The following is a 72,089-nucleotide window of genomic DNA, read 5'->3' on the forward strand; positions in this document are numbered from 1 at the left end:
AGTGCTTTGTATATTTTAAATATCCAAGTACTCTACTTATTGCTTTCCAATGATCATTACCTGAATTACTGGTAAACCTTGAAAGTTTACAAACAGCAAATGCAATGTCGGGTCTAGTGCAATGCATTGCATACATCATACTACCTATCGCACTTGCATACTCCAACTGTGCTACTGCTCTTCCAGTATTTGCAGTTAGCTTAACACTAGAATCATAAGGAGTATTATACCCCTTTATTCCTAAATGACTGAATTTAGTAAGGATTTTATCTATATAATGTGCTTGTGACAAAGTCACTTGCTTGTTATCTCTTTTGACCTTGATTCCCAAAATAGTATCAGCTTCATTTAAATCCTTCATTTTAAAAACTGAGGTTAGATACTTCTTGGTCTCGGTAATTCCTTGTAGATTCGTACCAAAAATCAGCATGTCATCGACATATAAACAAATTATTACTCCATATTCTTTTGTAAATTTAGAGTAAATGCACTTGTCTGCATTATTATGTACGAATCCGGTTGATAGTATTACACTATCAAATCTTTCATGCCACTGTTTAGGCGCTTGTTTAAGACCATAAAGAGACTTTATCAATTTACAAACTTTCTTCTCGTTTCCCGGAAGAACAAAACCTTCAGGTTGTTGCATATATATTTCTTCACTAAAGTTCCCATTTAAAAAGGTTGTTTTAACATCCATTTGATGTACGTGAAGATCATAGATAGAGGCCAAGGATAAAAGGAATCTAATGGATGTTATTCTTGCAACATGAGCATATGTATCAAAATAGTTTATGCCTTCCTTTTGAGTGAAACCTTTTGCAACTAATCTTGCTTTGAAGGTTTGGACAGAACCATCTGTATTGTACTTTCTCCTAAAGACCCACTTACAACCTATAGGTTTTGATCCAAGAGGAAGATCAACCAAAACCCAAGTGTTGTTGGATATAATTGAGTCCATTTCATTATTAATGGCCTCTTTCCAAAAAGCAGCGTCTCTAGAAGACATTGCTTCTTGAAACTTCTTTGGGTCTTCTTCAACATTTAATACAATTGGAATTTGATTACAAACGTTTGTCCTATCTCCTTCAACAAGAAATACTATAGATTGTGAAGAAATAAAATCAGAACCAAGATGTTTTTCTTTTCTTATTCTTTGGCTTTTCCTTGGTTCTATCTGCATATCATCACTTCTTTCCTTAGTTTTAATAATTTCAGAAAGCGACAATTTATTAGCATCAATACGTTTTCCATTTATTTCAGTCATTTCATCCACATTGTCATTTATAAATCTATTTTCAATAAATTCAACATGTATAGATTCTATAATGACATTAGATTCTAGATCTAGCAGTCTATAAGCTTTGGAGTGTTGTGCATATCCTACAAAGACACTTTTAATTCCTCTAGGACCCAATTTTGTTCTTTGATGGTCAGGTACTCTATAATAGGATATACGCCCCCCACACTTTAAAATAATTTAAATTTGGTTTTCTACCATTCCAAAGCTCATAAGGCGAAATATGCATACTTTTTGAAGGTACTCTATTTAAAATATAACATGCAGTTAGTAGTGATTCACCCCATAAATTATGTGGCAGATGTGCATTAAGTAACATAGCATTAACCATATCCACCAAAGTTCTATTTTTTCTTTCCGCTAACCCATTTTGTTGAGGAGTATAAGGGGCACTCATTTGATGTATTAGGTCATGCTCTTCACAGAACTTATTAAATTCATTAGGAAAATATTCTCCGCCTCTATCACTTCGAATAATTTTAATTTTCCTACTCCTTTGATTTTCCACAACAAACTTGTATTCTTTAAACTTTTGGAAAGCTTCGTCCTTAGTTCTAAGTAGGTAAACATATGTAAATCTAGAGAAGTCGTCTATAAAAGTAATAAAATATCTTTTGCCTCATCTAGTTAATTCTCCATTTAATTCACACAAGTCTGAATGTATTAAATCTAATAGTTCTGTGGATCTTTTAACTTTACGAAATGGTTTCTTAGTCATCTTTGCTTGTATGCAAATTTCACATTTTATATGTTGAGTTTTACATGAGATATAAATTGGACATATAATTCAAGGAGCCAAAATTTAAATGTCCTAGTCTAGCATGCCATAAATAAGAATTAGACTCAACGATGTAAGCAGAAACATAATTTATTTCATTAATACTCAATTTGAACATGCCGTTACAGCTATAGCCTTTTCAGAATTTCCAGATTTTTTAATCTTTCCAGACTTTTCGGTATTGCCTGCATTGAAATTTATTCCTGCCTTTCTATATCTGCAGTCCCGAATCATATGGCCTTTCTTTCCACAATGATGACAACTAAAGTTCTTTCTCTTTTTAAAAGAAGACTTTTTGGAAACTTTCAGATGTTTGTTCCCACTTCCTGAATCATTCTGACTGACAAAATTGACTGCGGAACTCGAAGGCTGACTAATAGCATCACGAGCACGAGTCTCACTTTCAATTTGAATGTGAGTACGAAATTGTTCCACAGTCATTTTATCCATAGAATGTAGGATTTTCTTTCTATAGTCATTCCAAGAGGAAGGCAATTTCGAAAGAATAGCACCTATTTGAAGTGCATCAGGAATTTTAACTTCAAGATCACTTAGTTTTGATACTAAGATTTGCAGTTCATGAATCTGATCCATTATAGGCCTAGTATCAAATATTTTAAATTCATAGTACTGCAGAGCCAGGAATTTGTCAATACCTCATTTTTCATTCTGGTATGCAGTTTGTAGAGCAATCCAAATATCTCTTGGCGACTTCAGATTGCAGTAAAGATCATAGAGTCGATCTGTCAAAGTATTCAGAATATGGCCGCGACACAACAGTTCATCATGTTCTCGTTTCTTCCTTTCTTCCTTGACTACGTCAGAATCTTCTGCTGTGGGCTCAGGCATCGGAGGCAAGGCAGAATCAAGAACATAGTAGATATTGAGAGCGGACAACAAGAATATCATCTTTTCTCTCCAACGGGTAAAGTTCGTTCCATCAAAGCGATCAAGTTTGATGAACTCCTTCGGATTCTCAACAACAGACATCAATTTCTCCATAGCAGAATAACTCTTTAAGATTGTTAGAAAATAATAAACAAAATTGTCTTTGAGGCGTGAAAATTGACTGTCCTTAAAGAATTATCGTTTGTATACTAATTTAGGGAAAATACAAAACGATTCTCTTCAGGATACAACAAAGCCTGCAATAACACTTGTGATTTTCTTTATCATTTCGTTGGAATTCTTATGTATTTATAGGCAACCAACAGACCCTTTCAGAAAAGATGTTTTGTTTCACAAACAGACACGACTATTTATTCGAATTTTGAATTTAAAATTCAAATAAATTTGATTTTTCTGTTAAAAAATAATTAACTTTAGGATCTCGTGCCTGTTGAGTCAGTCTCGTGCCTATTGAGTCAATCTCGTGCCTGTTGAGTCAATCTCGTGCCTGTTTAGTCAATCTTGTGCCTGTTATGCGCTATTTCATAATGATCAGTTTCGAGGCTAACAGACACGGTACGAGAAAGAAACGTCTCACTTCCAACTTGCCAATAACAAACTATCTTACAGGATTTGCATGCAGAGGCCAATTCAGGACTTAGTAAGTGTGTTCAAAGTGCGTGCAATCTTGTAATATGTATACATTTAAAATTTTGTTTAGCATATGTACACATAGTTCAAGCTGAAAGCGTTGAGTTCAGTTGAACCCAAAGAGAACCAATAGAATCAGTGTGTTCAAGTGAACACATAGCTCAAGTTGCCAATATAATTTTTGAAGAAAATAGGACACGATATGTTGCAACGTGCAACATCTTGCATGTTTTATTACATATCTGTGGGCTGTGGCACTGAAACTGTAAATAGAAAGAAATGCTACAATGTCTCAGTAACTAAACATGTCATCTGGTGAAATTCTGTTTCTTCTTTCAAGTTTATTGATATTTTCCTTTCGCTTCCTCTTTCTTTTTAGCCAAATTGTTCAGCCACATGTGACAATGGTTAGTCCTTTCATTTCTTTTCTAGATGGAATACTTGAAACCATCTCAAAATAGTGATTGTACAGACTGTGTCACTACACATGAAATACCAGTTTCCTGTGCTACTAAGGTGTACATGGTAGCTAGTTTCCTTCTTGGTGCATACCATATTAGCACAAATATTTACCCTAGTAACATTCTATGAATTCCTTATCATCTATAAATCTTATTGTTCGAGCAACGAAATATACCAAGAGAAGATGTCTGGTCTTTTCCCCATCAAATTCCTGATAACTGATGTTCTCAAATTATCACAATGGAAAAGCAAAATGGCATGTACGAAAGGATAAAAGAATATAAAAGTGATGATGTTGTATATTATGTTATGGAAGAAAAAGGTAAAAGAGAAACATCATCTAAAAGAATATAATACGATGAGATACACAACAAGAGAAAATTATAAGGCGAAAAAGATGATGTCTAGTCTTTTCCCCATCAAATTCCTGATAACTGATGTTCTCAAATTATCACAATGGAAAAGCAAAATGGCATGTACGAACGGATAAAAGAATATAAAAGTGATGTTGTTGTATATTATGTTATGGAAGAAAAAGGTAAAAGAGAAATATCATCTAAAAGAATATAAAACGATGAGATACACAACAAGAGAAAATTATAAGGCGAAAAAGATGATGTCTGGTCTTTTCCCCATCAAATTCCTGATAACTGATGTTCTCAAATTATCACAATGGAAAAGCAAAATGGCATGACGAACGGATAAAAGAATATAAAAGTGATGTTGTTGTATATTATGTTATGGAAGAAAAAGGTAAAAGAGAAATATCATCTAAAAGAATATAAAACGATGAGATACACAACAAGAGAAAATTATAAGGCGAAAAAGATGATGTCTGGTCTTTTCCCCATCAAATTCCTGATAACTGATGTTCTCAAATTATTACAATGGAAAAGCAAAATGGCATGTACGAACGGATAAAAGAATATAAAAGTGATGTTGTTGTATATTATGTTATGGAAGAAAAAGGTAAAAGAGAAACATCGTCTAAAAGAATATAAAACATGAGATACACAACCAGAGATCGAACCCGGGTCACCCAGGTGACAGGCGGGATCACTTACCACTATACTACAACGACTGCTTGTTGTTTTACTTAAGTAGATTTAATATAATACGGCTAGATTAGTGTTAAATTCAAAACTTCGATATCTGAGACATTGCTCCTATGTTAGGAAGAGATGCTTTCCTTACCTACTTCAAAAGACCAATAGTGACATATGCATAATATAAATTGACTTGCAGGTGAGTTTGGATATGAGACTATTGATTTTAACGCTTTAAGTCATGTACCAAATTGATATGTATTTATTATTTATATATTGTTCACACTTATATGTAAAGAAAAAATTGGTTGAAGGTACTCCGCTACTGAATAGGGCTGGGCATATATCGGATATAACCAATTGTTCGAACCGAAAAAAGCTTATTGGGATATCGATATCGGGTTATTGGGTTAACAGTTTAAAAAAAATTCACTATTGGGTTATCGGTTCGGGCCTCGGTTTGCCCAATTTCTTAACGGATTAACCGATAATCCAATAAGAATTAGTACTATTTCAGTTGTGTTTGGACAATTGTTGTATTACTAGTACTCTTGTTGCTCTTGCTACAATTAGACTCTGAAAAAAGACATTGATCTTTTGATTATGGTTTGGCAGGAAACCAAAAAATTGTTATTTATATTCCTGTTAACTGCTATTTCCGGCAAATTGGAGATGGAATGCTAGTGGAGTTGTAGTATCAATATTTGAGATTGCACAGGTCTTGAATTTGTCAAAATGAAGCATGCTTCAAATATTAGTTGTGGCCATAACGCAGAAATGTGTAGTATGTTATATGTGAATTCTTCTCTTTTTTGCTTAACTCTAGTGAATTGTTTTTTTTTTTTTTTTTTGCTTTACTCTAGATTGAGTTATCTTATCGGGTAAACCAATAATGGTCAATAATTGATTAATCGATAACCGATATCTTATCGGTTCGGTTATCGATTTATCATATTTGTAAACCAATAATCGATATGCTAAACCAATAATATTCACAATCGAACCGAACCGACCGATGCTCACCTCTGCTACCGAACGACAGTAAACACAGGAATTGACCTTATTTCCTTAACTCACAAGATCCATTTCAAACCCCTAAAGCCAACAATGTAATCTCTGATTTCTGATCAGAAGCATATCCGTGATCCAATACCCAACTTAATTGTCTGCTATATCAGAAAAAAAGTTACAACTATGTTCAATTTATCATCACTACTACTGCAAAAAGAAACCAAATGAGACAAAAAATTAAAGGAAGAAAGAAAGAATAAAGAGCCATATGACCCCATATATATATATATATATATATATATATATCCTTGAATTGCTGCCTATTCATGATTGCACCTATAATTTTCCCCTATCACGTTCCTCAGCGCCATCATAGATAAGTTTGTTGGTACTCCTATTATTTATATATTTGGTAATGCAAAGTTAAAGATTTTTTTGTGGTCCCTTTTTTTTCTTTACTTCTTTGTCTTTTGTGAAAGACAAAGTGTCCCTCATAGTTGTGGAAAGTCTTTTTCTTCTTTTTACATTGAATTGCTCTTTGTTAGGCTTGTAAAGAGCTAGTAAAAAAGAATGGCTCGCGCACATGAGAAAAAGGTCCTGAAGGCAAAACGGGTCGATTTGCCCCCTCCCACCTCCCCTCCCCCTTCGCACGCGAGATATACGTGACTTATTCTAAATCTGGTTTTGCTACAATTGTTTCTTCATTTTCTGAGCTTACCAGAATATGTCCAAATCTATTCTCTTTAAATTGAATTTTGGCCATATTTTAATTTCTGTAACATATGTGGTTAATTTTTGTAACAGCTCCATTTTAATTTCTGTAACAGCTACAGATTAATATTCATTCATCTGTAATTGTCCAACAGCTTTGCCTATAAAAGGCAGTCTTCTTTGTGAATTATCTAAGACAAAAAATACCTTCATTTGCTCTTCTTTCTAGGCAATTATTTTGTGCAAATTTCAAACTTAAAGAACTGATCAGTCACATGAGGATTGAGGAAGCAAACCGTCTCAAAGATGAGGAGGCTGAACAGCTTAAGGATAAGATAAAATCTCTCTCTCTCTCTCTTAATTCTTCTAAAACTAACCTTGTGGAATCTTCTAGTATTTTTGTGAAAGACTAGTTTAAAGGAAAACAAAATAAAGGCCAGAAGAAAGGACATGTGAAAAAGCTGAATTACTTCAATAAGCCGAAGGGCCATATTCAAAAGTCGAAAGGATCTGGCTATATCTGCAGCAAAATTGGTCACAAGGTTTTCTAGTGCAACCAGAGACAAGGACAAAGCTCAAAGCGTGGAGGAAAAGCTCCAATCCAAGCTAACCTTACTGAGGGTGGTGATGCCATTATTGTTGTGGTCGTTGAGGTAAACATGGTGGCTAACAAGACTGACTAGATACTGGACACAGGCACTTCAAGACAACTTTGCGCCAACAAGGAGTTGTTTCACAACTTTGAGGAATCTGCTGATGGCGAGTGCGTCTACATAGTAACTCCACTATATTTGGTGTTATGGGTAAAGGAAAAATTCTCCTTAAGTTAAATTCTGGAAAAACCTTAGCCTTGAACAATGTCATATACGTACCTTCCCTTCGTTGGAATTTAGTTTCTGGTACGCTTCTCAACAAAGCAGGTCTTAAACTTATTTTTGAATCTGTTAAAGTTGTTATTTCTCGTGAGGAAGACTTTGTTGGAATGGGTTACTTCAATGAAGGTTTATTTGACCTGAACATCGCTCAAGGGATTATTAATAATGCAAGTACTTTCAATTATGCTTATATTACTGAGTCTGTTGATCTATGCATGGTTGACTAGGTCATGTTAATATTACTTCTATTAAAAGACTTAGAAAAATAGAATTAATTCTTGCGGTTAATGTTGATAGCTTTTTTAAGTGTCCTGTTTGTGTAGAAGCAAAATATTCCAAAATGCCTTTTAAAAAATGTAACTAGTAGAAAGACAGAATTGCTTGAACTTGTGCATTCAGACTTAGCAGATTTTAAGAACATTGTTAGTAAGGATGGAAAGAAATACTATATTACTTTTGTAGATGGATTTTCTAGATACACTAAGGTATATCTTCTTAAGTCAAAAGATGGGGCTGAAAGCATATTTTTGAAATATAAAGCAGAAGTAGAAAATCAATTGGACAGAAAAATCAAGAGACTTAGATCTGACAGGGGGTGGTGAATATAGTACTAATACTATAGAAGCCTTTTGTTTGCATTATACATGAGGTTAGTGCTCCATATACTCCCCAACAAAATGGCGTAGGCGAACGGAAAAATAAAACCCTTAAGGAAATGATGAATTCTATACTTTTGAGTTCGGGTTTATCTGATAATATGTGGGGGGAAGTTGTTTTATTTGCATGTTATGTTTTTAATAAAGTCCCTCATAAGAAGTTAGATAAAACCCCGTATGAGTTATGGAAAGAGGTTTGTCCCTAACTTGAAAATTCTGAAAGTGTGGGGGTGTTTGGCTAAGGCTGGTCTACCTAATTTTTAACAAGTAACTGTTGGACACAAGATTTTTGATGATATTTTTATTGGTTATGCTCAAAATAGTATTGCGTATAGATTTATATCTTGGAATGATGGTTCTATTTGTGAATCTAGAGATGTAGAATTTTTTGAGCATGTTTTTCCATTAAAGAATAATTGTCTGGCAAGAGACGTAGAATTGAAGCTAGCTTTGGTCCTGACTTTATCACTACTTTCTTAACTGAAAATATTGACCTTGATGTTTTAAGTGATGAATTAGTGTGAATCTATTTAATAGAAGAAGACCCTAAGACTTATAATGAAGCAATGAGATCAATAGATGCTAGTTTTTGGAAAGAGGCCATTAAAAGTGAATTAGACTCTATAGTTTCTAATCACACTTGGTACTTGTCTGATTTTCCTAAAGGTTGTAAACCCATAAATAGCAAATGGATATTTAAGAAGAAATTGAGACTTGATAGTACAATTGAGAAATATAAAGCTAGACTTGTTATTAGGGGTTTAATCAAAAGAATGACATTGATTACTTTGACATTTATTCTCATGTGACTATGATAGCGACTATTAAAACTATTGTTGCTTTAGCCGTTATTCTTAATTTAGTGATACATCAAATGGATATTAAAACATCTTTCCTAAATTGTGATTTAGAGGAAGAGATATATACATCTCAACCTGAGGGATTTGTGATCTAAGGACAGGAGAATAAAGTATGCAAATTGAAAAAGTCTCTGTATGGTCTAAAGTAGGCACCTAAACATTGGTATGAAAAGTTTGATAGTACATTAGCGGGTAATTTTTTTGTTGTTAATGCATCTCATACTTGTATTTATTCCAAGACGATAGGATCAGATTGTGTGATTATATGTCTGTATGTAGATGACATGTTAATCTTTAGACCTAATGTGAATGATGTTAATGAGACTAATAACTTTTCGTCTTCTAAATTTAAAAAAAAAGATCTTGGAGAAGCAGATGTGATTTTAGGGATTAAAATCAAAAGAACTTCTAATGATTTTTTGTTGTCTCAGTCTCATTATATTGAGAAAATGTTCAAAAAGGTGTAATTATTTTGATGTAGCTCCTCTGAGAACTCCTTATGCTCGTAGCATACACTTGAAAAAGAATAAGGAATCCAGTATTTCTCAAACTGAATATGCTAAGATAATTGGTAGTGTAATGTTTCTCATAAATTATACACGACCTGATATTGCTTATGTTGTTAGTAGATTAAGTAAATATACTCACAACCTCAATAGTGAACACTGGAATGCTCTTCATCGTTTGCTAAGGTAGTTGAGAGGTACTGTGGATTGGTGTTTGCATTTTAATAAATTTTCTGCTTTTTTTGAAGGATTTTTCTATGCAAATTGGGATACTGACAATAATGAAGTTAGCTCCACTAGTGGCTATGTGTTTACTTTGGGTGCAGGTGTTATTTCATAGAGGTCTTCAAAACAGACTTGTATAGCACGATCTACCATGGAGTCTGAATTCATTGCTCTTAAGTTAGCAGGGCAAGAAGCCGAGTGGTTGAGAAACTTATTGGCAGACGTGCCTTTATGGGGAAGACAAGCTTCACCAGTTTCTCTGCATTGTGACTCACAGACAGTAATTGGAATTACCAAAAATAGTGTGTATAATGGAAAAAAAGACATATCCGCATTAGACATGGTGCGGTAGAACAATTGTTGAAATATGGTATTATTTACTTAGAATATGTAAAATCCGAACGAAACTTGGCGGATTCTTTAACCAAGGGTTTGGCAAGGAGAGTTATCCTTGAAACGTCGTGAAGGATGGGGCTAAAACCCATGGATTGAGAAAGTATGGTGGATACCCATTTGTGGTCAAAAGAATCCATATGAGACCTCAATATGCACTACATTTCCTATCCCTATGGCGTGTGGTAGTGCTTTATACGGTTGAGCTTATTTTGCTCTTACTGATTCCTAGCTTTAAGGTGGTCTATGTGTAGATAGACTTGATGGAATCACCTACGTGAGTGTAAAGGTGCGGTCGCCTTTTATGAAAGACTTGGGATGTCTTTCTAGAGCCCTCATGAGACCCAAGGTATATGCATGACCATAAAAGCACTTTGTTAATATCGCAAAATTTGCATAAAATTAAGGATATAATATGTGTTGTAGGGTCTCACCTAATGTTCATTCAGTTCAAGAGTACTTCACTTTGTGGATGTTAGTTGTTGCTTCATTTCACTACGTGTCAATTCAAATCGAAAAATATTGACACTTAAATACATGTTCCTTCTTTTGCCCAGAATTGGTCTTATTTTAATTTTTCTTTGCATTAGTGGGGGATTGTTAGTATTATTTATACTTGGTAATGCAAAGTCAAAGATTTCTTTGTGATCCCTTATTCCTCGCGCACATGAGAAATTCATTCTCTTTGTATTGAATTTTGTAACGTTCCATTTATTTCTTGGTAACTGCCATACTTTAATTTCTATAACACATGTAATTAATTTTTGTAACAACTTCATTTTAATTTCTTTAACAGCTACAGATTAATTTCTTCATCTATAACTGTCCAAAAGCTTTTCCTATAAAAGACAGTTTTCTTTGTGAATTATCTGACACATAAAACACCTTCATCTGCTCTTCTTTCTCGGCAATTATTTTGTGCAAATTCCAAATTTCAAGAACGGATCAATCACACGAGGACTGAGGAAGCAAACCCTCTCAAAGATAAGGAGGCTGAACGGCTTAAGGATAAGATGAAATCTCTCTCTTAATTCTTCTAAAGCTAACCTTGTGGAATCTTCTAGTATTTTTTTTGAAAGACTAGCTTAAAGGAAAACAAAAGAGAGGCCAGAAGAAAGGACATGTGAAGAAGAAAAATTACTTCAATAAGCCGGAGGGCCATATTCAAAGGTCGAAAGGACCTAGCTATGTCTGCGGAAAATTGGTCACAAGGCTTTCCAATTTAACCATAGACAAGGACAAAACTCAAAGCTCGGAGGAAAGGCTCCATTCCAAGCTAACCTTACTGAGGGTGGTGATGTCATTGCTGATGTGATCGTTGAGGTAAATATGGTGGCTAACAAGACTGACTGGATACTGGACACAGGCGCTTCAATGCACCTTTGCGCCAACAAGGAGTTGTTTCACAACTTTAAGGAGTCTGCTGATGGCGAGTGCGTCTACATAGGTAACATCACTTCAGTTGGAGTTATGGGAAAAGGAAAAATTCTCCTTAAGTTAACTTCGGGGAAAACCTTAGCCTTGAACAATGTCATGTACGTACCCTCCCTTCGTAGAAACTTAGTTTCTAGTACGCTTCTCAACAAAGCAGGTCTTAAACTTATTTTTGAATTTGATAAAGTTATTATTTCTCGTAGGGAAGACTTTTTTGGAAAGGGTTATCTCAGTGGAGGTTTATTTGTACTAAACATCGCTCAAGAGATTACTAATAATGTTGTACTTTCAATTCTGCGTATATTGTTGTGTCTATTGATTTGTGGCATGGTAGACTAGGTCATGTTAATATTGCTTCTATTAAAAGACTTAGAAAAATAGAATTAATTTCTGCAGTTAATGTTGATAACTTTTTTAAGTGTCATATTTGTGTAGAAGCAAAACATACCAAAAAGTCTTTTAAGATATAACTAGTAGAAAGACAGAATTATTTGAACTAGTACATTGGGACTTAGCAGATTTCAAGAAAACTATTAGTAAGGATGGAAAGAAATATTTTATCACTTTTGTAGATGACTTTTCTAGATATACTAAGGTATATCTTCTTAAGTTAAAAGATGAAGCTGAAAGCATGTTTTTGAAATATAAGGAAGAAGTAGAAAATTCATTAGACAGAAAAATCAAGAGACTTAGGTCTGACAGGGAGTGGCAAATATAGTACTAATGCTTTAGAATTATACACGTCCTGATATTGCTTATGTTATTAGTAGATTGAGTAGATATATTCACAATCCCAGTAGTGAACATTGGAATGCTCTTCATCTTTTGCTACATATTTAAAAGATACTATGAATTGGTGTTTGCATTTTAATATATTTCTTGTTGTTTTAGAAGGATTTTTCGATGCAAACTGGGATATTGACAATAATGAAGTTAGCTCCATTGGTGGTTATGTGTTTACTTTGGGTGCATGTGCTATTTCATGGAAGTCTTCAAAACAGACTTGTATAGCACGATCTACTATGGAGTCTGAATTCATTGCTCTTGAGTTGGCAGGGCAAGAAGCTGAGTAGTTGAGAAACTTATTGGCAGATGTGCCTTTATGGGAAAGACAAGTTTCACCAGCTTCACTGCATTGTGACTCACATGCGGCAATTGCAATTGCCAAAAATAGTGTGTATAATGAAAAAAGAAGACATATCTGCATTAGACATGGTGTGATAAAATAATTATTGAAACATGGTGTTCTTTCCTTGGAATATGTAAGATCCAAACAAAATTTGGCAGATTCTTTAACCAAGGGTTTGGCAAGGAGAGTTATCCTTGAAATGTCGAGGGGGATGGCACTAAAACCCATGGATTGAGAAAGTATGGTGGATACTCATTTGTGGTCAAAAGAAGCCATATGAAACCTCAATATGCACTACATTTTCTATCCCTATGGCGTGTGGTAGTGCTTTATACGGTTGAGCTTATTTTGCTCTTACTGATTCCTAGCTTTAAGGTGGTTTATGTGTAGATAGACTTGATGAAATCACCTACGTGAGTGTAAAGGTGCGGTCGCCTTTTATGAAAGACTTGGGATGTCTTTCTAGAGCCCTCATGAGACCCAAGGTATATGCATGACCATAAAAGCACTTTGTTAATATCGCAAAATTTGCATAAAATTAAGGATATAATATGTGTTGTAGGGGTCTCACCTAATGTTCATTCAGTTCAAGAGTACTTCACTTTGTGGATGTTAGTTGTTGCCTCATTTCACTACGTGTCAATTCAAATCGAAAGATATTGACACGTAAGTACATGTTCCTTCTTTTGCCCAGAATTGTTCTTATTCTAATTTTGTTTTTGCGTTAGTTGGGGATTGTTGGTATTATTTATATTTGGTAATGCAAAGTCAAAGATTTCTTTGTGATCCCTTCTTCCTCGCGCACATGAGAAATTCATTCTCTTTGAATCAAATTTCGTAACGTTCCATTTATTTCTTTGTAACTGCCGTGCTTTAATTTCTGTAACAGCTGTGTTTAAATTTTGTAACAATTGTGGTTAATTTTTATAACAATTCCATTTTTATTTTTGTAACAGCTACAGATTAATTCCTTCATCTGTAACTGTCCAACAACTTTGCCTATAAAAAGCAGTCTTCTTTGTAAATTATCTAACACAGAAAACACTTTCATCTTCTCTTTTTTCTGGGCAATTGTTTTTTGTAAATTCCAAACTTTCAGTTACAAGTGCACGTGTTTGGAGGTGCTGTGAAATTTTGAGGAGCGAGCAGTCTTAAGGATTTGCACTCAGTCAGGCCGAAATCGCTTTCAAGATAGTGACTTGCCAGGACTCAGTATTTACTATAAGTTATTTTCTCTTGTTCTTGATCAATATTATCTACTCATTTTTCGTACAGAATTTAACTTCTCTATATTAACAGCATAGCTAGTAATATATTTCTAATTAGATAATCGTTTATAATAAGTGAGATGAGTAATCTCTTTAAAATATATATTTAATACATAGAATTTGTATACTATCAATCAATATATATGAATAAAATCCTTGGTAGGTACACTAGTAGAATCTAAGAAACGAGAGAGAAATGATGGAAAGAGAATCTTTCTATCCCCAAGAAAAGGACAGTTTATTCTTTATAGCATGCATTAATATGGCAAAGAAAAATATTGTTGCTTCTTGATTTATGCTTCTCTCTCAGCCTTCTTTTTCTTCTCATCCACAAACTCATCCATGACAAGCACCCACCAAATTGCCTGCTGTCCATCTGCTTCACTTTCTTTCTCTGTCCCTGCAACAACTGCTCCTCGTTGCTTTTCGTGTCTTGTTCCCTTGATCCAGCTGTTTCTTTCCCTTCCACCTGGACATACATCTACGGTCAGTGGCATAGTTAAGAATTCAAACTTAAAACAAATTAATAGCTTCATTTATTTAAACAATAAAATACTTGTAATTGAACCATAATTTTATAAATCAAAATTAACATTAAAAAAATAACAATAGAAGCACAATTAAAGGAACGAGAGAGTCGAGAGAATTTGTAATCTGTACTCTGTAAAGAACTTTTGTCGAAGAAATTTGTATAGAGCTTAACTTTTAAATTATGGAGTACTATAATTTATTTAAGAAATAACTTTTAATTAAAAAATATTTTTAAGTTTAGTTATTTGTCTTTATATAAAGTTTAAGTTCTAAGAGTTATTTTATTTAAAAATAATTAAATTAAAAAAGAGTCAAATAAACCATATACGCGGTGGTCTCTGTTTAATTCTGAGAAATAAAATGGGCAAATAACTTTGAACTCATAAACAATATATCACTGTAAGCATTTTAGACTGCTGGACTGCCTTACTCAATTAGATTAAATGTGTTCAAAATATAATATATAGTCATATAAAATAGTGTTTGACTTATATACTCTATATGTAATATTTTGACTAAAGGTGGTTAATTGACCACCTTGGTATAGTGTGGCTACACTACTATTTACTGTACACAGAAAACAATATATTGTCATAGGTGTTTGAATCCTGAAAACAGTGCACAGTTAATCAATGTTTTGTCAACAAGGCTTAATATTCTTTCAATTTTATCAACAAACATAACTCAACTAATACGTTAGCTATAGTTTAGCAATACCCAAGTTTTCTCGCCCTTGGGCTCGTTTAGTTCATTACCAGCTATATAGTTCATAATTTTTGCATTTTTATTTTCAATATAAGTATTACTTGATATAATTTTATATCGGAGTTTCAGCGTAATTTTATACGACCTCCGATATGAGATAATCCAATAATTAGCTACACCAAAACAAAACAAGTAAATTAACAAATTATTCTTCTACTAAAACCTTCCATTAAGAAGATTAGGGGTGTTCATAAAAACCCGAAAACCGAACCAAACCGAGCAACAAAAACTCAATATTTTTTGGTTTGGTTTGGTTTTGGTTTTGAATTTTAAAAACCAATCAAATTTGGTTTGGTTTTGGTTTTAATCAGAAAAAAAAACCGAACCAAACCGACTATTGGAGTAGCTATTCCAAATTTATTATTACACCTATATATATATATATATATATATTGTTATACAAAGTTTCAAAAAAATTATGGTAAATATTAATAGTTTGCACTTTTGATATAGTTCTTTACCTTTACATTCTAGTTTGATTGGTAGTTTTCTTTTGTTTAGTGTAAGAATTCATTTCGTGCTAAAAATAACATATTTTTAATTGAGTCCTTAAATTATTCATCACTATTTGATTCAATTATCATCAATATATTTTGGTAAATAATAGATTTCTCAAAGGGCAATTGATTTGATAGTGTTACATTGAAAATGTGGTCGCCGGAATATGTGTTTGGTAGCGTATGTCTTATATTTCAGAAAAAACCGACAAATAACCGAAAAATCGACATAAAGCGAATCGAGAAAAACCGACTTAATTGGTTTGGTTTGGTTCTAATATTTGAAAAACCGACTCCAAATCGAACCATGAACACCCCTAAAGAAGATCAAGGTTAAAACTACAAATAAGAGTTTATCATGTTTAAAGTCGAATACATCTTTGATTATAAACTCATGTGTATCACATTTAAATGCAAAGAACCAAATAAATCATAAGTAATATAAGCAATCTAGGATCAAATTTTAGTACTACAATCTACGCAATATAATTCCAGCATAATTTTATTTTCGAGACCCTTATCTATCTAGCCGAGTAGAGTAGCGGCAGAGGTGGATGCAATGTATCCACTGGGTTCAACTGAACACAATATTTTTGGCGTGGAGCATAAAAGTATGTGCAAAAATTCATTAATATTGTAATATATAGCAATATGAACTCATAACTTTAAAAATACAATATATTCAATACTAAAAAATTCAAAGGTTGAACCCATAAAACTTAAATACTAGATTCGTCTCTGGTAGCTAGATCTAGAGAAGATAAAAGGTGGGAAAAAAACTATTTATTAGATCATGTGGTTTGTGTTAGTGGGGTTGTGCATTGGTGTTTGAAAGAAACTTATCTTGCATGAATTATTGAGGGAGTACGTAACAACATGACAGATATTATTATATTCATTAAGACATGAGTATAAGGGAATATCTATTCCCCTTAGTATTGGAAACCTGTTAACCATTCTTAGTAAAATAAAGCTAAAGAAAATATGAACAAAAAAGAGAAAAAAGCTAAAATCTCACTTGTCCACAGAAGAAGCACAAACATTTGGGCCACAAAAGCAAGTGATTTGCATGTGCTTGGGTGAATTATATATGCTGATAGATGTTCCAAGGGACCAATTAAATATATGTAGTCCCCCACCAATATAATATATAGGGCAATAATCTATCAATATGATGATATTCGGACAATTTTGATAATCTAGTCTTTCAGTTACTGTTGTCCCCCATCATCCACTACATATGATTCTTGTTGTAGGCCATGGTCCAAAGTTGAGAATTATTGAGATAGTACTGTTTCCTTTGTCTGTGATACTTCATTCGTTTTAAGACATTCCAAAATATCTGACATAATTCTACAAACAATATAATTCCATATCTTTCATGAGTTCCTACAATTCAAGGCTAGTTGATTAATTAAATTCAGATTTTAATAAATTCAATATAATATACTAGTAATTAATTAAACTATGATCAATTGTAAGTCTTAATAAAAGTTATATATATCCTAACGGGAAAAAGAAAAAGACAAAGACTAGAAAAAAGAGTGAAATTAAAAAAATTGAGATATAAGTCCATAGATGTTGGGTTTTTTAAAATGATGGGGCAGCAAAAAAGTTTTAAAATATTAATTGAAAATGTCTCTCATAAATTTTAACTAAGAAGGTTTTAAATAGCCAACTTCAACAGAATCTGCAAAATAAATATTCAAATTCAAAAACATAAAATATTTCAACTAATTTATCCAATTAAATTTAAATATAAACAAAGCTCCTCCTACGACTAAACTACTTATTACTCTAGTAAATTAAATATCAGTCGTAACAAATACAAAATCCAACAATAGACAAGAACCAAAAGAAAAGGATTTTTACGAAATGATCAAGTTGTGCATAATATAATTCTTAAATTATTTTGCATGAAGAGTGTAGTAAACCATGCAAAGATTTCGTAAGACAGGATTCAGAAGGTACTACAATAATTACCTCTTCCTCAGATTTTAGTTGTGGAATAGTCATAGGGGAGTGATCATCTGCTTCACTCAGCTTTATGGATCCTTCTTTAATGGATGGAGTAGTCATACTCATAGGTGAAGAATCAGCTGCTTCACTTAGCTTTATAGACATTTCTTCAATTGATGGAGTTGGAACTGGACTTGGACTATTAGAACTGACATAATTATAAGCTGCAATGCTTTGTGTTCCCATATCTCTTGTTATGCTAACATCTTTCTTCTCTAAAATTAAAAGTGCGAAAAGGAGAAAAACATTGTGAGTAGGATTAATGATACTTAGTTAATACTAGTGTTTAACATATAATTAAGTAAAAAAAAGTGTACTCTTCGTCTCTTCCTAACAATTTAAGTCTTTAGATTAGGTAATCACACACTCAGTGCGGTATCACGCGGAGACCTTGAGTTCTTGTCTCATCAACACCTATTATCAGGGGCGAAGCTATGTTGGCCCAAGGGTGGTAAATTGACCACCCTTCGTCGAAAAATTATACTACGTATAAGGTAAAATATTACTTGTTATTGATTAAAAATAGACTTTGAATACCCTTGCATAGCCCATTGGCAAAGGGTGTTCAAATTTATTGAATTTACTGGCTTCGCCACTACCTATTATATATAAAACAAGAATTTTTACGTATTTGGCTAATGAAGAAGAATTAGGTCGGCACATGAGGAAGGTTGAAGATATAATTAATAAAATAAAAATATGCCCTCTATAACAGCTTACGATATTAGATGAGGTAGTCACTCATTTCAACAAACATTAACGAAGAAACAAAATGAAAAACAAGTGTTTGTACCTTTGCTTGGGATTTGGTTTTCAACATCATGTGTAGGGAAAGAAGGCTTTGCAGGGTATTTTGTTTGAAATTGTCCTGTACTCTGAATATGAGAAGGATAAATTAGAGGTCCTGAGACAGTAATTCTGCTATTTGACTGGCGAAATGATCTCTCAGTAAGTGTTTTTGTAGATAAACACTCCAAAGGAACTTCCCCTGACAATGGATTGCATATGTATTTCTCAGCTTCATTCCATTTTGAATTCAGAGCCAAACCATCTGGTGACATGTATTCCCAACTATATAATGTTTTTGCCTGCAATGCTACACTCAAAAACAAACACAAAATTAGGTAAAGTTGAAAATTACCATTCATCATAATCATCTTTATTGTTACAAATGACTCACCTTTCAGGGCAGTGGTAAAAGAATATTTTGATGGATCAATTTCCTCTGGAAAAAAAATTAAAGATTTATAAGACACAATATTACAAAGTACAAACCATGTTTTTATACGCAATTCAAGATTTCGTTTGAGTTCATGTTGGCGATTTCTGATGCGAAATTATGGAAAGTGAGAAGAAAATGGTACCTCTTAAGGTGTAGCCAGGAGAAGAAGCAGTGCTTGAAATTATTACATTTGATCTAAAAGATTTTGCATTTTCTCTGAAACTTCCAATATAAGATGCTGAGTACCTTCTTGAATTAGTTTTTTCTCTGCTAAGTTTAGCCTTAAGAGCCCATTCTCTCAAATTGAACTCTGCTTCATCTGGCTTTCTTGAACTTCCAAAAGCTGATTGTTCCATGCTAGGTTCTAGTTTCATGGATATACTATTGAAGATTTTGATGGCACTAAAATTTCTTTTATTTTTAACAAATAGGAAGGTAAGTCCAAAAACCCTCTTGCTGCAGAATAGGCAAAATAATTCAAGAGCATGAACTTAACGTGTAACTTCCAAAAAATAATTTCGAAATAGTATATAATTCCTACCCTGTAGCAACCTATGCCATGTTATAAAAATTTAAAGTGAAAAATCACCAAATGAGCTAAAAGTGGGCCACATGAATATTTGGTTTATCTGCAAGTAATAAGATCAGACAGACCTCTAATCTGATCTTGCTTTTGCATAATAAAAAAATGAGGGGAAGCTTGGTGATTAATTGTAATAAAGTTAGCAAATTTACATGGTTTCCGCCATGCAATGTGGTTACCAAAGTTTATACTCCTAACACGGAGTTTCAAAAGTAAGACTTTTGACATTTGTAGCCGAAAACATACCACAAATATTTATGCAATTATAAAATCATGTTATTATGGATAAATAAAAAATTTAAAGTTAAACTGTTGTTGTTGTTTCTTGTATAGTACTTCTTATCTGGTATAAATATGGAATGATGGAAGATCAAGTTTTAACTTTTTCACTCTTAGATATATACTATCCTCTTTATCAGCTATCTACAGCAGTAACATACGTAAATATAAATGATATAATTGAAACAAAAATTAATTCGAGCCCACTGAATTCACAGTGTTTCCTTAAGGAATTTAATCCCCTCCTAGTACCCAAGGTTATGGATTATTTCCTCCCAGGATAGAACGAATTACACACTGGTGTAGCGGTACTTCAAACCCCAGTATTTCAGCGAACGCAAAGTTCGGCAGCAAATCACACTTACAGTTGCTTTGTTTGTAGTTTTAAAACAATGCAGAACAAGGGAGGAGAACTCAGAAGTCAAATGGAAATTCTGAGGAAGGAATGCAATGTATAGCCGATGTTGAATTCTTACTGAAGAGGATATCAGATTGCAATTCGTTTTTCCAGTGTATACACAGTGTATACAGAGTGTAGTTTAAGTGTATACAGCATGTATATCAATTATATACAGAGTACATATCAATTGTATACTGAGGTTTCGAGTGTTTTTTTTCCGGTATGTTCTTCTTTCTCTACAACTTCTGCTCTATTTATAGCAGTCATGTGAGAGAAATCCGCCCCCTCCATGGTGGAACAAGCATTAGGATATCATGGAGGAAGCACTTAAATGGTGGAATGAACATTTGCTTGGTGGGAGGAGCACTTGGCCATGGTGGGAGGTGCACTAGGTATCTTGTTGCTTTTTTGGTGCAACACAATACACGGATTGGAAAACATCCGTTACAAACACGGATTATATCACGTTAATATTCACTATTAACAAATAAATTTGGTCCAAATAATTAATCAATCGATTGATCATTTGATCAAATCCGAATCCAAATCCAAATCCAAATCCCATTTTCCATTCACTCTCATTTTAAGACTATTTCATCTTAAACAAAAACTCAACAATCCAAAACTCAACAATCCCCCACATGAATGGGGAATGGCTATATCACGGAAGTATGCATGAAAAACTTGTGTGATTTGCAAGCAAGAATTAATTGCATCTGGATAAGTAGGTTTCCCTTTGAACTTTCCATAGTGAACTTATGTCGGATATACTCGGTCAATCGGTAGATTTGATATCTTTGAACTGTCGAACTTTAGTGTATACCTAGACAACCATAAGTCACACAATCAATCTCTTAACCGTCTTTGGTTCTCATTGTTGTGTTCGTTTCAGCCATGAACACTGCCTGGTTTCATAAGTGCGTAGAGAATTGGCCTTGCAAAATTCTCCTTGAAGCGGCTAACACTTCACACTTACATAGGTGATTCCTAAACGTGTCATCCCGTAGATACACTATTTGATATACCCTGTATCAAATTTAGAAATCATTAAAAAGCCTTAATGCTTTATCCTTGGTACTGAACAATGTCTCATCACGAGAATGGACTAAAAAATTTTGTTGACAATGTTGAACCGTCATTAATGACTTTGTTTGATCTCCTTGAACATCTTGGGATCTTCAGTCTTCTAGGTAGAGTTACCGCCACAATGACTTGTTCTCGGCCATAGTCCCATTCCCCTCGATGATTTCTCAACTACCTCTCTAGTTAGGCCTTTTGTAAGTGGATCCGTCACATTATCACTTGACTTTACATAGTCAATCGTGATAATTCCTCTAGAGAGAAGTTGCCTAACGGTTTTATGTCTTCGTCGTATATGACGAGATTTACCGTTATACATAACGCTCACAGCCCTTCCAATTGCCGCTTGGCTATCATAGTGTATGCATATTGGTGCCAACGGTTTGGGCCAAAATGGAATGTCTTCCAAGAAATTCCGGAGCCATTCAGCTTCTTCACCGGCTTTATCTAAGGCTATAAACTCAGCCTCCATTGTAGAGCGGGCAATACATGTTTGTTTGGACGACTTCCAAGATATCGCTCCTCCACTAATAGTGAATACATATCCACTTATGGACTTCGAATCAATTGAACCGGTGATCCAATTTGCATCACAATATCCTTCAATCACCGCAGGATATTTACTGTAGTGCAAATCAAAGTTTTGGGTATGTTCTAAGTATCCCAAAACTCATTTCATTGCCATCCAATGAGATTGACCTGGATTGCTTGTGTATCGACTTAGTTTACTTATAGCACAAGCTATATCTGGTTGTGTACAATTCATGATGTACATTAAGCATCCCAACACACGAGCATAATCCAATTGTGATATGTTTTGGCCTTTATTTTTTGCTAGTGCAAGATTTACGTCAATTGGAGTCTTTGCAACTTTAAAGCCCAAGTGCTTGAATTTTTCAAGTATTGTATTAATATAATGAGATTGTGACAATGCCAGACCTTGAGGAGTCTTTTGGATCTTAATCCCCAGAATTAAATCTGTAATTCCCAAGTCCTTCATATCAAACTTGCTAGTTAGCATACGCTTAGTAGCATTTATGTTGGCAATGTAATTACTCATTATCAGCATATCATCCACATATAGACAAACAATGACTATGTGATTTGGAACATTTTTAACGTACACACATTTATCACATTCATTTATCTTAAAACCATTTGACAGCATTGTTTGGTCAAATTTCGCATGCCATTGTTTGGGTGCTTGTTTTAGTCCGTAAAGGGACTTAAAAAGTCTACATACCTTATTTTCTTTACCTGGAACCATAAACCCTTCAGGTTGTTCCATGTAAATTTCTTCCTCCAACTCTCCATTTAAGAAGGTCGTTTTAACATCCATTTGATGAATTTCAAGACCATACACTGCAGCTAATGCTACTAACATCCGTATGGACGTAATCTTTGTAATTGGGGAGTATGTATCAAAGTAGTCAAGACCTTCTCGTTGTCTATACCCTTTGACAACAAGTCTTACCTTAAATTTATCAATAGTATCATCATCTTTCATTTTTCTCTTAAAAATCCATTTAGAACCCAAAGGTTTATTTCCAGGAGGAAGATCAACCAATTCCCATGTATGGTTGTTCAATATGGATTCTATTTCACTATTGACTGCCTCTTTCCAGAACAATGATTCCGAAGAAGACATAGCTTCTTTAAATGTTCGAGGCTCATTTTCCAATAAGAAAGTCACAAAATCTGGTCCAAACGAAGTAGACGTTCTTTGACGTTTACTACGCCTTGGATCCCCCTAATTAAATGTACTTTCTTTTGTTTCTTCCCGAGGTCGTTTAGATCCTTCACCAATCGACTCGCATTCCTTTTTATACGGATATATATTTTCAAAGAACTCAACATTATCTGATTCTATAACCGTATTATTATGAATGTCGGGATTTTTTGATTTATGAACCAGAAATCGATATGCTTTATTATTAGTCGCATATCCTATGAAAACACAATCAACTGTTTTCGGTCCTATTTTTACCCTTTTGGGTTTAGGAACTTGCACTTTTGCCAAACACCCCCACACTTTAAAATAATTCAAGTTGGGCTTCCTTCCTTTCCATTTTTCATATGGAATGGATTGTGTTTTGCTATGGGGTACTCGATTTAGTATTCGGCTGGCCGTAAGAACGGTTTCCCCCCACAAGTTCTGTGGCAAACCAGAACTTATCAATAATGCGTCCATCATCTCCTTTAATGAACGATTCTTTCTTTCCGCAATCCCATTGGATTGGGGCGTGTAAGGGGCTGTTGTTTGATGAATAATTCCATATTTTAAACATTTTTGTTCAAAAGGAGATTCATATTCACCACCCCTATCACTTCTTATCATTTTGATTTTCTTGTTAAGTTGCGTTTCAACTTCATTTTTGTATTGTTTGAATGCGTCTATTGCTTCATCTTTACTATTAAGTAAGTAAACATAGCAATATCGAGTACTATCGTCAATAAAAGTTATGAAATACTTCTTTCCACCGCGAGATGGTGTTGACTTCATGTCACAAATATCTGTGTGAATTAAGTCTAAAGGATTTGAATTCCTTTCAATCGACTTATAAGGATGTTTAACATACTTAGATTCCATACATATTTGACATTTTGATTTTTCGCATTCAAACTTAGGCAATACTTTCAGGTTAATCATTTTTCGCAAGGTTTTATAATTGACATGACCCAAACGTACATGCCATAAATCATTTAACTCAAGTAAGTAAGAAGAAGTTGAAGTTTTATTATTAGTTTCAACAACTATTACATTCAGCTTGAAAAGACCCTCAGTAAGGTAACATTTTCCTACAAACATTTCATTCTTACTAATCACTACCTTGTCAGATACAAAAACGCACTTGAAACCGTGCTTTACAAGAAGTCCAGTAGAGACTAAGTTCTTCCTAATCTCGGGAACATGAAGGACGTTGTTCAAAGTCAATGACCTTGCCAGAAGTCATCTTGAGAAATATCTTACTGTATCCTTCAATGTTTGATGTAGCAGCATTTCCCATAGATAGCGTCTCTTCGGGTCCAACAGAAGCATATGTAGAAAATGCTTCCCTCACAGCACAAACATGGCGAGTGGCTCCAGAATCAATCCACCACTCCTTTGGGTTTCCTACCAGGTTGCATTCAGAAAGCATGGCGCACAAGTCATCAACATCATCATGCTTTTCTACCATGTTTGCTTGACCCCTTTGCTTGTCTTTCTTCCGAGCATGACACTCCGTAGATTTGTGTCCGGTTTTCCCACAATTGTAGTAGTTTCCACTGAACCGCTTCTTGCTTGGGTTGTATTTCGGACCAGAAGCCTTCTTTCTCTTTTTGTTATCTTCAACAATATTTGCTCCCATTATTGTTGAATTTCCACGGCCTCTCTTTTCAGCAGCTTTATTGTCCTCTTCGATTCTCAATCGAACAATGAGATCTTTAAGGGACATCTCCTTTCGTTTGTGTTTCAAATAATTTTTAAAGTCCTTCCACAATAGAGGCAACTTCTCAATTATTGTTGCTACTTGGAATGCCTCATTGATGACAAGATCTTCAGCAAGTAGATCATGAATAATCACTTGTAACTCCTGGACTTGGGTAATAACATACTTGCTATCTACCATTTTGTAGTCCAAAAATTTTGCAGCGATGAATTTCTTCATCCCTGCATCTTCAGTTTTGTATTTCTTTTCAAGCGCATTCCACAATTCTTTTGACGTCTTCACGCCACTGTATATATTATACAGATTATCCTCCAGTCCGCTAAGAATATAATTCCTGCACAAGAAGTCAGAATGCTTCCACGCCTCAATCACGAGAAAGCTATCATTCTCTGGAGTTTCATCTGGAAGATCAGGAAGATCTTCCTTGATGAACTTCTGTAGACATAACGTAGTCAAGTAGAAGAACATCTTTTGTTGCCAGCGCTTGAAATCCATCCCGGAAAATTTTTCGGGTTTCTCTGCCGGTGCCAACGCCGGAGTTCGACTTGTCGATGCGTTGGCAGTCATCATCGGAACAACTTGATTCCATCATTCACTATTTTTACTGTAAAAATGACACAAACAAACGTTTAATAAACGTTTAAAACTGGAGTGAAAAATCACATAGATTTTAATCTCCAACAAAACGCCACGAAGGCTTTACTCTCCAAATGGGAGTACACAAAACCACAAAGGTTTTAAGTTTCCAGAATAATAAAAGTAACACAAATACAGAAATTAAAATTATTAAATTCCTTAAGCTTGTTGTTGTTGTTTCCTGTATAGTACTTCTTATCTGGTATAAATATGGAATGATGGAAGATCAAGTTTTAACTTTTCCACTCTTAGATATATATTATCCTCTTTATCATCTACCTACAGCAGTAACATACGTAAATATAAATGATATAACTGAAACAAAAATTAATTCAAGCCCACTGAATTCACAGTGTTTCCTTAAGGAATTTAATCCCCTCCTAGTACCCAAGGTTATGGATTATTTCCTCCCAGGATAGAACGAATTACACACTGGTGTAGCGGTACTTCAAACCCCAGTATTTCAGCGAACGCAAAGTTCGGCAGCAAATCACACTTACAGTTGCTTTGTTTGTAGTTTTAAAACAATGCAGAACAAGGGAGAAGAACTCAGAAGTCGAATGGAAATTCTGAGGGGAATGAATGCAATGTATAGCCGATGTTGAATTCTTACTGAAGAGGATATCAGATTGCAATTCGTTTTTCCAGTGTATACACAGTGTATACAGAGTGTAGTTTGAGTGTATATAGAGTGTATATCAATTATATACAGAGTGCATATCAATTGTATACTGAGTGTTTCGAGTGTTTTTTTCTGGTATGTTCTTCTTTCTCTACAACTTCTGCTCTATTTATAGCAGTCATGTGAGAGAAATTCATCTCCTCCATGGTGGAACAAGCATTAAGATATCATGAAGGAAGCACTTACATGGTGGAATGAACACTTGCTTGGTGGGAGGAGCACTTGGCCATGGTGGGAGGTGCACTAGGCATCTTGTTGCTTTCTTGGTGCAACACAATACACGAATTGGAAAACATCCGTTACAAACACGGATTATATCACGTTAATATTCACTATTAACAAATAAATTTGGTCCAAATAATTAATCAATCGATCGATCATTTGATCAAATCCAAATCCAAATCTCATTTCCCATTCACTCTCATTTTAAGACTATTTCATCTTAAACAAAAACTCAACAATCCAAAACTCAACATAAACTACTTCTAAAAATTAAAATATTTTCTTTTTTATGAAAATGTGTCACATAAAATTGGACAGAAGGAATAATCACCTCTATTTTTGTTGGTCAGTACTCAGTAGCCAATCTAGGAGCTCAAATACTACTATATGTCTGCAAGAGCATGCAGTTTCGCCCTTATATTTTGGTACAAATAACAAAGTACAAGATAGCCTGGAATCTTATGTTGATTCACCAAAACATTATATACATGGCTGTGAGTTGTGATCCATGTTGATTTTTTATTAGCCTTAGGGATTAAGTCATGTGGTTAATGAGGAAAGCAATTAAAAGAAGTGATGTGTACTGCGAACTCCTAATGGAATTGTTAGAGATTTACAAGTAAAAGAACCTAAAATGCATATCATTTTGAATTAGCTCTGAGATGATTAGAACTTTCTCTTATTGTTAAAATCACAGCTAGCTCTTCTTGTGAGTTCACAAAACTCAATTAATAACAACTTGATTAGTCCTTTAGGGAGTTTCTATATGGTAAGCTCGCAAAGGTTAATAAATATAAAAAGTAGCCAACATTGAAAAGGACATGTACTCCGGGCTGAAGTTTAAAGAAATGATTCCTTCTTGATCATGAAAATTTATTTTCTTGGCTGCAAGAAGATATCCAATGAAATAAGGACATGTGTTGCTAGTCAATCCAATTCATTGCCATATCCAAGAAGATATGGGGAATGGTACATTTTCAAAGAATTGATGAAGGAGCATTCCACAGTGTTGGGTTATATTCAGTCTAGGTTGGAAAGATTGTGTTGAAAAAGAAAGGAGAATAGTGGACAGTGGATATATACAGGGAGTGGAAGAAATCTAATGGTAAGTGAAAATTGTATTTTAAAGAGAGAGAGAGAAGATTGATGTATGCATGTGTTCATTTGTGGACATCCATGAATCCATGTGAAGATGTCAAGATCATTATCTTAATACTAGGTAGGTCCCCTTCTTCTTGCTGGACATTTTGGTGATCACCCTCAGGTTTTGTCTCACGTGTATGCAAAGTAGGTTTCATGGCAGAGGATAGAGACTGTTGTTTTATGTCTCGTTGGGTTATTTGTTCCTTCTTTACTTCCGCTATTTTTATCCTATTGGTTTTAACTTGTTCGATCCTCCAAAAATGCTACATTTGTGTCTAATCTTCTAAAAATTCTCATATCTGAGCAACATAAGTGATTGACAGCTAACGAGCTTTAATGCCTAGCAAACAATCATGCAATACGTATAATAAAAGCCATAACATGGCCCAAAGGTATCTTCATAGCAAAATAAGTCACCTCAACAAGACGACATCCGAATACAAATCCGTATACAACATACACCAACTCAAGTTTCATAGAGCTTAGAGTTAAGAGTACTTAAGTTACCCACTGACAGTATAGGTGCTTATGTTTGGCTTTTAAAATAATATAGTTAAAAAAAAAACCTTTGTACTATCCATGATTCCATGGACAAAAGCTAACTTCATTAGCTGATTGAATGGGGCTTTATTGGCTCATTCGCACACAAAATTGAACTCAAGTGGGCTTAGTGGGAGGCTTAGGGCCACAGCAAAGGCAAGTCTGGGCTCTCAAGAGGAGATGGCAGTCAACTTCATGCCTGACACTAACATGCATACTACTACTAATACTGTCAAGTGCCCACTATCTGGTCTCACTTGTGGAGTAGTTTCCACCTCAATGGACAAGATGCCCAAAGAATCTTTTACTATGCAGTTCACCGAACACATTCGGAACAGCAGCAAGATGAGGTAAGACAAGGCTAAAAGTTACAGAAACTGTCAACTGTATATACAGCAGACCGCAATATATAGTTCATACACTTCTGGATATTTATACCATATCACAATTAAGCTGCATGAGTACAGAAGTTGGTAAAACAGTAAGAGTAATCACTAAGTCTATGAAAATACTCATTTTTTTGTTGCTATGAAAATACATATTGTTGTATGACCAAGATGACAAGTTGGTAGCTGATATTTCAAATTGTTACGGAAACCAAATGTATATAGTGTGAATAAGTCACAACTACTATACCAAAAATTATGACAACCACCAAATAATAAATAAGACAAGCAACAATAAAGGGAACACCATAATTTACGAGGTTCGGCTAATTTTGCCTACTCCTCGGACACAACCAATATTTTATTTCACTCCAAAAATACAAGTGAAATAATACTAAAGAGAGAAGATACAAATGCATTAAACAGATGAGAAGGCAAATGAGAGGTGTGTTTAAATCCTAAACATTAAGCCGTCTTTTATAGGGAAAATTTCCCAATCAAATGGCTAACCCACCGATGTGGGACTTTGCCAAATTCAACAAATCTCCACCTTGGCAAAATTCCACATCTTCAATCTTCTCTCAATAACAAATTTTGGTTGTGTCTTCATCTTCAATCTTCAGTGTTCAACAATGTTGATCAAATCCAAACAATGTTGAAACTTGACCGCAGTCACCACTTTTGTCAGCATATCAGTAGGATTCTTTGTAGTATGAATTTTCTTCATCGTGACTCCACCTTCTTCTATGATTTCTCGTACAAAATGATACCGAACATCAATGTGCTTCGTCCTTGCATGATAAACTTGGTTCTTCGCTAATTGAATAGCACTTTGACTATCACAAAAAATTGTGATACCTTTTTGTTCAACACCAAGCTCCTTTAGCAATCCTTGAAGCCAAATTGCCTCCTTCACAGCCTCTGTAATAGCCATGTACTCTGCCTCTGTTGTAGACAAAGCAACTGTTGACTGCAAAGTAGACTTCCAACTAACTGGTGCCTTTGCAAAAGTAAACACATAACCAGTAGTTGATCTTCGTTTGTCCAGATCACCCGCAAAATCTGAGTCACAATATCCAATTACAGACTGATTATCTTCCTGCTCAAAAACTAACCCGACATCTACAGTATTATGAATATACCGTAGAATCCACTTCACAGCTTGCCAATGCTCCTTCCCTGGATTGTGCATATATCTGCTAATAACTCCAACGGCTTGTGAAATGTCAGGTCTCGTACAGACCATTGCATACATCAAGCTACCAACAGCATTTGCGTATGGTACCTTTGACATATACTCTCGTTCAACTTCATCCTTTGGCGACATAGTAGTACTCAGCTTAAAATGGGGAGCAAGTGGAGTACTAACTGGCTTAGTCTTGTCATCTATGCCAAAACGTTGAAGTACTCTCTTCAAATATTCCTTTTGAGATAAACAGAGTTTCTTTGAACGTCTATCTCTTATTATCTCCATGCCAAGAATTTTCTTTGCCTCACCTAGATCCTTCATCTCGAACTCCTTCTTCAGTTGAATCTTCAACTTATCAATTTCTTCCGAATTCTTGGAAGCTATCAACATATCATCAACATATAGGAGAAGATATACAAAGGAACCATCTTTAAGCTTGCGCAAATACACACAATGATCGTATTTGCTTCTCTTGTACCCTTGCCGCAACATAAACTCATCAAATCGCTTGTACCATTGTCTAGAAGATTGTTTCAATCCGTACAATGATTTTTCAAGTTTGCACACCATATTTTCTTTTCCAGCAGCTTTGAATCCTTCTGGCTGAGTCATGTAGATTTCCTCCTCCAAGTTTCCATGTAAAAACGCAGTTTTTACATCCATCTGAACTAGTTCCAAATCCAATTGTGCTACCAAAGCCAACATAATTCTAATGGAGGAATGTTTTACAACTGGAGAAAACACTTCATTGTAATCAATTCCCTCCTTTTGAGCATATCCTTTAGCCACCAATCTTGCTTTGTAGCGAACATCTACTTGGTTAGGAAATCCTTCTTTCTTTGCAAATACCCATTTGCACCCAATTGCTTTCTTTCCCTTCGGGAGATTGGTCAATCTCCATGTATGATTCTGATGAAGGGACTATATTTCATCATTCATGGCAATCCTCCACTTATCTTCTTCTGAACTTTAGACAGCGTTTTTATAAGTGGTAGGAACATCATCAGCTATAATTGAGGTTGCACAAGCAACCGTCTTAATGAGACGAACAGGTTTCGTTATTGTTCTTTTTGGCCTGCTGTTTGCTATTGATTCAAGTTGTTGTTGAGGTTCCAGAGTTGGAATCTCCTCTACTGGCTCTCCTTCCAGAGGATAATCTTCATTTGTTTCCTCTTCTGCTTCTTGTGTAGGAAAAATAAATTTTCCCTCAAACTCCACCTGCTTAGAAGCACCTTTATTTTGTTTGGTATCTTCTGTTACCTTATTTACCATAGCAGATTCATCAAAGGTAACATCCCTGCTGAATATTACTTTCTTTGTCATAGGACACCATAAGCGATATCATTTGACTCCAGAAGTAATTCCCATAAAAATAGCCTTCTTTGCCCTTGGATCCAATTTTAACTCTGTCACATGATAATATGCAGTTGAGCCAAACACGTGCAAAGAGTCATAATCTACAGCAGGCTTTCCATACCATTTTTCAAATGGTGTCTTGCCATCAATAGCAGCAGATGGTAAGCGATTAATGAGGTGGCATGTATATGTAACTGCCTCAGCCCAAAATTCCTTGCCCAAGCCAGCATTGGACAACATACACCGTACCTTCTCCAGCAAGGTCCGGTTCATACGTTCTGCTACTCCATTCTGTTGTGGTGTATGTCTAACAGTGAAGTGTTGGACGATGCCATCATTTTCACGGACCTTATTGAAATGATCATTTTTGTATTCACCTCCATTGTCTGTGCGAATACACTTGATCCTCTTGCCTGTTTGATTCTCCACCATCGTCTTCCATTTGAGAAAAATTCCCAACACTTCATCTTTGCTCTTCATTGTACACACTCATACTCTTCGGGAAAAATCATCAACAAAGGTTACAAAATAGTGCTTCCCACCCAATGAAGGTGTTTTGGAAGGACCCCAAACATTAGAGTGTACATAATCCAAAATGCCTTTAGTATTATGGATCGCTGTACCAAATTTAACCCTTGTCTGTTTCCCTTTAACACAATGCTCACAAAACTCCAAGTTGCAAGCCTTGACTCTTTTTAACAATCCTTGATCTGATAGAGTTTTCAAGGATTTTCCTCCAGCATGTCCCAAGCGCATGTGCCATAGCTTGGTTGCTTCTGCCTCTTTGTCGTCACTGGATGTCACTGTCGTTGTCCCAATAACTGTACTGTCACGATAGCGGTACATATTATTATTCTTCCGATTAGCCTTCATTACCACTAGTGCACCGGAGCATACTCTCATCACTCCATTTTCTGCAATGATTTTGAACCCTTTTGATTTTAGGGTTCCTACAGAGATGAGATTCTTCTTCAAATCCGGTATAAATCGAACATCTGTTAATGTTCTGATCATTCCATCGTGGTTCCTTAATCGTATTGAACCAATGCCATATGAGGTAAGAGGGTTGTTATCCGCTGTGTGGATGACTCCATATTCTCCTTCTTGAAATTCCACAAACCAGTCCCTATTGGGACACATATGATGGCTACAAGCCGAGTCCATCAACCATATATCTGATGATGTTAATGACTCTGTTGTAACTAATGAGAAGTCTGAATCATCACAATCAGCTACATTTGAATCCATAATGGCTTTTCCATTGTTATGTTTGGCCTTATTCTTCAGCTTCGGACAGTCTTTCTTCCAGTGCCATTTTTCTTGACAAAAGGCACATTCATCTTTGCTGGGTCTGGATCTTGACTTGGATCTTCCCTTCTTTGTCCTCGTTTGATTTTGAGGACGACCCCTCACAAATAGTGCTTCTCCTTCTCCGCCCTTCTGTTTTTCTCGCTTTCTTTGTTCATAGCTGTACAAAGCCGAACAAACTTCTCTCAGAGAAACTTCGTCATTTCCATGGAGTAGAGTAGTTTCAAGGTGCTCGTACTCATCAGGAAGTGACGCCAACAACATCAAGGCCAAGTCACTATCATCATAAGTTGTATCCATATTTTGCAAATTTGTGACCAAATTATTGAAACTGGTGATATGTTCATTCATCGTGGTACCAGGAACATAGGTGAAGTGAAACAGTCTCTTCTTCATGTACAATTTATTTTGACTATTTTTCTTCAAAAATTTATCCTCTAGTGCTTTCCATAATTTACTTGCAGAAGTTTCCTTTGTGTATGGATATTTCTGCTCTCTAGCAAGGTAGGATCGAATGGTACCGCAAGCAACACGGTTGAGAATCTTCCAATCTTCTTCTCCAATAACATCTGGTTTCTTTTCTTCAATGGCCAGATCTAGGCCTTGTTGAAAAAGGACATCTAGAACCTCGCCTTGCCACATCCCAAAATGTCCGGACCCGTCAAAAATTTCTACCGCAAATTTCACATTTGACACAATTCTTGTCATAAGCGAAGATGCCAATGATGACGTATTGTTGACACTTGATGTAGATTCTTCTTGTTTATTGTCTCCCATATTTGACACAAATATTATTTAATAGCTGACGACACAAATCAAGATTATTTCCTTTCTGATGTAGATGATCAGACTAAGTTGCAACCATAGAGCATACTCAGACAGAACCTTGACTCAGTTACCAAGATAAATCTTTTCTGATGTGGAAGATCAGACTATGCTGCAACCACAAAGCATACTTAGACAGTACATTGACTCTGATACCAATTGTTGCGGAAACCAAATGTATATAGTGTGAATAAGTCACAACTACTATACCAAAAATTATGACAACCACCAAATAATAAATAAGACAAGCAACAATAAACGGAACACCAGAATTTACGAGATTCGGCTAATTTTGTCTGCTCCTCGGACACAACCAATATTTTATTTCACTCCAAAAATACAAGTGAAATAATACTAAAGAAAGAAGATACAAATGCCTTAAACAGATGAGAAGGCAAATGAGAAGTGTGTTTAAATCCTAAACATTAAGCCTTCTTTTATAGGAAAAATTTCCCAACCAAATGACTAACCCACCGATGTGGGACTTTGCCAAATTCAACACAAATGACCTCAGCACACATCATATAGCAACAAGTATGTTATAAGATAACGCTACCATTAAATGCAGTTCAAATAGAAACAACAAAAGGATGTGGATGGAGAAGGCACATTACAATCGAAACTAGATACAACTGCAGTTACAATATTCCTAGAGGTGACTGACAAAACGTTACAACCAGAAGGTAAAGGTAACATATTGAAATGTAATCTTCAAATCCTATCCTCTACCCTCTTCTTTTCTGGTACTGTGAATCTGCAAGTCACAGAAAGATAAGGGTGAAAGTACCATCCATAAGAGAAGCCGCTACCCACTGAATTCCTCCAAGGAACTGCATGTAATATGATAACAATGGTTGTTGATCTTAGCTAGGCAGGCATCTCTTGACATGTTACAGAACATATTTAGTACCTGGGTTCTACTACGTGGTTGTCAAAAATCATAAAAGATCTTAAGCAATAGCTTCACTATTATGAGATGGAAGTATCCCCTGGACTTTGTGAGCTCTGACCCTCTTTACCCTGCAATTGAAGAAATATGATTCATTCTGAATTAAAACTTACAAACAGTAACGCCTGATCAACTCAGAAAGATTATTAACTTTATACTAGATCAGCATCCAAGTAATGCTAATCCGAAGTGGGAAACTGCAAGTAGAAGCCGAGACAACATATTGGCAGCAAGGATTACTTGATCCATGAGACAAATGAATGCATTTTTCACCTTACTAAAGGATGTTTTATCTCAATTACTAGACTGGTACAAGGCCATTTCTGACTTCCTGCGCATAGAACAGGGGAAAAGTATATTCCTTTCGGCCCTCCATGGGAGTGGTCTAAGTAGCAATCAGAAAGGCAAGTACTACAGTTCGCATATTCCAGAACAATAAAGAAGAAACTAAAAGGAGCTTTTACACTGACCAAGCAATAGAACTAGGAGAAAACCTTCTTTTTTTTTTTGACAAGTCAAAAAGTAGGAAAATCCTAAAGGTCAGACAATCAGACAAAACTGTGTTGAAACATACAACTTGTCTGCAAGTGAATCGGGGAAGATTTAAAGTGGATGGTCTCATATGAACAGATTAAGAGATTTATTCTCAGGAGAAATTCCTATCCTGTTTGTCCTGCTATCCCAATTACAGCAAATATTCTCTTAGGATTCTGTAAATGGTGTCCAGTCATTGCACTTGTTTCTCATTCTAGACAATAAAGCATGTCAATCCTGAAATTCAGGCTCTTCAAATAGCTAGCTGGAAAAAATGGGAACCCAGTCCTGGAAATCTCTACCAGTTTAATGAAATATAGTATTTGCATTACAAACCTTGAAAAATTAATGCGCTTCTCAATGATTTCTTTCTGTCCAACATCAAAAGCGGACCATTTTTCATCAGATGCAGCAGTATCACCAGTTCCTATGTCTGTATATGAAATAGTTATAGAGAAGGTCATTCAAATGCCAGTTGCAAAAACAGAGCAAAATGTCATATACTTGAACCAACCTTGACATAATAGAACGGATTTGTCATAATAGCATTTTAGTCTCCAATACACATTACCATCAGTGCCTAAAAAGAAAGGCTCTGTCCTAACAGCTTCAGATCTTTGATTATCTATAGATAAAAAGAAAACAGTCAGAATATATATATATATATTTGAAATTCCAATAGACCAGGAATCATCAACAAACAAGCATTTCGCATATCTCATACAGAAATTTCATTTATGAATAAAGTGAAAGCCTGGATGGAGAAATAGCAACATATGTTAATATAATTTTGCTTTGTTTCACTTTACATGATTGATTTTGGTGTTATTGATCTTCTCTTTATCCTCTCTGGTCGCATGGTGCAGGTGTTTGATGGTTGTGAAAAAGTAGAAGTTTCCATCTTTTCACTAGCCATTATATTATGGAATGTGGGGCAACAGCCGACAACCTATTCACCATATTATCAAGGTACTACAATTTACTTCTTTGAGAAGGATGGTGATCTACCGATGTGCTTGACTGGATCAAATTATATATTGGTCCAAAAAGTGAAACAAGTAAAAGCATTTTATGATCAACTCAGCATACAATTTAATAATAAATTTCTCGGAGAAAATACTAACCTTTGTAAGACAGTGGAATATTTAACAAATTTTCAATTGATGAGAGGAGAGTAAAGGTACTCTCCCTAAGGGCAATGTTGTCATTCAACTTGCAAAGTTAACTATTCGCTGAGTTAACCATAAGATTTAACTGGGAGGGGCTATTTAGTCTTGAATTCAAAATCACACAAGATCTTAGCCCATTCCAAAACCTTGGAAAGAAGACAGAATTTTGCATTGGTAAAAGCTCAACAGTTTCACAAGGCAAATCAAAGATTGTAGGCAAATGCTATCATATACAAGACTAAACAATCCTAAAATACCAGCACTCTTTGACAACCATTAAAAACTCAAACATCATGTACAGTAAAATAAGTTACCACAATAAAAATAGGCAGGTGCATGCATCAAAACCCAGCATCTTGCAGCACGCTGAATAGCAACACTTTTGCATCAGGTTGCAAAACAAATATTGCTTTTATTTATCATGGCATACTATAGATACAAAATGATAACACCCAAAGCTTTCTTACAAGACACTCAAACTCTCTCAATATTAACTACCAACTACATTTGCAGGACTTGAATCAGCTGATGCTACATCAATACTGAAATCAAGTCTTAATGCAGTCCAAGCTAACTGCTGTCAATCTATTTGTCTAATTCTATCTCTACCTCTCCCTGAGAGAGAGAGAGAGAGAGAGAGAGAGAGAGAGAGAGAGATGATAACCTGCAGTATGTATATTACATCCAGATTGAGCTTGTGATTATAACTATAGTTTCTCTGGTTTAGGTATCAGATTTGCCAATAACATTATTTATGGCAAGTGAACAAGGAAAACCTTCTATTCAATCTAGAGTGAGACAAATAGAATGAATGTAACTAACTTAATTGCGCCTCTTTAAGTTGGTGTACTAGCACGAAACTTACTCCATGTTAAAGCAAAAGGTTTAGAATCTCTCCTGGGGCTCTATATATCCTATAAGGTAATAACTGATGACATGGTTCTAGAGCTAGAATAGAAAATATATAACAAGTCGTTTATTGGTCCACATAACACCATCATGAACAGAAAATCTACTCTATTAACATGTCTTTCCATTTTGGGCTTCCTTTTAACATGACTGATTAGATATGCACACTTATGCAAGTCATACATGTAAAATAAATGAACTTAAAACCTGCATGTAGAATAAGAACATACACTTTGAATAAGTGTTCTTTGACTCCATCACAGAAGCATGAGCTTCTGCTGCTTCACATTTAATTTGAGAAACAATTGCTTCATGTTCGGATATTGAGAGTGGAGCACCATTTGTCGCAATTAGGGCTTGAGCTATCCAATCCTGCATTTTCTGCTTCAGGCGCTTCTCCTATACAAGTAATAACATTTCATATTTTAGCTTTCGTAACTTGACACACAATGAGGTTAAGTTTGTTTTTATATCTTCCATACCTCATCTTTTGCAGCAATAACTTTTTCTTTTGCTTCCTTTGCCCTTTCAGCAAATTTTGTGTTTTGATCGTCAATCCAATCCCTTATCTTTCTGGAAAAAGATATAAATTCACTTCAACAAAAAGACAAACAGATAATAGAAAACACAATGATGAAAGGAAAAGGCTAGGACAATACTTACACAGTTTCAAGGACTTCATCGCAGATAAAATTTAATATCTTGAGCTTTTCTGAGGGACTCAAGTTCTCAAATTGATCAGCTCCATTACTTAAAGAATCCAAGCCCATGGTTCTTGAAACACTGGGGGATTCTGAGATGCACATTTTAATATCAGCATACCATGTGTTTTTCCCTTCTGTTGAAGTTACTGCTGAAAATCTGGAAAATAAATTCATATATAAATGTTAGAAGATGTAAGAAATGTGCTTCTTAAACAAATGTGAAGAAAAAGTTATACCTTTCCTCATCCTCATCCTTTAAAAATGATAGCAAGTTACTAAGAAACTGTATTGTCAAAGAACATTTTCCACGTCGTGAACTTCTCCCCTGCATTATATCTCTAAGAACAGCTTCTGGTAGCCCTTTCTTGATGTCAAGAATCTATCAAACGTGAACAGAAGAACAATTGAGAAAAATTTGATCAGCCAATTGTGTACACCTCCTAAATGCTACAGATCTAGAAACAGAAAAGAGCCACTGGCAACAAAGCAAGTGGATAAGAAAGCACACTACATGTGGAAAACAGATGTTCCATAAGAAATCTGGCAATAAAACTTGTGTTCAGCTAAGCAACTCGCCAACAGATATACCCTATGTACCAAGTTTCAAGACTTGGGAAACAAAAATGAAATAATGAACTAAGGAAAAACAAACAGTACCCTATGTGTAGGCAAGCATGAAATTCAGTAATGAAGCTATGACAAGTGCCCGTCCACATTACAGCTTCAATGCATGAAAAATATTTTTACCATGCTGTCATAATAGAGTTTGTATTGGTATTAAGTTACTTGCCTTTCCGAAAACCGCACAGAACTCTAAAAATTGTAAAGCATTCCCAATATCTTCCGACTGTAGATCAATGCCACCAACAGCTGTCAAACCAGTGCCCTGGGGCAATGAAGTTAAGGCAAAAGGATCCTTATTTTCAATAGTGTTATCTTTCACAGAACCTTCCTCGACAGATCTTTCCTTGCCATTCTTTCTAGAATCTTGAGATTTTTCTAATAGAGTTTCTTTCACTGATGCAACAGCACCTCTCTTGCTATCAAAATTTGATCTTGGTTGACCTTGCATCAATTTTTTTGGCTTCTTTTCACCACCATGTGGACTATCTTCAGAAGATGGAATGTTTTGTACACCAAGGTCACTCACTTCATTATTCCTTGATCTCCTTTTATTAGGACTGTTTGTCTTACCATTCACTTCAGTTGCTCCCTCTTGCTTGATTCTCTTAGATTTTCCCTTGCCAAGAGGATTATTCTCCTTTAATGAAAGCCTTCCATCGGGCTTTTCGTTAACCACTTTCCTTTTACAGCCCGCACTGGGACTTTTTGGCAAATGAGAAGGATGCATAATTAAGTCTATCACCCCTTCAACACAATTTTCCTTCCCCCGATTTTCAGGAAAAACAATGCTTTCCTCCTGTCAATATTTAGAAACAAGATATCAGAGCTAACAATCAGACAAATATTTCCCTATTATCAGTGTCATAATAATGATATCAAAGCAAAATTACATTGTTTGTAGTATTAGTGTCTTTCAGAATTTTGATGCGATCAATATTATTAAGCCCCTTAGTCTGCAGCATATCTGAAACAGAAGAATATCCTGTTGCCTTTGCTGTGTGCACAAGTATACCGGTGGGTTGGCAACCCCGTCTCTTCCTGGGAATTGAGTTAGTCAGTATTCAGTATTAAGCTGCCAAGACCATGTTAAAATTTATTTTCAAAGAATAAATATTAAAAACAAACTAAAGAAGGCTACACACATGCAACAACTGCAGTTACAAATGCCTCTGCATTTTGGACATTTCCAATCCTCCAAAAGTGATACTTCTTCTGCCTTCTCACCATACCTAGTTCAAAAGCTCACAAAACATAAGTACACATTTAAATAAAAAGAATAGTGGCTGTCAGAAAAAATTAAGATGGAAGGCTTTTAACCTGTTTAATAGGCATTTATGACAGAAACGAATTGGACAAGGCTTATCATTTCTCATATTCTTACACGCAGCCATATAGTCCATAGTCTTTTGGCGGCACTGCATGAAGTTCAGTAAAAAGTTAGTACAAGAGATGCTGAAAGAACAAAAGGATGAAGGACAATAAGTTCATAATCTGCAATGCTATGCACCCAGTAATGAGAAATGGACAACGAGTAGTGCAAGAGCCGCATGTTAACACAAATGAACCAAATGCCGTAAAGAAGCATAAAGCTTCGCCAGGTTTGTCTTGCTTCAAATACATTTTTATCCAAATTAAATTATTCAAATAATAACTTCTACTTGAAAATGCAAGAAAAATCACCAAAACCATTGTTCAGTTTTTAGACTCTTTCATCAAGAGAACTTTACATCTCCTGTGAAACCAACGCAGGAAAAAAGAGAATATTCTTTCCTTTATGCTTGGCTACAAAATGAAATCTTGCATTAATTTCTACAACAGTCTTGACTTGTGTCTAGTGCACAAAAATAAATTCCTTCAGAAAATATAGACAAAGTTAGAAACATGCTTCACTAATTAAGAAATCCAAAAGTAGCAGTATGGTGGCAGCACATTTTTCCATCCAAATGCAGCAGAAAATGCATATGAAGGGTAAATGTTGATTTTGGACAATAAATACTACATTAATGAACAATGCAATGAAGATGAACAATGCAATGAAGCAGAAGCACATAAATCACTAGGGGAAAAAAGATAGTAGTAATAATTTCACAAGAGCAAACTTAAATGGGGATAGACTGCATATGCAGCAAACCCATTGCTTTGGCCTCCTCCTCCTCCTCAACCTCCTCCTCCTCGGCCTCCTCCACCTCCTCCTCCTCCTCCCTTTTTTGATAAACAAAGACTCCACTATGTTCCAACTTCGCAGTGCATAATGGCTCACCCCTCTACCATTCCCATTTAAATACCAGATTTGTTCACCGCCCAAAATTTAAAAATGATGTCATGCACCCACCACACATCACGTGCTGCGCTATGCCATTGAACCATAACCCTAGAAGCACATTGGAATCTATATTTTTATTTATAAACAAAAACCCACTATGTTCAAACTTCTCAATGAAAATGGCTCACCTCTCTACCCTTCTCCACTTAATTACCAAATTCAGTTCACCACCCAAAATTTGGAATAATGACATGCACCTACTGCGCGTCACATTCTACACTATGGTTGCCATTGAAACAAACCCTATAACCCCATTAGAATTCATATATTAAGGGAACCTAACTCATTACTCTCTTGAAGCAACATTTGCTTGTCACCCTAATTGCACCACTGAATTCACTTACTCTACATCATGGACAGAGGCGAATTCAAGTTTTGACCTTTGACAGTGTTTGAACTTTAATAAAGGATTGAGTTCAGGATTCTAACATAACTCGTTTGATTTACTGGGTTCAATATCAATTGATTTTACTTATTTAGTGAATTCTTAAACAAATATAGGTTCAAGCCAAAACTACTAAATTAGAACTCTACATCTGCCCTTCATGGATCAACGTCAACCCATGAATGGTGGTTTTTGGAATCAAATAATCCAGTAATTCTCCGTATGGTCCTAGTCATATATAACAACTTACAACAATTTATAATACATTTTCCTAATTTTAAAACAAGTCACTGAAACCTCAGTCCCTTATCAGCTTTCCTACTGATTAGCACATCAAGTAGAGTAAACACAGACCAATTAATAGGTATAACACAAGCATAATCTGTTATTAATCAGTGACGATGTAGTAAGTAAAGTACCTGATGACATGTCTTGCCATTAAAAGAATCATAGATTCGCCCACCCACAAGGCGTACTCCGGGACAATTGTTACGCTTCGCAGGAGTAGAAATAACCTTTTCCGATTGCTCTTGAGACTCCTTATTTCTCTTCTTCGTTGGGCTCTTCATTTTTCCTTCCTTTTGCTTAGAACCTGAAGCAACAGCCATTGTACAAGCAGGGAGTAGAGAGGGAAAGTTTACTTGTAATTTGTAAATAGATTTTGTTTTCGGTTTGGGGGGTTTTCTATTTCTTGTAGAGGGCGGGAAATGAATTTGGAAAAATGAAATTTTTGGATTGAAATGAAATTGGTTTTTCGAAATTTACCCGCCTCTGCAGATTATTTTTAAAGGAATGATGTGGATGCGAATTTTAGGACCATCATGTGCGCCGAATATTTTTTGCTATTTCTTTATTCTTTATTACTGTACGGAGAAATCGAGAGGGAAAAATACTTTACGTTTCTCACCAGATGGCGTGCATAATAAAGGCCAATAAGGCATGACTTGTTGGCGGATCTACCACACAAGTCCCATGTAGATTCACAATATTTATCGAAATTTTCTATATATACCCCCACCGTTCACTTTTAGTTGTTCACTATGGATTTTGTTCACTCTTTAAGAAATAATAAATAAAATACATAATTTACCATGATACACATATTAATTGATGCATATTTTTAATGGATTTGAGAAATGATTTAAAAAGACTAATTAATATTGTAGGTATAACGGGAAAAAAAAAATTGTCTTCTCTTAATATGTTAAAAGTGATAAGTAATAGTGAAAATCTATTTTTAAAATATTGGACAAATAAAGTGAACAGGCGGAGTTTTAAAGTTTATTAAATATTTCCTAATTAAGGTTCCTAAACTTTTATTATAACGTATCTCATTTGGCTCCGTCTACGGGGATTTCCTTGTCATATTTTTAGTTTCTAGATCTATTGCTAACACGAATCTCGGACATAAAAAGAAAAAAAAACAAGAATAAGATCTCCTTTTTTGTGTACACAAATCCCAATATGGCAGGTAACAGGGAAGAGAGGACGAGGATAATAGGTGATCTTCCAACCAACCTCATAAACGTCATCAATGAAAGCTCTGAAACAGCATATGGAGACACAACGCCCCATGCCTCCCCTAGGCGAGGTGGATCACCTCCTCCTCACTGCAACATCACCAAATCTCTGGGTAAGGGAGCTCATACGTCTGTGGCACAGGAGACCCCCCCAACCATAAAACAGCTCTTTGAGGCGTGGCTAACCGATACACTAACCAGCGTCTTCTATAAGCATGCCCGGGACACGGCTACAAAAATCGCAAGAACTTGCATTATACAACCAGCGAACAAGCAGCACACCCAACTCCATCCTCTTCCAACAAACAGGTATTATTCACAATGTCGTTAATAGTGCAGGCGATGATGCTCTTATAACCATTCTAAAAAGGATGCGGAAAATGGAGAATCAGAATAGAGTACTCCGAGACCAAATGAGAGAACACCAAGAAAGGGTCGATAAGATACCAGGCGCCCCTAAGCTTTTGCCGAAGAGATATGCCGGTCGATTCGTCGAGCAGCCTTATAGTGATGATGCCGCCCCACATGCCATATCAAAAACCTTTAAAATGCCACCCTACCTCAAGATATATGATGGCAAAATTGGCCCTGAAGATCACGTGACTTACTACGCACCGCCGTGAAGGGCAATGACCTCACCAGAGAACAAGTGTCTTCCATTTTGTTAAAAAAATTCGGTGAAACCCTCACAGGAGGAGCGTTAACATGGTATTCGCAACTGCCTGCTCGCTTCATTGAAACTTTTGAAAAGATGGCCTACAAGTTCGTAACGGCCCATGTAGGGGCCAAGAAGGCTGAGGCGAGAGTGAATGAATATTTGCTATTAAACAGTCTCCGGGGGAGGGGCTGAGGGACTTCCTCGCTCGGTTCAACTGAGTAAGGATGACCCTACCTAACGTGTCATAAGGGATGGCGGTCGCGGACTTTCAGAACGGGCTGAGCAGGGATGGATTGAGGGCAACTAGAAAGCTATTAAGTCGACTGATGAAGTACCCCCCAACCACTTGGGATGAAATAGACAACGCATACTATGCCGAGGTCCGAGCATATGAGGACGACCTCAATAGACCAGCTCATTGATTGACCTCGGTACAGGCCGAACCCGGAAAAGATCGAAGAAATGATACCAGAAGATACCTTGTGTTACATCTCGCGTTTTCATACGTTAAAATTTCATCTTCAGTTAATCGACGTAGACTCGGGAATGAGATTATCTTGAGGTTAACGTATTTATGTTATTTATAACAAGCAATAAGTAAGTGCCATGAAAGATAGAGGATACACGAATTAAAGAAAATAAGTTTCGTTAAAGGTCGTCGATTTGGGATAAAATACGGTCAGAACAATAATACCCGATATTTATGGACTAGTACCATACAAGGTACCATATGATCATGATAGTATGATGTATAAAGTATATTAAAAATGAATAGTATTTTAAGTAATTTGAGACAATTCTTAATTATGCGGGTAATTGATTAATTATCGGGTAACGGAAAATTACCTAATTAATAAATTAGTAGACAACGATTTAAAAATCCCTCACCCCCATGTGGCAGCAAGCCAGTCCTTAACCAAATGACTCTTAGTCATATTGGCTTATGTGGCTATCTAAGATACCTTTCCCATTAACGTGTAAGATATTCCTCCTAATTCAAAGTTGGTCTCATTATACAAATTGGTCTCGTTTGGACAGAGAATGACAAAGTGAATTATAAGCCTTTCTTCCTAATTCAAAGTGTTTCAAGAACAAGTGAAAAAGTTGTTTCCACCATTATTCGTTTAATAGATTCGAAAAAGAGTTATAAAATTTCCAATGCTCTCCACTGAATCTTTGCATTCTAATATGGTTGCATTGTCTACAAATTTCAAGAAATATCACACGCTAAACTCAATCCAAAAAAAACACTTCCAACGAGATTCTTGCAACCAAATAATTCTAATGAGAATTGTTAGAACCGTAGCAACGTAAAATTTTGCGGTTCTAAAGGAGTACGGTGCAATCTTTTACAAGAATATTATAAGGATTTTTCCTTACTCCGGGTATGTTAAGGCTAATCCTTCTTTCTTTTTGGCATGATCCAAGTAATACAAATGAAACGAGCAAAATACGCAACTTTCATAAATGACTCTATTCATAGAAATACTAGGGGTGTCTATATTTTTGATTCCCCATGTGAATTATTATTATATCTTTTATTCATGGGTCTCAGAAAAATATAATTTGATAAAGTTTAGCCGAAAGGTATATTGATTTTTATGGCATTCCGATAAAATCTTCTCAACGTATTTCTTATGCATTTCATGCATTATTATATGTACATTGGCCCATGACCAGATGGCGTTATATACGCGTATTTATATATATATATATATATATATATATATATATATATATATATATATATATATATATATATATATATATATATAGAGAGAGAGAGAGAGAGAGAGAGAGAGAGAGAGAGAGAGAGAGAGAGAGAGAGAGAGAGAGAGAGAGAGTGGTCGAGACGATATGATGGGATGCCCTCGGAGGCTTGATGATGTTATGTACACCTATACTTATGCATGACACGACATTTATATGCACGTGCATGACATTTTAAATGTTTCAGAATTTACAAAGTTATTCAGACTTACATATGGATTTCTTTATTCTATATTTCATTTATGTCTTTTATGTACTGATTTTCATGCCTTACATACTCGGTACATTATTCGTATTGACGCCCTATTTCCCGGAGCCTGTGTTTCATGCCCGCAGGTGCAGGTAGGCAAACCGACGGTCCCCCTTTTTTGGATCATTGATCAGCGAGAGTTTGTGTGCTCCACTTGATCCGGAGTTGCTTTTAATTTTGGTCTGATATGCTTGTATATATGTATATAGGTATGATGTGGCTCAGTCACGTCTTTGTACAACTGTATTTCTATTAGAGGTCTGTAGACAACTACGTAAAGTCGGATAGTATGTGGCCTTGTCGGCTTTCAGTTTTGGGTATATAGTTGTCTATTGCAACCTTGCCGGCTCGCCCACTGTATTCCGCATGTATATGTACATATGTCTTTTGGACAGGTTTTCCTCGTATATGTTATTCATGTTTATATCTTAAATGCATGCTTAAGGATGCTCGACAGGTAGGACCCAGACACCCATCGCGGCCCATCGGTTTGGGTCATGACACCTTGCATTCCTGCTACCTAATAGGGAACAACGCCAATCGTATGTAATAGCGTCCTCCTCCCACTACGTAGAAGGCCCTCCTAGACCATGGGCAGGGATTCGTCGGAATGAAAGAGGTATGCCCTCTTTATTATCCGTTCACAATTTTTGTGTGATACCTACAGAGATAGTCTACGGCCTGGAGAAGCTTGGACTGAAGGTAAGGTGGCTGCAGAAGATGAGGTCAGACCCGAGCACTAAAACGTCAGACGCCCTCTGCGAGTTCCATCAAGAACGATGGCATAAAACTGAATATTGCATTTCTCTAAGGCAGGATGTCGTAAACATGCTACGACAAGGGCACCTCAAAGAGTTGTTGAGCGACTGGGGAAGGACCAACTTCGCCATAGGATGCGAGCAACACCAAGGACCACCGAAGCCGTCCTCACCAACTCGCACCATTCACATGATCATCGGTGATGGTGATGACACTTCTATCAACAACGTGAAGTTCACCACTACACACAAGCTCAAACGGTCGATCACCCGCGAACGGTATAACGAACTCGGAGAAAGTATCATCTTCGATAAGTCGAATACCAATGGTTTGGCTTTCCCTAACTATGATGCCCTCGTTATTACTTTACGAATATTAGATATTGATGTGAGATGAAGTGGATGATGGAAGCAGAGCGTACATTATCCATCCTCGAGTACTTGCATAAATGAGACTCGGAGATAAGATAGTGTCACGTTATATCACGCTAACTGGTTTTAACAATGCAGTCGAGAGGACATCTAGCGAAATCACACTCCCGCTCTGGCCGGTTGCATCACTCTGGAAACCACGTTCCATATTATGGACCAAGACACAACGTACAAGCCATAATAGGATGACCATGGATACACACCATGAGGGTCGTCTTTTCTAGTTTGTACCAGGTCATCAAGTTCCCGACCCCATGGGGAATATTCAATATACAGAGGGAAAAAACGCACATCCCGCTAATGCTACTGCATCGCCCTAGACAGCACGAACACTCAACAAATGAATAACAAATAAAAAAAGCATAGCAATCAATAGGGTCGAGGTTGGTATGCCACGATAGCGAGGGCATCATCAAAAACCCCAATATAGTCGAAGCTGCAGGATCGACCATAGAAAACATCGACCCTGTTCAACTAGACCTCAATGACCATAGCAAGAAAGCTTACATCGGTTGCAAACTTCAGGAACCCGATAAATTCCGTCAATTCTTAACAACTAACCCAGATTTGTTTACTTTTAGCCATGCAGATATGCCGGGTATCCCAAAGGAAATTGCCACGCATAAACTGAGCATCGACCCATTCCATCCCTAGTGAGACAAGTCAGACGTAAGTTTAACTTCGCAATCAATTACGCGGTACGTGAAGAGGTAGAAAAAAATGTAGGAAAATGGCTCCATCAGGGAATCGAAGTACCCCCAGTGGGTCACCAACATGGTCATGTTTAAAAAGAAGACTGGGAAATAGCGGATGTGCGTGGATTTTCCAGACTTAAATAAAAACATGCACGAAGGATTCGTCCCCATTACCCAATATCGACCAACTTATTAATGCAACAACCGGGTATGAACTGCTGAGCTTCTTAGACGCTTATTCAGGTTATAATCAAATCTTCATGGAAGAAGAAGATCAACAAAATACCACTTTCATCACCCATTAAGGGACGTATTGCTACAGGGTCATGCCTTTCAAGTGAAAGAATGCGGGGGCGACTTACCAAAGGTTGGTGACGAGGATGTTCAAGGACCAACTCGGTAAAACGATCAAAGTCTATACAGACGAAATGCTGGTTAAATACAAAAGGAAGGAAGATCACATCGACCATCTGAGAGAAACTTTCAACATACTCAGGTGATACAGAATGAAGTTGAACCCCAAAAAGTATGTGTTTGGAATGGCCTCGGGAAAGTTTCCAGGTTTCCTGGTGTCACAGAGAGGGATTGAGGTCAACCCCGACCAAATCAAAGCCATCGAGGGGATACCGAAACACCTGACCACTAAAAGCAGGTTCAAAGGTTGATTGGTCGGATCGCCGCCCTATCAAGGTTCATTTCACGATCATTGGATAGATGTCATAATTTTTTTACCATACTCAAGAAGGATAACAACCTTCAATGGATCTGGAATGCATCCAAGCCATGAAAGAATTAAAAGCATACTTGTCATCGCTGTAAGCACGTGATTTTTGCCCTATATGAGAATTACTCCCAAAAAAATCAAAAATAAAGTAATTTTTCTTGGTGTGCAATTTTGTGATATTTTGAATAATTATTTGTATTTGTCTGTGCATGTTTATTTGCTAAATTAATAAAAAATACAAAAATATGTCGCATTTTGCATGTAGGATTTAATTCTACAATTTGTTAGTAATTAAGTTTGTTTACAAAAAAATAAAATTTACAAAAATAGGCATCGTTTGCATTTTTAGCATTTAATGTTCAAATATACAATTTTATGCTTAATTATTACTTAATTGTGCGTTAATTGTTATTGGGAGTTAAGTTGCGCTTTTATAACTTAAGTTAGTTCTTAATAATAGTTTAAGTATTTTTATAATTTAGTTTTAGAGAAATAAAAGAAGAAAAGAGAGCGAAAATATAAAGAAAGTCGGAATTGGTGCCTCTTCTTCGATTTCAAGCCACAGGCCCCAAAAATGGCCCAATCTTCCCAAACGACCCAGTCCATTTCGAACTGGGTCGACCCAATCCAATACCATAACCCAACACCCCTATTATCTTACAAACAACACAAAAAATAAAAAAAAAACCAAGAAAACCCTAAAAAATTTAAACCATCCGCCCCCCCTCTCCTATCTTCTTCTTCTTCCTCAAGCTCCCTTCCCTTCCAACCATGGCTGCCCCTTTCCCATTCCCTTCATCCCCATATCACACTCACACACACACTCACCAAACACCTCCAAGCTAACCCCCCATGAACTGACGAACGACCTCAAAAAAAAAAACGACCTCAAGAAAACTCCATCGCTGCTGTTTTTTCTTCTTCCTCCCCCTTGCGTCCCATGAACGACCATCTGTTGGACGACCTCATTGCCGGACAGAATCCCAGACGAACCCAGTTGCCAGGTTATCGCCCAGGCATGAACTGTTGCTGTCACGCGATATAGCTAGTCGCGAGCTACGTGAACTGCTGGCCGCGTATAACTTCATTGTTATCTTCGTCGTCGTCACGTCCAAACGACCAGCGGCGTCCATGCTTCTTCAGCTCGTGCTGCTGCTATTTCTTCTCCTCCAAGCTGCTGCTTCTCCGCCATGGACGAGCACGCACAGGTGCGTCGAACAGCCCTACTGTGAAGCGATGTTGCTTCCTCCGCTTCTGTCGCGTCAACTACTGTTGCTGCTTCGGCGCGACTTCATTTGTTCATGTTCGTCGTCGTTTGGTCGAGCTTTGGTCGAGGTCTATCGAAACAGTCCGTACATCTTCGTTTCAATCCGGTTGGTAGATTTTGAGTTTTATTTTATCCGTATTTTGTTTTGATATTTCTCGAATCTAAAAACGGCAAATGTTTGTTTTGTTCATGTCTATCGTTTGAATTAATTTTTTTAGTTTGTTCATATGCTTTGTTGAATTAATTTTCAGATTTCAAATGGAAATTTAATTAGTCGTTTTTATGTTTATTTCATGTTTGTTTTATTGTTTAGGTAAAAATCTGTTAATTTAATGATGGTGAGATACAAATTGAAGTTTAATTAATTGTTTCTTCAATTTGTTTCATGTGTTTTATGTATTTTTAGAAATTGTTAATATTGTTAAGTTCAAGTTCATAATTGTTTCTTCGTCCATCTTGTTATTTGTCTAAAAGAATTTAGTTGTGTTAGGGAAATATGTTGGTTTAGTCATTTAATCCGTCATGTTTGTTGTTTAAAAAAAAATAGATTCATTCATGTTCATACTTTGTTTGGTTGATCTTGAATCCGAAATTTGTATAGTTTGATTTCTTATTTCTTGAATTTGTCTCATAATCTTGTCTAAGTTTAATATAGGAATTGTTGGTTGTAATGTTGTTAGAGTTAATTTTAAGTTCAATATGATTGAATTTAGAAATGTAAATATACTTATTTGTTGTTGTTGTTGAATCCGAAAATAGGATTGTTTGTTGCTAAAATATTGTTTAATCAAATTTTAGTTGTTCTTTGTTGTTCAATTTGTGTTCATGTGATTTGTTGTTGAAATATTGAAGAAATCATGTTCATGTGATTTGTTGTTGAAATATTGAAGAAATCATGTTCATGTGATTTGTTGTTTAAACATTGTTAGAAATTGATCATATTGTCTATATTTTGGTTAAGTTTGATTAATTGATTGTTATAGCTGATGGGGTAGTTTGGTAATTTGTAGTACGTTCGGGGGTAAAATAGTAATTTGCAATAAGGTCGGAGGGGTAGTTTAGGAATTGTACATTTTGTAATTTTTTATGTGAAGCATGCGGGACAAAATGTATTGGGTGGGTTGTGATATAGTTGTTTAATATAAATGGGGGACAAGACAAAATTTAGTGGGGAGGAATCTTGTATTTGTTTAGTGAAAGCATGGGAGACAAAATATAATGGGGTGGTGTGATATATTTATTTAATGTAATGGGGATGAGTGGGAAGATAATGGATTTGGTAGAGAAAATGGGTTGATTTTAATTGATTAAAAGATTTATGGGATGGGATATATATATAGAAGTCTTGAATACAGATAAAGAGGACGGACAGAACAGAATACAGATAGAGAAAAAAGAGAGGAAGGAATCTGGAACAAAAAGAAAATAAGAGAGAAAAAAAAGGCTGAACATTTAAGAGAGAAAAAAATTCCGAAAAATATTCAAACCTTCAAATAAAAAAAAAACAAAAAAAAAATATTCTGCTTTCTTTCATTGTTTAAAATTAGCATTAATTGTTGTTGTTTCATAAAAGTTGGAAGCATTTGTTTTGGGATTACTACTCCACCGGTCTGTTACTGGGTTGTTACTGTTGCTGGGCTGTTGCTGCTGTGTTGTACTGTTATTACTGCTGCTGATTCTCATCTTCATTTTCTTTTGCTTCCAATATCAGGTACACAACTGAAAAGTTGGTTATTGTAATCCGAAATATGAAGCATGAATACGAAAAATGAAGAGTTGAAATTCTGAATTATATTCAATTATATTCTGAATTTTGTTTCTATAAATTATTTAGCTTGCAAAAAAAATCAAAATCATGTAGATATTTAATACATATAGTGGAACATTCGACGATAGCTTAACAAATGAACTATCTACATCTATTGCCTAAAAATAAATAAATGGTGTAGTAATTCCGTCGAGTCAAAAATCAAACGAATAGGCCATCTAGTAGGAAGTTGGTAGAAATATTATTTAGTTAAATAATATTGGCTAATTTCAGCATGTAAATGGTATAGGATTAAAATTAGAATTGCTATATTTTTTTTTAATTTGACAAACTGAGAACATGCCTAGTATAATGTAACTAGGTAATAACATGTAAATAAATTAAGATATTTCTCCTTTATTTTGTATAGACAAATTTCAATAAAAAATGTAGGCATTTTAGGACTGTCCTTTTAAAAATAAAATGAGATGAGCCTCGCCCAATAAAATGCACTAATTACGGGGCCCTCAATAAATGTTTAATTGAGTATTTAGAATTCGGGATGGACTGTTTAGTGAATTCCACAGTCTTACCCATAAATAAAAATACGCTAATCGCTTTAGGCACGATTTTAATAATAATACATTCTTAAACACGGGTGCGCATTTATGCGACCCAAATCCAAATCCCAAAACATTGAATAAAAATACGTTCCGGATCGCGGGTGCATTTTATGTGACGCAATCCAAAGACATGTTTTTAAACAATGTTCACATTCTTGTAAAAATAATTAAAAACTAATAAAAGCGGTAAAAAGATAAAATTTGCACATAAGTTCATATTTTGTATAAAATCAGATAATCAAGCCAAATATAACAGTTGAGCGACCGTGCTAGAACCACGGAATTCGGGAATGCCTAATACCTTCTCCCGGGTTAACAAAATTCCTTATCCGGATTTCTGGCTCGCAGACTGTAATACAGAGTCATTCTTTTCCTCGATTCGGGATTAAATTGGTGACTTGGGACACCCTAAATCTCCCAAGTGGCGACTGGACGAAGATTTATAGGGCTGTGTGGGTCAACTAGACCAAAAATCCTAAACATGACCCAAAAGTGACTGTTTATGCAAAGTCAGCCTTCCGGCGTTCCTTTCGGGAACATTCGGCTATTTATGACATAACAACATCACCTGACTTATTTATGACTCTTTTTATCGTTTTTCAAATTAGAAAACTCAATATTGCAAACACGGCCTTTCAACGTCTCGGGGACGAAGATTTTTAAGGCTGTGTGGGTCAACTGGACTAAATCTTAAATATGACCCAAAAAAGTGGCTGTTTATGCAAAGTCAGCCTTCCAGCGTCCCCTTCGGGAACATTTCGGCTATGTCTTGATAAAACAGCGTCACCCGACTTCTTAGAAATTTGACATATATATTTTTGCTATTTTTTTTTGTAAAAGGGGAAGTTGGACATCACCCGACTTATTTATGACAAAATTAAAAATCTTGACATGTTTTTTTTTGTTTATATATTTGTTTTTGGCTATTTTAGCAAAAAAGGGGGTTGGACCCGATGAGGGTTGCCTACGTATCTCACATCCGGTGAGAATCAAACCCGCGTAGTTCGGGCAAATTAACCGAACTATTTTAAAACATGACTCTTTTCCATTTTTATTTTTTCCTGGCAAGACAATCTATTTTCCTTTTCTATTTTTGAAAAAGACAAAATAACGATTTTTTTTTCATTTTCAATAAAACAATCTATTTTTCGAAAAAAAATAAAAGACTCTTTTTTTTTCTATATTTTTTAGTAAAACAAAATAAAATATTTTCCTCGTTTTTTTCAAAATTTCGGCAGAGTTTCGCCAGTAATTGGTCATTGATTTTTTCTAAAATAATCAATTAACTCCCTAACTGATATATTCTTTTTCCCTTTTTTCTTTTTTTTTCCTTCAGTTTTCCCAACATTCCCGAGATTCAAAAACCGGTCAACATGCAAGTTCGAAACAAATATATGTACAGAGCAAGTAGGATGCATCAGAATGGTCTTTTCATTTCAGGTTGCTAGTCCTAGACGGATCCAACCCCTGTGTTGAGTCCCCTAAGTCAAATGCAACGTGATGCAAATAAGCGTTCCTACTAGGGATTCGGCATGAAGTCACGTTATTCTATATTCAAAACCTGGGTCAGTGTACTAAATTGTGTACCCGAGCGGACAACTCGAGTCGAGGAGGGGGCAACTTACCGGGAACCAAAAGGCCATCCGGCTTCGTAACTTGTCCGACCTCTTTCTTATTTCAGAGTATAACACTAACAGAATAGGGAGTCTCAACCAGTAAGCACATCCCCGGAGGTGAAGAGAGAAGGGTTCGGCACAGTTTATATATACAGTCAAATAATATCAAAGCGGTAAAAGCAGCATTTAGCACATTAGGCTCAAACATGTAAAAATCAGATAAAGTCAAATATAACAATTTATCACATGAACACAAATTGAACAACAAAGAACAACTAAAATTTGATTGAACAATATTTTAGCAACAAACAATCCTATTTTCGGATTCAACAACAACAACAAACAAGTATATTTAGATTTCTAAATTCAATCATATTGAACTTAAAATTAACTCTAACAACATTACAACCAACAATTCCTATATTAAACTTAGACAAGATTATGAGACAAATTCAAGAAATAAGAAATCAAACTATACAAATTTCGGATTCAAGATCAACCAAACAAAGTATGAACATGAATGAATCTATTTTTTTTTAAACAACAAACATGACGGATTAAATGACTAAACCAACATATTTCCCTAACACAACTAAATTCTTTTAGACAAATAACAAGATGGACGAAGAAACAATTATGAACTTGAACTTAACAATATTAACAATTTCTAAAAATACATAAAACACATGAAACAAATTGAAGAAACAATTAATTAAACTTCAATTTGTATCTCACCATCATTAAATTAACAGATTTTTACCTAAACAATAAAACAAACATGAAATAAACATAAAAACGACTAATTAAATTTCCATTTGAAATTTCAAAATTAATTCAACAAAGCATATGAACAAACTAAAAAAATTAATTCAAACGATAGACATGAACAAAACAAACATTTGCCGTTTTTAGATTCGAGAAATATCAAAACAAAATACGGATAAAATAAAACTCAAAATCTACCAACCGGATTGAAACGAAGATGTACGGACTGTTTCGATAGACCTCGACCAAAGCTCGACCAAACGACGACGAACATGAACAAATGAAGTCGCGCCGAAGCAGCAACAGTAGTTGACGCGACAGAAGCGGAGGAAGCAACATCGCTTCACAGTAGAGCTGTTCGACGCACCTGTGCGTGCTCGTCCATGGCGGAGAAGCAGCAGCTCGGAGGAGAAGAAACAGCAGCAGCACGAGCTGAAGAAGCATGGACGCCGTTGGTCGTTTGGACGTGACGACGACGAAGATAACAATGAAGCTATACGCGGCCGGTAGAGAAAATGAGTTGATTTTAATTGATTAAAAGATTTATGGGATGTGATATATATATATAGAAGTCTTGAATACAGATAAAGAGGACGGACAGAACAGAATACAGATAGAGAAAAAAGAGAGGAACGAATCTGGAACAAAAAGAAAATAAGAGAGAAAAAAAAAGGCTGAACATTTAAGAGAGAGAAAAAATTCGAAAAATATTCAAACCTTCAAATAAAAAAAACAAATAAAAATATTTTGCTTTCTTTCATTATTTAAAATCAACATTAATTGTTGTTATTTCATAAAAGTTGGAAGCATTTGTTTCGGGATTACTACTCCACCGGTCTGTTACTAGGTTGTTACTGTTGTGTTGTACTGTTATTACTGCTGCTGATTCTCATCTTCATTTTCTTTTGCTTCCAATATCAGGTACACAACTGAAAAGCTGGTTATTGTAATCCGAAAAATGAAGCATGAATACGAAAAATGAAGAGTTGAAATTCTGAATTATATTCAATTATATTCTGAATTTTGTTTGTATAAATTATTTAGCTTGCAAAAAAATCAGAATCATGTAGATATTTAATACATGCCTCTGAACTATGCAAGGTCTGATTCATGCGAGGTCATGATACGTAGGCAATCTCCATAAGATTCGACCACAACAAAAAATGAAAAAAAAATGAAAAAAAATCGAAAAAAAAGAAAAGAAAAAATGAAAAAAGAAAGAAAAATAAATGAAAAAAGAAAATGAGAAAAAAAAGAAGAGGAAAAGATGTTGTTAATAATGAGGACCGACTGAGTCCAGACCGACTGAGTCCATTCTAACCTGTTTTGCTTTGAATCACAAAGAAGGTTAAGGTGGTTGGTTTGTGGTAAGCCGGAAATACAAGACCCAGAAGCACACTTTGCGGGGATCAGGCCTGATAACAGAAGCACTCACATCCTATTGGGACTTGTTGACCAAAGTTGATGATATTGAAGTTGGCAATGGTCTGGGCAATACTGATGCGAAGCTCAGTGGCTGAGATGCCAGTTTTGATAAAATGGGAGGACGCTCCGTTCCTTGGTTAGCAGGAGAGAAGTTTTTGGTGGCTTATTTTGTTGTCATTTCTGTTGTCCGGATTATTCTTAGGGTTGTAATCCGAATATTATCTTGTGTCAAACCTTCTTATCTTTCCAGTTTGTCATATCAGTTTGTTTAAGTTTTGTCAAGGCTGTGTTAGGATTTTATTCTGGTTGTTTTGTTTGTTTTATTATTCAAACCATTTCGCCGGTAGTCTAATACAAAAGCCGGTCTTTTATTGTTTCCAGTCATCTTTTTGTTTAGTCCTTTTATCATTTTTGTCAGCGCCGATTCTCGTGACATGACATGCGTACACACTTTATGCCTAATCTTAAAAGTTAATCATAAAACCCTCGGAAGGTGATCAAAGCATTTAAAGCAAATAAGAACGGTTTGAGATTATTTGAAGCCCGAGTCATGTGGAACTGGGGCAAGTAAAACATAAAGAAAACCGTTAAATGCAAGATTCACCAAATTGGCATGAGGGTCGTTCATGAGAGTGAGAGTGTTGCCCAACGGTACTCTAGAAATGACAAATGAAAAGCAAATGTTGAATATAATTGTCAATTCCAGCACCATCGGAAGAGACTATAAATCTATGTTCAATTGTGTTGTTTGCACTTGGCATGTTTTGAAGACTGAAATGACGAAGACATTTTGTTCTGCTACCTAAACACTTTATCCTTCATTACCCCTTTTGAGCCTTGTTTATTTTTTTTTCTTTCATACCCCTCTTTCGGAATCAGTAGCAAAGAGTAGAAACACAAACATAAAAGATAAGAAAAGAAAAAGAAAAAGAAAAAAAAACACAAAAAAAAACGAAAAAAAAGAAAAGAAAAGAAAAGAAAAGAAAAATGATAACAAAAAGAAAAAAAGGAAAGTCAAATGAAAAAAGAGGAATTGGGAACTACGTTTGACCTGATTCCTCAAAGAGGATACGTAGGCGCCTCACGGCTCGATCATGGTGTAATAAAAAAAATAAAAAATAAGTAAATAATCCCCAAGCAAGAAACTGGGGCAAGAGTTGCGCTTGTGGTAAGCAAAATTGGTTCCGAAGGTTGTAATTTTAAAACCCCAAATTTATTTTGTTTTTGAGCCTTTAATACCCTTTCTTTCTAGCCTATCCAAAAACCCACATTACGGTCCAAAGAAAGACCTTCTGACCAGTCTGCAAAAGATGCCAAGTCAGACAAATGAGAGTCTTACCGGCGAACATAACATTCTGTTCCACAGCAGAAAGGACTCTAATCTCCAGCAGAGAGAGTCATACCGGCAACACTCCAAATCTCCAGCTGGAAAGTGATACAAATGAGAGAGTCTTATCGGTGAAAATCTTTACGGACACCGTAAGGTGATGAAAGCTAAGAGAAAAACCAAAATGAGAGAGACTTGATAGTGAAAACCTTTTGGGCACTACAAGTCGAATAAGATTGAGAATCAGATGGGGAATTGCCAATTGAAGGTCTTGAAAGATGATTGACGGCGGAGGATAGGCCACATATGCATGTCATGACCATTAGAGTCGGTATCTGCGTTTGATAGGTTTTTATTTATAGTTTCTTTTGTTAAAGAGTCATCTTTTTCCTTTGTCTTTTTATTCTGTTCCCTTTTATCTTTTTCCTTTCCTAGAAAAATTCCCCAATAGAGTCTGTTTGGTCAGAACAAGTGTGAATTGACTTCAAAATATGCCATCAGCTTTCCAATTATGCAAGATGAGATATGACTAGTACATCCAAGTGGTATAGTCAGCAAGGAACAAGCAAGAGGCCAGTGTCAAAAAGGATATCCCCAGCAAAAGGGAATTGACAAAAGGATTGACGAGTGTCAATAGGGATATCCTTGCCGAAATCAAAGGTTATAAACCTCAAGGCCGAGGCCCGTGGACAAATCAGGGAGAGCAATGAGCATGATTTGGGAAATTCATGCGAGATTAAAAGGTCAGGGAAATGCCAGTTTCCGAGCTATGCCACAAAAGAAGAGGGATATCCCCAGCAGAAAGGGATTATCCCCAGCAAATAATATCATCCACAACAAGTTGTGGAACGCAGAGCAAGGAAGGAGAAAGGGAAAGCCAACCCCAGTAGGAGTATCACAACCAACCACCGTGTTTTAAACTAACAATTTTTTTTTAATTTGAAACAGGTAAAGGAAATGGCATTGATGACAGAAATGCATGCCATAAGGGAGACTGTCAAACTGGGGCAGAAAATTTTCCTTTCATTTGGAAAATTTTCTAGAAATCAGGTACCCATTCGAAGAAGAATAAAGATAACACCAGTCTCAAGGGAAGTGGTCTTTGAACCAGTGTTGCCCCAATATAATAAGTTTCAATGGAGGAAGTTGTTCCCCAGCAGACAGAACAAAGGGATGACACTTGTGCTCAGAAAAGCAAAAGGCCAGTATCATTCCCAACAGCCTTTCGAAGAGTGAAGCACTAGTTCTGAAAGAATCAGAATCCCCCAGCAGTGTTATCCTCGACAGCGTTATCCACAGCTGATAACATTTTATCCCCCAACAGGTAAGTAAATATTTCCCCAACAGTATTATCCCCAGCAGTTTCGAGGAGTCCAACACAAGTTTGGTGAAAATCGGTACCCTCAGCGGTTCCTTTTGGGGAAAAGCAAAACGAGTCTTAAGGGAGGTAGTCTTAGAAGGAATAAGCTAAAAAAAAAAGAAAAAAAAGGGCAAGTAGTTTGCAGAGGAATGAAACATCCAACTCAAAAGGAAGTAATTTTGGAAGGAGTAAGATAACATATTTACTCAGCAGAGTTATCCACAGCAGTGTTATCCCCAGTGGATCATCGAGATGTAGAAGCATTCTCGACAAAGTTTCGAGCAACCCAGAGTGGGTAAGGAAGAAAAGGAAAAGTCATCCCCAGCAAAATAATCCCCAGCAGTTTCGAGGGAAGACAACACAGGTAAGTAAATAACTCAGGAAGAAGGAAATGGTTCACGCATAGGAGACGCACTTCCTAAGTGAAGATTTCATTAATAAGAGACGCACTTAACTCGACATATAGTGGAACATTCGACGATAGCTTAACAAATGAACTATCTACATCTATTGCCTAAAAATAAATAAATGGTGTAGTAATTCCGTCGAGTCAAAAATCAAACGAATAGGCCATCTAGTAGGAAGTTGGTAGAAATATTATTTAGTTAAATAATATTGGCTAATTTCAGCATGTAAATGGTATAGGATTAAAATTAGAATTGCTATGTTTTTTTTTTTAATTTGACAAACTGAGAACATGCCTAGTATAATGTAACTAGGTAATAACATGTAAATAAATTAAGATATTTCTCCTTTATTTTGTATAGACAAATTTCAATAAAAAATGTAGGCATTTTAGGACTGTCCTTTTAAAAATAAAATGAGATGAGTCTCGCCCAATAAAATGCACTAATTGCGGGGCCCTCAATAAATGTTTAATTGAGTATTTAGAATTCGGGATGGACTGTTTAGTGAATTCCACAGTCTTACCCATAAATAATAATATACGCTAATCGCTTTAGGCATGATTTTAATAATAATACATTCTTAAACACGGGTGCGCATTTATGCGACCCAAATCCAAATCCCAAAACATTGAATAAAAATACGTTCCGGATCGCGGGTGCATTTTATGTGACGCAATCCAAAGACATGCTTTTAAACAATGTTCACATTCTTGTAAAAATAATTAAAAAATAATAAAAGCGGTAAAAAGATAAAATTTGCACATAAGTTCATATTTTGTATAAAATCAGATAATCAAGCCGAATATAACAGTTGAGCGACCGTGCTAGAACCACGGAATTCGGGAATGCCTAATACCTTCTCCCGGGTTAACAGAATTCCTTATCCGGATTTCTGGTTCGCAGACTGTAATACAGAGTCATTCTTTTCCTCGATTCGGGATTAAATTGGTGACTTGGGACACCCTAAATCTCCCAAGTGGCGACTCTGAAATAAATAAATAAATTCCGTTTCGATTGTCCTTTAATTGGAAAAAACTCCTTGTACCCTCGCGGGGGCAGAAAAAGGAGGTGTGACAATCGCCGCTACTACTTTCTAAACAAGAACTATGAGAACGTCTACTTGTTTATCTCGTTGTATCCGAAGTAGCTATGAGCGTAGTCCTGGTTCGAGAAAACAAAGGTACGCAATCCCCCATCTATTATATTAGCAAAACATTATTCGACGTCGAGACGAGGTATCCTCACCTCAAAAAGTTGTCCCTGGCCTTAGTCGTAGTTTCACGAAAGCTTAGACCATATTTCCAATGCCACCTCTCGGTCGTCACGACTTTCCCCTGAGAAGCATTTTGCATAAACTCGAGCTATCGAAAAGGCTGGCCAAATGGGCTATTGAGCTAAGCGAGCACGACTTCACGTACAGGTCGTGAATGACGATAAAGTCACAAGTGCTCGCTAACTTCATCGCAAAAGTAATGCCCGAAGTTGAAAGAGAAGCCACTCAAACTTCCCTCCAAACACAAGACCTATGGGTCATATACACTGATAGTGCATCTAATGTGTCAGGGGCCGTACTAGGACTCGTACTCGAAGTCCTTACGGGCGAATTAATTCGCCAGTCCATAAGGTGCCCAGATATGATTAACAATGAGGCCGAGTATAAGACAGTAATTGTAGGTTTGAGACTAACACTCAAGTACGGGGAAAGACAGTTAAAACTACGTTGTGATTACCAACTCGTAGTCAACCAAGTCACAGGGACTTACCAAATCAAAGAGAAAAGGTTGCAAAGATATCAGACTGAAATCAACAATTTGCTGCCCGAGTTTGACAAATGCCAACTCGACCAAATTCCCCGGGCGTAGAACGCTGCGGACGACCTTGCTAAACTGGCCACAACCACCAAAAGCATCACAACCCGAGATAAAAATGTAGTCCACATCATCAACTAATCACTTGGTCAAATTGAGGTAAGAATCGTAAGTTTAACTTAGGATTAGCACAACCATATTATTACATATTTGAAGGACGACACACTCCCGAATGATAAAAAGGAAGCCAAGAAACTAAGAATGCAAGAGGCTAGGTATAACATCATCCATAACGACCTATATAAGAGGACTTACGACGGCCTCTAACAAAATGCCTGGGCCCAAATCAGATGTAGCGCGTCCTTGAAGAGGTTCACGAGGGCCATTATGGAGCCCATTCTAGCAATTGGGCTTTGGTCAAATGCCTCATACGGGCATGATATTACTAGCCCACCATGAAAAAAAAGGTTGCATACTTTGTGAAAAAATGTGAGCCATGCCAAAAGTATGCTCCAATGATTCACCAAGCATGCAAACACCTCCACTCGGTCACCACACCTTGGTTCATCAAATGGGAATGGACATTGTGGGGGCCCTCCCATCTCGTCGAGGTAGCGTACGATTACTTTTGGTTTTAACTGACTATTTCTCTAAGTGGGTGGAAGCAGGAGCATTCGCCCAAGTACGCGAATAGGAAGTGATCGTCTTTATATGGAGAAACATCATATGCCGATTTGGCTTTCCTAAATAGATCAACTACGACAACAGACCCCAGTTCATGGGGAAGAGAATCACCGAGTTTTTTGAAAATGGCATATCAAAAGAATACTCTCGATGCCATATCATTCTGTAGGCATCGGGTAAGCAAAGTCCAACAAGTCAATACTAAACATCATGAAGAAAAAACTCAAAGACTCCAAGGGATAGTGACCGAATATATTACCACAAGTATTGTGGGCCTATCGAACAATGCCGAAGACGAGCACATGAGAGACGCCCTACTCTTTGGTCTATGGGACCGATGCAGTAATATCAGTCGAGGTCGGAGATACCAACCTAAGGTACTCCTATGAAAGCGGATCGAGGAATGAAGAAAGCAGAAGGCATGAGCTCGATGAAGTCGAAGAGCGAAGAGACATGGCCTACATAAGGTTGATCTCCTATAAACAACAAGCAGAACACTATTGTAACAATAAGGCAAAGGTCAGGCCGCTTAAAGTCGGGGACTACGTGCTTAAAACTAAGACGCAAGTGAGCAAAGACCCACGGGAAGGCAAACTAGGAACAAATTGGGATGGCCCATACAAAATCACGGTAAAGGAGAATAAAGGGTCATTCCAACTAGAAACAATGGAGGGAAAGCTACTACCAAACAACTGGAATATCACCCACCTCAATTACTTTACTTTTTAAGAGATAAAGCATCCCCCAAGTCGTCCTCTTTTTTACCTCACTTGAGTTTTGTCCTAATTGGTTTTTATCAAGGAGGTTTTTAATGAGGCGATGAAGGGGTTACTCCCAAGTCGAAATACATAAAATTGGGGCTAGGAAAACCAGTTCATTGCTCGACCTCTCAAGCACTCTCCAGGTCAACCAATGAAGGGACTAGATAGACTAGGACTGGAACACCAGCCAATTCCAAAAATATGTGAATTCCTCCAAATGTATGACCAAAGAAACAATGCATAAAAGTTTATGGTTTCGACAAACTTCGCACTTACCGGCCCTCGACCATAATTAAACTTAGGTTATGCTCAACCTTGTTCGAACTAACACCTACCGGCCCTCAGCCATAATTAAACTTAGGTTATGTTTGGCCTTGTTAGAGCTAACACCTACTGGGCCTTGACCATAATTAAACTTAGGTTATGTTCGACCTTGTTCGAATTAACACCTACCAGCCCTCGGCCATAATTAAACTTAGGTTATGTTCGACCTTGCTTGAATTAACACCTACCGGCCCTCGGCCATAATTAAACTTAGGTTATGTTCGATCTTATTCGAACTAACACCTACCGGCCCTCGACCATAATTAAACTTAGGTTATGATTCGACCTTATTCGAACTAACACATATCGGCCCTCGACCATAATTAAACTTAGATTATGATCGACCTTGTTCGAACTAACACCTACTGGCCATCAGCCATAATTAAACTTGGGTTATGTTCGACCTTGTTCAAACTAACTCCTACTAGCCCTCGACCATAATTAAATTTAGGTTATGTTCGACATCTCTCGAACTAACTCCTATTGGCCCTCGGCCATAATTAAATTTAGTTATGATCGACCTTGTTCGAACTAACACCTACCTGTTCTCGGCCATAATTAAAAATTTGTTCGAACAAACGCCAACCAACCTTTGACCTCCATTCGCAATTAAGATATTAGGACAGAAAATTCAAGGAAACCAAGCGACAAAATAAAAAAAATATACAAATGCAAAACAAACCACAGGAAGAGAACTAGATACAAAACGAAGTTGGCATTTCATACTTGAAATATTTTTTACAAAGGCTCATGAAGACGTCACTAACAACACGCAAAAAATATACAAAAATCAAAAGAAAAAGTTACTGGCCACCACCATCATAGTCTTCAACACCCCCGCCGAGCTTGCCTTTAAGAATGTCATCCTCTTGATCGCCAAAGCCCTCACTATCGCTGCCCTCATCCTTAGGATAAGCAGTGTATACCAAGCATTCTCCTCGAGCCGGTCTACACCCTCTTCCCCCTCATCGTCACTAGCCGCTGACATGGCGGGGTCATACCTGCAAGCGACTCGAGCTTCAAGGGCCTTAACACGAGCGTCCTCGAAGGCAGCCTCAGAAATGGTTCCTGCCACGTGCAAATATCTAAACACATCCAATTGGGCCTCGGCATGAACCACTCCTCATACAACTCTCGAGGAACTTTAGGAAATTCTGAAGCATGGGAAGAGGGAGACTACGCCAGTAATCGGGCTTTCTCGACCTCTAGAGCGACAACTCGGTCGTGGAGGCCAGAAGTCTCTTTCTTTAGCTCTCCAATCCTATCATCAAGCCGCTCTTCTTTAAGACTAGCCGTCTCCAAGTCATTTTCTCACTCAGAACGGAGAGTACGGATCACTACCTCAAGAGTTTCCGCTTTCCTTTGAGCCCCCACCGAGCAAACTCTGCCTTCTCTAGATCCCCTGCCTTCTCGGAAACCTCAACACTTAGATCATCTTCTCTGAATTGACACTCCTCACGCTCGGCACACAGTAAAACCACATGATCTTGGAGATCGCTACACTGGGCTTCGACCCTCTTGCTGACTTCGAGATCTTCCTCATTGCCTCTCACCATCCTTTCAAGGATGTTGCATTTCTAAATGACCCTCACCAACTCGTTATCCTTCTCCTTCAACTAATCATTAAGGGTCCGCAAGTTGCTGCCCTTGCCAAAATGCCTACGGATCTCCCGGTACTTGTCGCAGTACTCAAAATACTTGCGCTCCAACTTCTCGAAATTTTCTTACACCTTTCCTCCCTTAGAGCACTCTAAATCTCCACGATCATAGTTTGTAAACATAAGAGAGAGAAAGAGCAAAAATGAGAACGTCTCCGCCAATAAAGGCAAAACACTAAACAAAAAAAACAACACTAGAAAAACGAAGCCCTAAAATACTCACCCTGAGGGAAAGGCCGATTATGCTCCTCGACAGAGTAACATCGTCTAGTTTGCTGAGGGTTTCACCTTCTACGTCAGAGCAGAGGGGTCTAAGGGAAAGGACCACGTTCTCCGTAATAGATCACGATCCATGGGGGTCGCAATGGTCCTCGTAGACCCCTCCAACCTCACCTCGAATTTGGTAAACCCTCTTTCATCATCCTTAGTTTAGTGACATCAACATCTGAACCCGTCTCATCACCATCCTCAGTAATGCCTTTGCTTCTCCTATCAGACAACAAAAAAGTATCATCGGCCGATTGCAAAGTCGACGACCCTTCTTGCCGTAAAGAATCAGAAACCCCGCCGGCTAACTCTTCAGCCTCCGTCATCACAGAAGGGAAAAACATACCTTCGTCGGCCTCTGCCGATATTGGAACCTCAGATGCTAGTCTGATGTAGTCTTCAAGAATGATGGTCATCGTCTCACAAAGAGTGAATTCATTAATTACAGAGTCCATGGCATAGGCAACCCCGTCGCTAATATCCACCGATCTCCTCTTGCGGGGCATCAAGTCTCCATCACCTGGAAACGATTCCTCCTCTTCGTCTATAAGATGATACAAAGGGAAAGTCGAAGGCTCCGTTGCCGAAGTACCCGCAGTTGAAGGAATTGATACCGAAGCAACAAGTAGGATCGAGGAGCGAGCAGAATCGGTCGTGGTTGTAGAAGGAGTAGAAGCCGAAGAGGCAATATCTTTCCTTTTACGAAATACAAGTGGAGGAGCCTTCAGCCTCCTCAGGCTGGAGTTAAGAGAAGTGCAAAAGAAAAAAGATCAACCAAAATAAACTACAAAAGGTAAGCGACTAAGAGGCCGAAACAAAGAACTCATCGGTTAATGTAGGAGCATGCCCAAACTTCTTAAAAAAGCACGGTCACTTGCGGATTCCTGCAGTGTGAGGGAGGAGCCGACCGACCCAATCGAAAATGTCCCTGATTTAAGGAGAGGGTATAGTCTTGGCTGCATAAGAAAGGAGCAAGATATCATAATAAAGTGAATTAAATACCTCAACGAAGAGAAGGTAGACGCTTACGAGTATAATTCTGGGTTTCGGGGAAGCCGTCTACGTTGCCACCACGTCCTCAGTTCTGACGAAGAAGAAATTGTGCCAGAACTGGCGGTTAGCATTGTCATCCATCTTCATCACCAGGCATTTCCCCCCTCGGTGGCGAAGGTTTAACATCGTCCCCCTATAGAAAATAGGGGCGAAGAGATGCATCATATGCCGAAGTGTGATCTCGACTCCCGCCAACTCCGCAAATTTAGTAAGCAGAATCCGAAACCTAAATAATGGTATTTTGGACTCAAAATATCTTTATATAGTTAAAAAAGAAGAAGTTACATTTCTAACTAAAACGCAGTATTATACTGCGTTTTAGTTTAACGGAAAGTTAGCCGTTAAAGAAAAACGTAGTATAATACTGTATTTTAATTAATAAATTATTTTTTAATGTAAAACTCATTATAATACGTTATTATAATGCGTTTTACTGCATCCAAACTTAAAGCCACAGACGCATTTATGAATGTCGTCCGGTAGATGCACAAGTAGGTAAAATTTGGTAGACCGGACAATAAGAACCAGACAATTGCTGATGCCTCATTCATGTCAGTTACTTCCAATTTACTCCTTTCATTTAAACAAAAAATTAAAACATTAGAGTACGAGCATAAAAATCTCTAATTTTCTCTTAGTTCAAATATTTATTTTATATTTTTAAATAAAAAATGAGATAATATAAAAATTACTGCTTTTTATAATTAAATTTATTTGAAAATTTTATGATAAGTTTTAGTTAATACTACCATATAAATTTGATTCTTCAAATAGTATTAGTGTCATATAATTGGCGTATTTATAACATATGTATAATCTACGTTTTATATGTAGATAATCTATGTATATATAGTTTAACGGCATTTTTGCATTACATAATCTAATACATGTCTAATATCTAAAGGGTTGTGTTACGTTAAATTTGCTATAAAGTATTACAAATGTTATCATTGAAATTTTGTAATTTTTCATAACCAAACATTCAACTATTAATATCTAATTATATGCAGAGATTATTTTCTCTTAACCCTTAAAAGACAAAGCAAAATCTCAATAATCTGAAGTGGAAAGGAGAAATACGTGTCCGAAGTCCAAAAAGATTAAATGTTCCAAATTATTGGTAGAGATGAGATTAAAAATTCTACTTGCAAATGCATTTCCTAACATGACTGATCTTTCGTTTTATCTTTTTCTTAAAATAATATGTTTCCTCTAAGGTCTTAAATATAATAATTATTAATTCGTTATTTAACCCTTTTGATACAAGAGAACGACTAAATTAAAAGAAACTTTAAGTCTGTGGCTTTAATTTTGGATGCAATAAAACGCATTATAATACAACGTTTTAGTACATTCTAAAATTATCTTCAAATAAAAATTAAAAATTTTATGACCAAATGAAAAATAAAATTTTCGAAAAAAACTGAAAATATTTTCATGGCCAAACCGGCTGTTGATGTTTTAGTTCTTCGTAGAGGGTCCTTTTTTGAGAAAAAAGGCCTGCATTTTTACTACAAAAAGGAAACTTTAATTTCTAGGTAACTGGAATTTTGGGAAAGAGCCAAAGAGGAATGGTAAAGAAGCATCTAGCTCAGTAAATTTCTCTGATTGGACGGTTTCTTTCCTATCAGCAAAGAAACGAACGGTGGCGATTAAATCGTCACTCTGCACTAAGCTTATCAGTTATTAGTCATAGCTACCGTCTTTGACAAGTAGAAGGTGGAGTGGGGAGACAGAGAGAGAGTTATAGTGTGACGACCCAAAGGGTCATCACCTGTTTTCTTATTCATTTGTGTTTTCGAGGCCTTGAAAACCTCATTTAGAGTCGTCTCGATTTGTGTGCGTAGTCCAAGCGCGTAGCCAGAAAGGTTAAATATGAAATTTTATGAAAAATGCTAAGTTTTGATGTTAAAATGAATAAGTTTGACTTTGGTCAACATTTTGGGCAAATGGACCCGGACCCGTGATTTGGCGGTCCTGGAGGGTCCGTAGGAAAATATGGGATGTGGGCATATGTCCGGAATCGAATTCCGAGGTCCCAAGCCCGAGAAATAAATTTTTAAGTAAAATTGTTTTCTGAAAATGTTTAAGGAAATTGGAAATGAAATTTGATTAGAACGTGTTGGTATCGGGCCCGTATTTTAGTTCCGGGGTCCGGTACAGGTCTTATATATGTTTTAAGTTCTTCCTGTAAAATTTGGTTGAAATCGGACGTCGTTTGACGTGTTTCGGACTTAAATTTCTAAATTAGAAACTTGATGAAGTTTGAGGAAAAAATCTTGATTTTGAGGTTTGATTCATTGATTTTGAGGTTATTTAGGCGATTTGAACGCACAGATAAGTTCGTATGATATTGTTGAGTTAGTGCATGTATTTGGTTAGGAGCTCCGAGGGCTCGGGAGTGTTTCAGAGGTGTTTCGGAGTGGTTTTAGACTTATGAAAGTTGCAGGTTTCAAGTTCTAGTATGGTCTTCTTCGCGTTCGCGGGAGAACCCTCGCGAACACGATGAGTAAATTTGCTGAAGGAAATTCCCTTCTACGCGAATGCGTAGACCAGGTCGCGAACGCAAGGCATCAGGGGGCTAGACCTTCGTGAACGCGTTCCTGGCTATGCGAACGCGAAGGCCAAGTGCCTGGGCAGGGGGAATGGGTAGAGCACCTTACGCGAACGCGACCCCAAGGACGCGAACACGAGGGCTCGAGGAGCTACAGCTTCGCGAACGCGAGCCCCTATCCGCGAACGTGAAGGCCAAAAAGCCTGACCCATCGCGAACGCGTATAGTCATTTTGCCCAGCTATTTTAAAATTCTAAAACAGAACCAAAAAGGGGATTTCATAACATTTTCATAAACCTTTTCTTCTCCAAAGCTTCTAGCGATTTTTGAAGCATTTCTTCACCAAGTCTCTTGGGTAAGCATTGTTTAACTCGTTTTCTTCATTTTTCATCAACATCTATTGAAATTCTAGGTTTAAAACATGTAATTAAGGATAGAAATTAGGGAATTGGGTAGAGTTAAGGCTTTTTTATTTTTCTTGATTTAGACCTTGTTTTGGGGTCGAATTTGAAAACAAATTATATATTCGGTCTCGCGGGTGAATAGGTGATTTAATTTTGGTCCGAACTTCGTGTTTTGACCAAGCGGATCCGGGGTCAAATTTTGGAATTTTGGGAAGAATGCTTGGAAAGCTATAATTAGGCATTGGGTTTGCATTGTTTAGCATTTATTGATGTATTGAAGTCATTATTGCATAGATACAATCGATTTGGAGCCAAATTCGAGAGAAAAAACGGTAATTGAGGATTGATTTGGCCGTGGAAGTTTGAGGTAAGTGTTTGGTCTAACCTTAGCTTGAGGGATTAGGATTTGAGTCTTATTTGCTACGTGCTAATTGTCGAGTACGACGTATAGGCATGGTGACGAGTATCTATACGTTGGTGTCTAGCATGACCGTGAGTCTTTATATTGCAGATATTCTGATTTTTGCTGTATCTTTCATGCCTTAATGATGACTTCTATATGTTGTAAAAAGCATGTGAAAGAAATTATGATCTTTGAACTTCGAGAAGCATTGGCTCGAGTTATAATACGAATTGTGAAAGTATATGAGATAATTGAACCCTTTGGAGCATTGACTCAAGTGGTAAAGTGAGTTATAAAGTAAGAGGTGAAAAAAAGAGAAAGAGTTATTGAATTGTTCCCTTGCCGGGATGTTTGTTGCTTTGTTGATTATCTCTCTTGTCGGAATGTTGAGATTTATTGATATTGTTCCCTTGCTGGGATTTAGCTGTTTAATTGTATTCCCTTGCCGGGATTTCTACCATTATTTGTCTACTCCATTGCCCCTTTGTTTGTGATTGTTGTTTGGGTGAGGAAGAGTGTTAAAGCACGAAGGGTGATGCCGTGCATTGCTTGCTATTGCGAGGAAAGAGCGTAAAGCACGAATGGTGATGCCGTGCCGTACGATGTACCATTCCGTACCGATATTCATTGACTATGTGGTGAGGAAAGAGAGTAAAAGCACGAAGGGTGATGACGTGCACATTATTATGATACGATTGATTTGGTGAGAACGAGAGTAAAAGCACGAAGGGTGATGCCGTGCACATTTTATTATAAATATTGTTTAGGTGAGGACGAGAGTAAAAGCACGAAGGGTGATGCCGTGCAAATCGTTAATTCTGATTCTTGTAGATATTCTGTCTTTGTTGTTTGTTTCTTTTATTGAGGTTTTCTATTTGGGACTGTTACCTCCCCACAACATATTTCCCCTTCCCACATTGACTGATTATTTCCTGTATTTCTTTTTTGCTATACATATAGATATTTGAACTGCACAGGTTATCTGGTAGTCTGGTCCTAGCCTCGTCACTACTTCATCGAGGTTAGGCTAGGTACTTGCCAGTACATGAGGTCAGTTGTGTTGATACTACACTCTGTGCTCTTTTGCACAGATCCAGGTATTGGACAACAGCAATAGCGCGGGAGCCGGCCTTCAGTCCACCGAGACACCGAGGTAGCCTTGCAGGCGTCCGCAGGCCCGTCGTCTCCTCTATCTTATATTTCATTCTGTTATCTCATGTATTCGAGACAAATAGTGTTATATTTCTTTCAAACGGTTGTATTTAGTACTCTGTAGTTCGTGAGTGATGTGACACCAGTTCTTGGGTAGAGGCACATGTTGACTTTCGCATTATTTTTTAGCTTATTTAATTTAGGTCTTCCGCTTATTTATTTAATTCCGTTGTTTCCATGCTATCACTGATAATTGTTAAAAGAAGTAATTTGTTAATGAAAAAGGTAGTTAAGGGTTGGCTTGCCTATCTCTCGTTAGTAGGCTCCATCACAACTCCCGAGGGTAGGAAAATTCGGGTCGTGACAAGTTGGTATTAGAGCACTAGGTTACATAGGTCTCACAACTCACGGACAAGCTCAGTAGAGTCTGAGGGATCAGTACGGAAACGTCTGTACTTATCCTCCAGAGGCTATAGAGTTAGGAAAATTTCACATTTGTTCTTTCTTGTCGTGCGGATTTGTTCCTCAAATGCTAATTGGATTTCTACTCTGTTCTTTCGCAGATGGCGAGAACACGCGCTTCCTCATCTACCACTCAGTAGCCCGAGCCCCCAACAGCAGCTCCCACTACGGGCAGAGGGCGAGGCCGAGGCCGTGCCAGAGGCCGAGGTAGGGGCAGAGCTCAGCCCCGAGTAGCAGCACCAGTGGCGGAGCCTCAGGTTGATTTTGAGGAGGAGGTTCTGGCCCCAACAGTTCAGGTGGGCCCAGCTCAGGGCCCGGAGGGGTTCATTGCCACCCAGTTCTTCAGGACGCTCTGGCCCGATTGGTGGGCCTCATGGAGAGTGTCACCCAAGCGGGTTTGCTTCCCGTAGCACCAGCCACTTCTCAGGCGGGAGGGGGGGCTCAGACTCCTGCTACTCGCACTCTGGAGCAGGTAGCTCCCCAGGTTCAGGTTCAAGCGGTTCAACCAGCGGTGGCAGTTCAGCCGTGTGTAGTGGCTTAGACCGGCGATGGAGCAACTATGTCCGTCGATGCTTTGTGGAGGCTGGATAGGTTCACTAAGCTCTTCACTTCTACATTCAGCGGTGCATCTACTGAGGATCCCCATGATTATCTGGATAGTTGTCACGAGGTTCGTCGGAACATGGGGATTGTTGAGACCAATGGAGTTGATTTTGCTACCTTTCGTCCGTCTGGATCCGCCAAGACTTGGTGGAGGGATTATTGCTTAGCTAGACCAGCCGGTTCTCCATCTTTGACTTGGGAGCAGTTCACAGCATTATTTTTGGAGAAGTTTCTCCCCGTGACTCAGAGAGAGGCCTTTCGGAGGCAGTTTGAGCATCTCCAGCAGGTTTCCATGACGGTCACCTAGTATAAGGCCAGGTTCATAGATCTAGCTCGCCATGCTCTTGTCATACTTCCCACTGAGAGAGAGGGTGAGGAGGTTTATTGATGGTCTTATTCAGCCGATTCATCTTTAGATGGCCAAGGAGGCCGGGAGTGAGATCACATTCCAGGAGGCAGCCAATGTGGCCCACAGAGTTGAGATGGTTCTGTCATAGGGAGGTGGTCGTGGGTCGGATAAGAGGCCCCGTCATTTAGGCAAATTCAGTGGTACCTCATCTGGAGGTAGAGATTCATACGGTAGAGGCCATCCTCCTAGGCCCTTTCAGTTAGCTCTCCAGGTCTCACATGGTACTTCAGGTGGTCGTGGTTCTCAGATGCATTATTCTGATCAGCAGCCTTATAGTGCACGACCAGTTCCCATCAGTGCACTGTCGCTTCAAAGTTTTCTAGGTGGTCATTCAGGTCGACAAGGCCAGCAGTCTCAGCTTGTTACACTTGTGGTGATCCAGGTCACATCGCCAGGTTTTGCCCTCGAGCATCAGGTAGCTCTCAGTATCAGGGTTCTCGTGCTATGGTACAGGCACCAGGTGTTCCACAGCCCGCACAGCTAGTTAGAGGTGGGGGTAGAGGTGCTAGAGGTGGAGGTAGAGGTCCTAGAGGTGTAGCTCAGGCCGCTAGAGGTGGAGGCCAGCCAACAGTAGGCCGTCCTAGAAAGGTAGTTCAGGGTGGTGGGGCCCAACCCCAATGTTACCCCTTCCAGCTAGGCCCGAGGCTGAGGCCTCAGATGCAGTCATTACAGGTACCATTCTGGTTTGTGATAGAGATGTTTCAATGCTATTTGATCTAGAGTCTATGTATTCGTATGTGTCATATTATTTTGCACCGTACCTGGTCATGCCTAGTGATTCATTGAGTATTCATGTTTATGTGTCTACACCGGTGGGTGATTCTATCATGGTCAATTGAGTCCATAGTTCTTGTATGGTGGTGATTGGGGGTCTTGAGACTCGCGTGGATTTGTTGCTTCTAGACATGGTCGATTTTGATGTTATATTGGGGATGGACTGGTTATCACCTTACCACGCTATCTTGGACTGTCATGCCAAGACTGTGACCTTAGCCTTATCGGATTTGCCCCGCTTAGAGTGGATATGGACTCCTGGTCATTCTACCCGTAGTGTTATTTCGTATGTGAAGGCTCGGCGTATGGTCGAGAAGGGGTGTTTGGCCTATTTGGCTTACATTCGTGATTCCAGTGCTGAGGTTCCCTCTATTGATTCTGTGCCCGTGGTTCGTGAGTTCCCTGAGGTTTTCCCTTCAGACCTCTCGGGGATGCCACCCGACAAGGATATTGATTTCTGCATCGATTTGGCTCCGAGCACTCAGCCCATTTCTATTCCGCCATATCGCATGGCCTCGCCAGAGTTGAAAGAGTTGAAGGAGCAG

At 37.0% G+C, this 72,089-nt stretch overlaps 2 protein-coding genes across 6 annotated transcripts; both read right to left on the minus strand.

The window, feature by feature from the left end:
- Positions 1 to 14,261: 14,261 nt before the first annotated feature.
- Positions 14,262 to 19,991, minus strand: LOC107812088 (uncharacterized). 3 transcript variants are annotated; one of them, XM_016637121.2, is made up of 5 exons: positions 19,370 to 19,991; positions 19,186 to 19,230; positions 18,799 to 19,101; positions 17,970 to 18,220; positions 14,262 to 14,662 (listed from the first exon to the last, which is right to left on the minus strand). In XM_016637121.2, exons 1-5 carry the CDS (start codon positions 19,599 to 19,601, stop codon positions 14,432 to 14,434), a joined length of 1,062 nt encoding a protein of 353 aa, XP_016492607.1. In that variant the 5' UTR covers positions 19,602 to 19,991; the 3' UTR covers positions 14,262 to 14,431. The 3 variants fall into 3 exon arrangements, with proteins under 3 accessions (XP_016492607.1, XP_016492606.1, XP_016492609.1); XM_016637120.2 differs by having other exon boundaries at positions 14,262 to 14,674; XM_016637123.2 differs by lacking the exon at positions 14,262 to 14,662 and adding an exon at positions 17,179 to 17,339.
- A 13,833-nt stretch (positions 19,992 to 33,824) lies between these two features.
- On the minus strand, positions 33,825 to 41,707 carry LOC107805275 (uncharacterized). 3 transcript variants are annotated; one of them, XM_016629276.2, is made up of 13 exons: positions 41,304 to 41,707; positions 39,494 to 39,591; positions 39,319 to 39,405; positions 39,067 to 39,214; positions 38,343 to 38,972; positions 37,789 to 37,931; positions 37,512 to 37,709; positions 37,331 to 37,421; positions 37,079 to 37,247; positions 35,285 to 35,395; positions 35,107 to 35,203; positions 34,198 to 34,307; positions 33,825 to 34,041 (listed from the first exon to the last, which is right to left on the minus strand). In XM_016629276.2, exons 1-12 carry the CDS (start codon positions 41,490 to 41,492, stop codon positions 34,238 to 34,240), a joined length of 2,031 nt encoding a protein of 676 aa, XP_016484762.1. In that variant the 5' UTR covers positions 41,493 to 41,707; the 3' UTR covers positions 33,825 to 34,041; positions 34,198 to 34,237. The 3 variants fall into 3 exon arrangements, with proteins under 3 accessions (XP_016484762.1, XP_016484761.1, XP_016484760.1); XM_016629275.2 differs by having other exon boundaries at positions 33,825 to 34,117; XM_016629274.2 differs by having other exon boundaries at positions 33,825 to 34,307.
- Positions 41,708 to 72,089: the final 30,382 nt, after the last annotated feature.

This window comes from Nicotiana tabacum, chromosome 3, assembly GCF_000715075.1.
Source record: "Nicotiana tabacum cultivar K326 chromosome 3, ASM71507v2, whole genome shotgun sequence".
Taxonomy (NCBI): Eukaryota; Viridiplantae; Streptophyta; class Magnoliopsida; order Solanales; family Solanaceae; genus Nicotiana; species Nicotiana tabacum.

What these genes read in the sequence shown, in the direction of transcription:
- LOC107812088 (XM_016637120.2), bottom strand. Translation starts at nt 19,601, where the DNA reads ATGAAACTAGAACCTAGCATGGAACAATCAGCTTTTGGAAGTTCAAGA. An exon ending in TCCTGGCTACACCTTAAGAG is followed by an intron (nt 19,231 to 19,369) that starts GTACCATTTTCT and finishes TTTTTTTTCCAG; the next exon opens with AGGAAATTGATCCATCAAAA. An exon ending in TTTTACCACTGCCCTGAAAG is followed by an intron (nt 19,102 to 19,185) that starts GTGAGTCATTTG and finishes TTTTGAGTGTAG; the next exon opens with CATTGCAGGCAAAAACATTA.
- LOC107805275 (XM_016629276.2), bottom strand. Translation starts at nt 41,492, where the DNA reads ATGGCTGTTGCTTCAGGTTCTAAGCAAAAGGAAGGAAAAATGAAGAGC. An exon ending in ATGGCAAGACATGTCATCAG is followed by an intron (nt 39,592 to 41,303) that starts GTACTTTACTTA and finishes AACTTCATGCAG; the next exon opens with TGCCGCCAAAAGACTATGGA. An exon ending in AAGCGCATTAATTTTTCAAG is followed by an intron (nt 34,308 to 35,106) that starts GTTTGTAATGCA and finishes CTTCAATTGCAG; the next exon opens with GGTAAAGAGGGTCAGAGCTC.